Source organism: Cricetulus griseus, chromosome 8, assembly GCF_003668045.3.
Source record: "Cricetulus griseus strain 17A/GY chromosome 8, alternate assembly CriGri-PICRH-1.0, whole genome shotgun sequence".
Classification (NCBI taxonomy): Eukaryota; Metazoa; Chordata; class Mammalia; order Rodentia; family Cricetidae; genus Cricetulus; species Cricetulus griseus.
In genome coordinates, this window is record NC_048601.1 from 35,594,831 (window position 1) to 35,655,778 (window position 60,948).

At 44.0% G+C, this 60,948-nt stretch overlaps 1 protein-coding gene across 1 annotated transcript; it reads right to left on the reverse strand.

Annotated features, from left to right (window-relative positions):
- Positions 1-31,911: 31,911 nt before the first annotated feature.
- Edem1 (ER degradation enhancing alpha-mannosidase like protein 1) lies at positions 31,912-60,374 on the reverse strand. Its single transcript, NM_001246715.1, is given in 12 exon segments — positions 31,912-32,001; positions 32,830-33,033; positions 34,731-34,827; positions 36,320-36,393; positions 38,463-38,633; positions 39,684-39,804; positions 41,800-41,974; positions 43,807-43,990; positions 45,504-45,675; positions 46,884-46,987; positions 51,291-51,363; positions 59,875-60,374. Coding segments are annotated over 12 exon segments (1,965 nt in total).
- Positions 60,375-60,948: the final 574 nt, after the last annotated feature.

The window sequence follows — 60,948 nt, forward strand, 5'->3', positions numbered from 1 at the left end:
ACCCACCCTAACCATACAATCAGCTCAGGGTTTCACTATATTCCCAGGCTTGGTTTTCTTGAGGATAGCTACAATTCTGTGACTTTGCCGACTTTGAAAGCCTGTCGGACAAATCAGAAGAACCTGAAACAGTTGCTTTTCTTCCACCCCAAGGCTTTCACTGTCAATTTTCACTTTCACTTTTAGAAGGATTCATTCCCACAGTTGAAACTCTCTCGGCCTAATGTCAGCACAGAAGTAATTTCAATATGTCCCTCATGAGGGAAGCAGAGTCAGCTCTGATGTTAGAATATCAAAGCTTTGTTCCTCCCTCCCCTCCCCTTGTTTCCTTATAGACCTTGATCTTTATGACTCCACATTTGCTCAAGGCAAGTGATTCATCAGAAGCAAAATCTACATAAATTTATAGAGGGAAAAATATCAAAAATTAGTGAACTGCAGCTCACTCTAAACACCTTATACTGCCTCTGGGTTGTGTGTATGAATGTGTATGTATGCACATGTAGACTGTACATAAACACACACACACACACACACACACACACACACACACACACACACACACATTTACTTGTGTATAACATGCTTTACAGGTCAGGGCTGGTAAGATGGCTCAGCAGATAAAAGTGCTTACAGTCAAGACTGACAACCTGAGCTTGATCTCTGAACCCCAAATGATGGAAGGAGAGAACTGACTCTCCAAAGTTGTCCTCTGACTTCTACAATACGCAAATAAACATTTTAAAAAAATAAATTTAAAAAAGAAAAAGAAGAGATTGTAAGTTGAGCTTGGTGACATATGCTCATAATCCTAGCACTTGAGAGACAGAGGCAGGAGGATCTTCACAAGTTCAAGGCAATCCTGGTCAATATAGTGAGTTTCAGACTGACCAAGAATATATAGTGTAAGACAATTCTTATGCAGCTAAAGTATTTTCTTCTGTTTAATATTGTCATTATATAACCTAACATCCAATGTCTAAAAAAGAATACATAGTGTCTCAAATTTGAAAAATGAATATGTTTAACTTTTCAACCTATATTCCATTCCTTCTCACTCCAGGTTCCTTGACCTTCTGGAAGGAGTAGCACCTAAGAGCCTACATTTTTGATGATTTTATTTTTAGTGTTTATTGTTATAACATTTGTGATGGTATGTACAAAAGGCAAACAAAATCAAACCAGACAAAAAACAAAAAGCCCTAGCATGAAGAGGGGAGGTGACAATGAAGTTGCCACAACTTTAGGAGATATTGGCAATTGGATGACTTACATTTTAAGCAAACACCCAAGGTGACTCCAAGGCTCTGACATTGGTGAAACAAGGCCACACTATCAAATGCTGGAGACAGAGCATTCAGTAAAGATGTAGATGACATCATAGCTGTCAAGGAGACAGAGGCACCAGAACACATCCTGTCATTTCTCAGAAATGTGAGAGCTTCCAGATCTACATGTGAACTAAATGTTTATCAAATAAAAATATGGATGAACTCAGTCAAATTGGGGGACACAATGAGTTTACTCTATCTCCTCTTTCCTTTTTCTAAGTGACCTCATCCTCCTGCCTAAACGGCAAGTGTGTGTGTGTATTCATACACAAATGCTCCCAGCCTATACATATACCATATTCTTCCAACAGATACATCACACAGAGAGAAATTGCCAAATTTAGAAAACACTAGATACCTGACATTCAACTGAAGGAGTTTCAGGAGAACATATTTCAGTCACATCTACCAGTGCTACAAAGTTCAATGTCAACTTGACACAAGTTATAGTCATCTGAAAGAAGAGAACCTCAAAAGAGAAAATTCCTCCATAAGATTGGGCAATAGCCAAGCCTGTAAGACATTTTCTCAATTAGTAATTGATGGGGGAGGAACCAGCCCATGATGGGTGGTGCCATCACTAGGCTGGAGGTTCTGGATTCTATAAGAAGCAGGCTGAGCAAGCCGTGGAGAGCAAGTCAGTAAGCAGCACCCCTCCATGGCCTCTGCATCAGCTCCTGCCTCCAGGTTCCCATTCTGCTTGAGTTTCTGTGCTGACTTTCTTCAGTGATGAACAGTGGTATGGAAGTATGAGTCAAATAAAACCTTTCCTCCCCAATTTGCTTTAGTCGGTGGTGTTTCAACAAAGAAATAGAAACCCTAACTAAGACACTACCTTAAAGGACAAATACTTTACCTGAAATTCTAATTTAAATGGGGATCCTATACTTTATTTGACCACTTCCACCTCTCCCTCCACTTTCTTTCATATTGTCCAACTTACTCCATTACTGGAAGCCCTATAAGTGAGCAAAGTTCTGAGTCACTACATGAAGACAGAGGTTTCTGCCCCTCCCACACCCCAGCCCTTGACCATTTAGTCCCAAATAAACATACAGAGGCTTATATTAATTACAAACTGTTTGGCTGATGGCTTGGGCTACTTATTGGCTAGCTTTCTCTTAATTATTAACCCATTTCTATTAATATATGTATCTCCGTGTAATCTTGACTTACTGGAGAATGTCTGGGCATCCTACCTTCCAGGTAACTACATGGCATCTCACTGAAGACTCACTCTCTGAGTTCCTCTTCTCCAAATTCTCCTAGTCTGGTAGCTCCACCTATACTTCCTGCCTGGCTACATCCCGCCTGTCCATTGGCCAAAACAGCTTTATTCATCAACCAATAAGAGAAACATATATTCACAGCATACAGAAGGACCCCCCCATCAATTACATTTTTTCCTTTCTATATCATTTCTTTAAGTGTGTATAATATGCATGTATTGCATCTACAATGGGAATTTTTTAAAGGTTCAGAAATACTTCGGATGCATATTTAGTAGTGTTAAGCCACCAGCATCCCTGGGAACGTGTCCCTTCCAAAATCAATTTGTGAGCTGACCCATAAAGCCTCAGGTGTCTGAGTAAATGCAGGAGATCACTGGAGGAAAGTGGGAGGGGCAAGAACAGAGGCACAATAGAAAGGGCAGCTGTGAATGAATGGATGCTGGGGAAAGCAATCAGGGCAGCCCTGGGCATGCCGAGGGCTTTGATGTTTTTATGAGGAAATTAATTACAATAATAGTTACCAGGATGATGTTTTGTTGCCATGTGTGTGTGCTGCAAGAGTCTCATGGTGGGTAGGGATGCCTTCCCCCAGATTCAGAGAGCATCTTCCCCTAATTTCTCTATAAGTTTCATGGAAGCTAAAGGTCTCATGGGAGCTAACAACTGCCTCAGTTAGTATTTAATATTAATTGTTACATGCTGGCTAGTGTGCTAATAGACTCAAGATTATCAAGTCCCTGTGGGGAGCTCCCTATTATAGCAGTAACAGTACTCTAGGAAATTTGGTCAGCAGCGGGAACTTGGGATGCAGTCTAACTCACACATTAAAAGCTGTCACACTTTATTCAGCCTAGATCTTCTCACCACACACTCAAGAAACAAATGGAGGATTCTGTTTTCCAAACATGGCTTCACAGTTGTCTTCCACGGTGACTCCCCCATCGGTAGATGAAGTTCAATGTCCCCAACCTCAAAGCCAACCATGATGGCAAAAAGAAAGAAATAAAGAAAAAAAAGCAACAGGGTTGAGCAGAGGTAGTAGAGATGGCTTAGGAAGCTGAGTCAAGAGAGACGCTTACCCAGGATTTATGGAGTCTGGCTATCATGAAACCACCACTTTGTGAAGAAAGCAAGCTGCATTCAGAGGCCAGGGGCAGACTCAGAACTATCTTCAACCAGACACAAGAAACGCAGGAATGATAGGTCTTCTTAAATGAAAACCTTGACATCCTAGGTCACAGACAAGCCATCCCCAGACATGCCCAATCTCATTGCCTAAGACACACAAGGTCCAGTACGGTACCTATCGAAGTAACTTCTTACATAGCCATTGTATCCAGAACAAGATAGAATGTCCCATGACCTGTGAACATGGTAAGGTCTAATAAATTCTATCAAAGCCTGAAGAACTAAGTGGTAAATAGGTTGACTATTGTCCTCAAATCTACCATACTGGTGGGGGGGCCTCCATCAGTGGACTAAACAATACTGTATGATTTAACAATACTTTGATCATACTAATGCAGAACTTACAGGACCAAGAAATAAATAAACAATTAGGGTAAACTCATTTTTCTTACTCTACCACAACCTCTTGGAAATATGAGATTCTTCTATGCTATGAACGTTTCTGAACCTTGTGGCTTGCATAGCACACTCAGCATAGTAGACAAGACAGAAAAACCTTGGAATATGGTAAAATTGAGTTACTATCTTCCAAGGAGAGTAGTTTGATGCTTTTTTGAGCTTTTCCTAGGTAGACATTATGACACCATGGTGTTAGCCGATTACAAGTCTCTTGGTCCTTGTTTGGGCTACAGAGAATTTCCTTACATGTCTGTATAACAAGCAGAAGAACATGCATAGCAAGTAAGTATAATTTATCTTTCTTACAAGTCAGTTTCATGTATAGTCAAAGTTTTTAAAAAGCAAAAATAGGCCCACACTATATATGCAGGCATGGTTTCTAAATGACGGAGTGCTCATCAGACATTAACACATGTTAAGTACACTCTTATTTTAACCCGGACTAATATGCAGTCCATCTCTGAGAAGGGAAATGGGATCCATGGGGCCATCTCGAAAAGATCATTAGGAAATGCCCAAACCCATTTTTTCATCTATTGCCAGATAATGAAAAAGTCATGACATACTATTGTCAATGGTCAAAACCTGGGTAAAGGGGGGGTTATTTGCATATATTTAAATAAGCATTTGATAGAGTTTAGTAAGGTTCAAGAGGAACTTCAAATCATCTCTACACCTTCATGAGTCTCACAATTTAAAACATTCACTATCCCCATGAAAAATATCTGAATCAATTGGAGCAATTTATACTATTATTTAGCAACAAGATCTTAAATGTTCTCCAAAGGCCCATGTGTTAAATCTCAGAGTGACACTGTAAAGAAGTTGTTTAGATTTTAAGAGGTGGAGTCTAACGAGATACTTGAGGTCACTGGGGGCACGGTTCTGATGAAACTGTAGGAGTCCAGCCCTCTCCTCACTCTCTTGAGGTGAGCAGTTCTGCTGCATGCTCCCACCATGGTATGCCATCCCTCCACTGACTTCAAAGTGACCTTTCTTCCCAGTCATGGAAGACCTCCAAAACCATGTTTAGGGAAATGCTGTACTACAGTCATTTAATCAGCAACTTTTCCACCAACACTTGTTCCCTGAGTCTCCCTGCTTCCAGATTTCTTTCGTCCCAACTCTGCTTGTTTGGTTGTTTCTCTAAGACATCTGTCACATACTTCGACAGGAAGCCAATGGAGGCAGAACCAGAAGTGAGACCCAGTACTCTTTCTGAAGCATTGGGCTGAAAGGCAGCCAGGGCCTTGTAAGAAGGACTCTATGACTTATGTAAATAAGTCATGGGGGAAACTTACGAAGTGCTGACAACTATCTTGATCTTTGTCCTGCTGATTTCTGTTCCTCTCCACAGTGCCACTGTCATCTTTTAACCATTGCATGGTCCACCTGGATAAACCTTGCCTCCTTAATCACCCAAAAAAAAAAAAAAAAAAAAAAAAAAAAAAAAAACGAGAATATTCCCTTCCTTCCCAGAAGTAGACAATTGTGAGCAAGTTTTACTGGTATTCTGGAAATGATTATCCTGTTGTTTATATTAAGACGTCTGTTGCTAATCCAAACACAGCAATCATATTTCAGACCCATTCCCTCTTCTTGGACTGCTGGGGAGGGGAAGGATTCTAAGCCTCACTGAGAGTGGCCAGCAAAGACTCCAATGATTTGTTAATGATGTCTCCAAGAGATCAGGAAGCAAAGCCCAGTGCCACAGATTTGCCATCCTGGCTCTGAACTAAGGTATGGTGGAAGCCACTAGTGTCTAGAAACAATAAAACCATTTTTAAAAAGCACAAAAGTTAGTCATAAATTAGCAGGGGAAATTTAAACAGATTTTTTGTAATATTGTTTTTTTGTGTACCACCAACCCTTGAGGGGAAACGGTGTGAAAAATGAGTCTGCTTTATTACATTGCCCAGTCCTACAGCTGATTCCAGTGGGATTAGAGTTAATAAACCTCTGAGATGGAAGATTGAGTTGTATTTGCTGCAATCCCCATTTTATTTCTTTACAGATAATATGTACTCACCAAAAGTAACTTTATTATTCTTCAGACATCTTTTCTCTAACTCGGAATCGGACGATTCCAACTGTGAAATGTGTGTACTGCATGCCCCATACTTTCAGGCTTTGGGAAAAACCTCAGCGCTAGTATCCACACCTGGCCTTTCTGGGTGGAAAAACACCTTCATTCCCATGACCAAATTCACATAAGCAAGTTAGTGACAGCTGCTTCCAATTGCTCGGTCACTCCCTTGTAGTGAAGGAGGTCAGGTAATGAAGCAGTTGTGGACCCTGTTTGTTCAAGAGACTAAGAAGTAGCCCTCCATCCAACCCTGAATTCTCTCCCCTTACAGTCAGAGCCTTCAAGACACATGATTTGACGAGGCAATGCAGCCATACCCAGACAAAGCATTGCAAGAGACCTGACTTCTAGGGCCACATCCAAGTGCCCTTTCTTTAACAACAACAATATCCAAAAAAAACTTAGCTATCAGGGTTACGGTGATGTAGCTCAGCTTGCCTAACAAGTACAAGGTAAGTTCTAGCCTCACTTTTGAAAAGCAACTGAACATTCCAGGATAGTAGCCACATGTCTTCGGCATTCATAAAGTGGCCACGCCAAGAGAAAACAAAACTTTTTATTTAAATGTTAGTATGAAAGTAAGTAGCTACTCTATAACTTTGGTCAAATTAGTTTGCCCAGCACTCAGTTTTACTTCCTATAGAACTCCCAAATCCACCCACTCCTTTCTTCATGCCATCCTTTAGTCCCCTAATCCAAGCTACAAGGGGTCCTACTCGGAGTACCCACCAAAACCTCCTAATTAATCCTCCTTGCTGACCCTGAATAGTAAATACTTGCAAAACAAATAGCTCAGAAGTGAGGAGAGCATAGTCCTCTCCCAGAGGACCTGAGTTTGGTTCCCAGCAGCCACAATAGGTGGCTCACAACTGCCTGTAACTCTAGCTTCAGGGGGTTCCACCGCCTCCAGCCTCAGTAGCCACGTGTATGCACACACACACACACACACACACACACACACACACACACACACACACACACTCTCTCTCTCTCTCTCTCTCTCTCTCTCTCTGTCTCTCTCTCTCTGTCTCTCTCTGTCTGTCTCTCTCTCTGTCTGTCTCTCTCTGTCTCTCGTGTGCGTGCGCGCATGTGTGTGCATGCACACACACACACACACACACACACACACACACACACACACACACACACACGAATTGTTTTAAACATTATATTTAAGGTCAGGCATAATGACATACATCTACGATCCCGGGACCCAGCAAACGGAGACAGTACAATTAAGAGTTCAAGGTTAGTATGACATACAACAAGACCTTGTTCCCCAAAACAAAACAGAAAGTGGATTTAAAAATTAGTATTCGAGAGGATGGAGTGATGTCTCAGCAGTTAAGAGCATGAGTTCTTGCAGGTGATCCAAGTTTGGTTCCCAGCAGTCAGGTAGTGGCATCACTCCACTCCAGGGGATCTGATGCCTTCTTCTGACCTGAACAAGCACCAGGCCTCATGCATGTGCACATGAATCCATGCAGGCAAGACACTGATACACACAGCATAAAATAAATAAAAATGTTAATTAGTATTCAAGGGATGCCTGCAATGCTATCTCTAGGGAGGCTGGTTCTAAGTTCAAGGCTAGTCTAGGATGCATGGATACACAGCAGGTTCAAGAGCAACCTGGGCAATGTGGGACTCTGTCACAAATTGAAAAGTCCATTTAAAAACATCTGAAAGATTTCCATGAAAGGCCACAAAATTGTGTGAACTTTAATGAAGACCTCTTTGGTGTCTAAGTCTTCCTAGATTGAACTCTCACCATGACGCCCTCACCTCCTAAGCTCCAGCCATTCTGACCTTTCTCTGGCCTTGAAGCCCTATGCCCCAGGATCTTTGCACTGTCTTTCCCTCCTGGTCTGACACTCTGAAGAGTAGTGAGACATACACCAAAGAATGGCAGATGTCTAGCATCAAAGGACTTCTCCAGGTGTGCCTTAGACCTCGCTTGTCCTGACCACGGAGTGTCTAGCATTATAAAGGCTAGACATACCATTTTAATACCAGGCCCTACTTTGTGCCCCTTGAGCTCTGTTACAGCATACAGACACAAATATCTAACCATCTTAGTGATGGAGAAACAGAGATCTGCCTTCTAGAGCAAGCTTTCTATAATCGTTTTCATACTCTACTGGCAATACTATGAGATTCACAAGCCTTTTGAAGGGCAATGAGGCAAAATATACCAAGACTTATAAAAATATTAGTGCCTTGCGCTGGGATGCACCTCAGTGGTAGAGTGTGTGCCTAGCACACATGAGGCCCTGGGTTCCATCCCCAGCACCACTAAAGCAAAAACAAACGAAAAAACCTTTTAAGTTTTCTGCTAAGTTTCTTTCTAGAACAAAACTTCTCAATGAGTGCATACTGGTGTAGATCAAAGTTCATATGTAAATCTTAGTAGCATTATTCATCACAGGAAATACAAAAGGCTGCCAGAATTGCTGATCTCAGAGGAACTAGGTTAAAAGATTTTGACTCATTCGTGAAAAATCATGTTCACGGCTAGTTTGTAATGACCCAGGTGAATGATTCTGCCTCACTTTCCAACCTCTACAACAGTCTGTAACGGGAATCGATTGCTGCCTCACAAATGACCACCCCATAAACTCAGCAGCATAGAATACCCCGCTGTGGCTAAGCATGCAGCTGGATCTCTCTGTGCCTACCTCCCCCACAGCGCCAGTCCCCTTAAAGTTCAACCAGTGAAACATCTGCTTCCAAATCCTGCTTCTCCCTCTTAACACACAGACCTTTCCTTGAGGCAGTCACATCCAGCAAACAGCGTATGTCATCAGGGCAAGACACAGGACAAGAAAGAGTGACAGCCGGATATAGTCAGTATTTTACAGTTGGAATGTGAAGGAAACATTCAGTTCTTCTGTCATGTTCTATTAGTTAAAAGTACCTGCTTAAAGAGAAGCTAGGTAACAAAGAGGACCCTAAGAGAGGCATAGATGGATTGGGGAGGGGGGATCTCCTGAGTAAATTGGGAGCATGAGGGGCAGGATGGAAGATGGAAAGGGAGAGGGGAGGAGGGAAGGGGAGAGGAGGAAAATGCACATAGCTCAATAAAAATAAATAATAAGTAAAGCACCTGGTTAACTGGGCGTGGTGAGGCATTCCTTTAATCTCAACACTAGAGAAGCAGACACATAGATCCCTGAGCTCGAGGCCAGGCCAGCCTGATCTACAGAAAAGTTCCAGGGCAGCCAGGGCAACATAGAGAAACCCTGTTTTGAAAAAAAGAAAAAAGAAAAAAAAAAGCCAAAAGAGGCATCTGTTAATGGTAGCACCCTGTGGAAGTTCCTGCCTGCAGCATCATAGTGCCTTGTGTTGGCACCGAGATCTGTGCTCAAAGATTATACCCAGGACCCAGAGAGAAGCCCTGGCTGGAGCCCATGCACATGAGGAAAGAACTCTGCATGTCTGTTGATACCAGCAGATGGGATCACTGGGGCCACTGCAAAGCAGCCTGTGTCACCTTCAGCAGCTAGTTAGAGGCCACCTAGCCTGAGTTCTCCTGGTCTTTCCCATCAGCTATTGCAATGCTAAAAGAACAAAGCAGGTTTGCCAAAAGCACCTGCCCAAGGTGGACGAGCAGTGAGCACACTAAAGCAATGGAGGCAAACAATGGAAAATTTGAACAATCAAATCCAAGCACAAAGACAAAAGGTCACAATTATTAGAGAGGAAATGCAGCCAAAGGAAATTCTGATGCCCGATTTAAGCTTGAAAGTCCCCCAAAGCAGGGTCTGAGCCAGGGCAAGAGATAACTGTTCAGCCAGGTGATGGTAGGAGACACTGTGTCCCTCTTTCAGACTGCCGCCCATTCTCACATTACCCACTGGGACAGTTGACCACTGATGGCATACTCCACTTTTCCAGAGAACTGCTTTCAGATGGCAGGCCACTCCTCCCCCAGAAAGCTGCAGACACACCCTACCAGAAGAGAAGTGGCCCACTAGACCAATTATCATCCTTGCTCAACTCTTTTCCTTTCACTAGCCTGATTCCTCCAGTCTCTTTTGTTTTTGTTGGGGTTTTGTAATTTGTTTTTATGCTTTGATTTCTTTTGTTTTGGTGCTGTATGGGTGTTTTTGGTTTCTAGCCCAGGATGTCCCCAAACTTCCTGTGTAGCTAAAGATTACCTTCAGCTTCTGATCTTCCTGCCTGTGCTGGCTGTGCAGGCATTTATGTACTGGCACATCCAGTTTGTAGCATGGTGAGAGTGTGGGAATTAAACCCAGGGTTCCCATATGCTAAACAAGCTCTCCATTCTAAGCTGCACCCCTAGTCCTATCCTTCAACCTCTTATAGGTGCCCCCCCACAATAAATAACACTCTGCCTCTGGAAGCTCACACCTATAAGCCGAGCACGTAGGGAACTAAGGCAAGAAGATTACCAAAAATTCGAAGTCAGTGTGTATGACACAGTGAGGTCCAGGCTGTAATCAGTGGACTACAGTATGGAATACTGTCACAAAAAGAAAGGAAGAAAAGAAAAAATGAAGGAAGAATTATCAAGGCTCAAATCTCTCTCAAGCCGCGATCCAGCTTTTTCACATGTGTTCTGAGGCTCAAACTCAGATTATATAAAGTATAGAACACTGAAATTCAGATTTTGTTTTTGCCGGGTGGGGGTTGAGCCTATTACATTCAGTTTAGTCCTCAAGAAAATGGATAAATGACTATCTTTACCTTCAATAACTGAGATGTATAATAATTATAATATTCATGCTATACCAGGAAAATTCCTAACATGAACCTCAAATCTCCACATACATGTTCACACATATGCCTGTCTGGCCATGCATACACATGCTTGCATACCACATGCACACGCAGGAAAATGAAATATTTCTTTAACAATTCTTTGGGCTAGGGTGCACTTGCCTACAGTGTACAATGTACACTTTTAACCCCAGCATTTGGCAGGCTGAGGCCGGATATGGAGATCTCTGTCTTGCAAGATAGTAGCAGTAGTAGTAGTAGTAGTAGTAGTAAATCCAGAGGGAAGACAAAAAGAAGAAGATTGAGAAATAGCACCCAACATGAGTGCTAAGTAGCCACAAGTATAACTGGACTGGGAATGTAATTCAGTTGATAGAATGCATGTCTAGCATTCATAAAGTCCTGGGTTCAGTCCCAACCACTGCAAAAACTAGGTGTGGCAGCATCTAATCCTAGCATCCCAGAGGGAGAAGCAGAAATATCAAAAATTCAAGGTAATCCTTGACTACATAGTAAATTCAAGAGCCAGCCTGAGACACATGAGACCTTGTACTTGGGTAGAGAGATGGCTCAGCAGTTAGAGCTCTGGCTCATCTTCCAGAGGACCCAGTTTTGATTCCCAGCACCCACATGGTGGCTCACAATCATCTGCAAGTCCTGTTACAAAGATTCTGAAGCCCTCTTCTGGACTCTGTACCCACACACATAAAACAATGAAATAATAAATTTCAAAAATATTAAGAGCTGTTTTGGCAGATTACCAGCATAAGACCTGGTCATTACAACTGTCCTCCACAGCTGGAGAGAAATGGCTCAGCAGTTAAGAACACTGGCTACTCTTCTAGAGGACCAGGGTTTGGATCCTAGCACCGGTGTTGGGTGACTTGCTGAAACTGTAACTCCAGCTCCAGAGCATATGAGCATCTACACACACACACACAGACACACACACACACACACACACACACACACACACACACACACACACACACACACACACACACACACGATGATGATGATGATGATGATGATGATGATGATGATGATAAAACTAAATCTTAAAAATAAAACGTCGCTCCTCCAGAACACCGCCGCATCCTTGTCCCCTCCAGGGTTGTCGGGGTTACTGTGATGTGTGGTAGAGACTGTTCTTGGCTGGAGAAAGTACTTCCTGCCCTGCCTCCTCCAGTCAGAAACTCATCTGCCCACAGACTTGCCCCCTCACCCCCATTCCTCTTTTGTGTGTTATTAAAACCATACCTTATGGGTGTCTGGGATGTGAGAATTTTACTTCTTTCTTATTGAAATCTGTTTTCAAAATGATAGATTTGTTTTAAAGGTGTAATGTAAATTAGTCTCAAAATGACTGATTCCACCCCCCATCATTCCTTATCAGTATCGTATTATATATGTCCTCAGTCAGTGCCAGGAAACAGAATTTGACACAATGAATACCATCAATTCTATGAATACTATGTAATTGTATTTCATTGAGAAAAGGGGGGAAATGTCTCTTCTTAACCACTCAAGCCAATGCCATCTGTTCTACAAAAAATAGAGAAAAAACATAAAAAACAAAGCAGTCTCTTGTTCTTCATTGGGAATTTAGCCACATGTTCCTAAAATATAAATCATAAACACCACCAGGCTACAGCGAAAGAAACTTTATATTACTATCATTGTTGTTTATTGCTATTAATATTTTCTGGGGTCCACACACCTCTTCCTGAACACTTGCATTAGGTCAAGGCCTACAGTACCTGCCTTGCAGATTCTCTCCTCTATTGGCTCAGCCCAAAGGTAGCAGAGATGGGTAACAGACATGTGTTTCCTGTATTTAACATTACAAGCACTGTGTTTTAAGGGATGAAAACAGGGACCAACACAAATGCAATTTAGAGATGCATCAAACTAAACCGTCCAGCAGTAATGGCTTCAGGAACTAGCAGTTCAAATGAAGTGGTCAGGACTCCCTCCTCTCCACTGTGCTTCCTTAGGTGGGTTTTACTCCTTGGGAAATCCAATCCCTCACAGTGGTCTCTGGATACCTCACATCCTGATAACTCCACCAATTACTCAAAGAGTTTTGTTTTTATCTTTCCAATATCATGTCAGAAAAGTTATTGACTGAATTTTCCTTAGGTACTTTGTGCCCTTCCCTGAAGCATGTTTTACTGGAGATAAAGAGATAAATGGTGCCAGGCAGTGGTGGCACATCCCTTTAATCACAGCAATGGCAGAGACAGAAACAAGTGGATCTATGAGTTGCAGGCCAGCCTGGTCTATAAAGCAAGTTCCAGAACAGAGAGAGAGAGAGAGAGAGAGAGAGAGAGAGAGAGAGAGAGAGAGAGATCTTACTTCTGTGTCTGCTCCCACAACAGTAGGTAAGGAAGATGGAATCTTTGGGACTGAAAGACAGGGTGAAAGTCAATAACAGATACAGATACAAGTGTTGTGTTACTCATTAGCTCCCTCATCCAAATAGCTATCCTCCGCCCCTGTTATGCCCCAGAGTTCTGGCTGTTATTTGTTATTATAGTATGTGATGGCTTGAGAGAGAATGGCCCATAGGCTCAGATATTTGAATATTTGGTCCTAAGTTAGTAGAACTGTTTGGGAAAATTTAGGAGGTGTGGCCTCTCTCTCTCTCTCCCTCTCTCTCTCTCTCTCTCCCCCCCTTTTGCTTGCTGTCTCAACATGTAAGCTCCCCAGTTGCTGCTCCAGCATTATGCCTGCCTTCCTGCTGCCAAGCTCCCCACCATGATGATCGTGGACTCTGATCCCCCTAAACATGAGCCCCCCAATTAAAAGCCTTCTAAGTTGCCTTGGTCATGGTGTTTTTTCACAGAAATAGAAAAGTAACTAATAGATAGTTTATATTTATGCAAAGGCATAATCACATCATCAGGTTCCCACCTCGCACAAAATAGTATTTGGTATTGGTTGAATAAGGGAGTCAAAGTACCAACCTACCTCTCACCTATTAATAACACATAGTCCAGGCAACGAGATAAGGTTAGAGAGGAAAATCAATGTCCACTTATCAGTGTACCTAGTAGGTGCTTACTAAATGCTCACTGTCCACTTACACATGGGAGTGAAAGTGTGAGTGATGGGGAGCAGCTCCCATCCTCACCCCTATCAGCTTAAGACTGGAAGAGATTACAGTATCCCCCCTTTATCACAGAGGATGGGTTCCAAGCCCCCAGCAGATGCCTTAAACTCTAGACAGTGCTAGGTATCCCCATATGTTCTGTATTCTTCCTATTCATATCTGTGATAGTTTAACTTCTAAAGTAGGAAAAGAAATTAATGGTGATAGTACAACATGCCAGGCACAACAATATTCTATAGTAAACATAAAAACCTATTAATAGCTTGTGGAATTTCTCATTTAACATTTTTTTTTTGGATTTCAGTTGACCTTAGGTAATGGGAAACTGGGATATGGAAACTGCAGACAAGGGGGACATAAGTAGAACCCCAGGTATGTCACACCTGGTACAGAGGAAGGGACCCTCATCATCACATAGGTGGGGGGAGCTGCCTCTCTACTTGGACTTAGCTGACCAGTTTTCCTGCACAGGGGACTGGTTACATCTCCAGAGTTTCATATGCATTAAATCTTAAGTGTGGCCGGCCCTTGAATGTGTACCTCTTACCGGTTTCCCAGAGGTGCAGCTGCTATTTCAGAAGCCATATTCTAAGAACCAAACTGTATCTTCCTACAGTTATTCCAAAACTGACACTGTAGCTGCTGAACAGCAGAGTCCATAGGAAGGCACAGCAGGCATCCATGTTTGCAAACCTTGGTACATCAGTCCCTGGAGGTAAGCTTTGAGCGCCAGGATAGGGCGAAAGTCCCCCAGCAAACTTCCAATTCTGTGATCCACAAAGGAATCTGACCACCTCTACCAGCTCCCTGAAACACAGAGCCTGATTCCTGGCCTTCAGGAATGTTTTCACAGCCACACTCAGGAATTCAGATTAAAGTCTGAGGACCGCTGTCCAATAGCAGAGCCATAAAGAGATCACAAATGAAAAGTCTGTGAAGTAGCCTCAGAACACAGAGCTGTAGCTATAGAGAGAGCAGATGGAAGAGTGATGGGGAAGAAATGGGTCCTTCTACTGTGGTCCAGGCCCCTGAACATCACAACAGAACCACCTCCCAAAACCTATGGGTCGGGTACAATCAGCCCCATTTTCAGGTGAGGACTGGGAACCTAGGAAGGATTGCTAATCTGGGGAAGAGTCAAGATCAATCTCAGAATTGTTAGTGCCATTCCTGTCTTCCATCTGCTAAATTAGACCATGGAAACTGAAGGCAGGCACGAAGCAGTAGGTGGCCCCAGGAGCTAAGGGATGCTTCCATGGTGAGAGGCATCAGGCTAGCAACGCTGTCCTCTCAGGGAACTCCCAGTCAGGCCCTGTTCTTAAGTGCAGAGACAGTGGCTGCCTTCCTTCTGAGCTTCATCTAGAACTTTCTATCTCAGATCCTCATCAACCTGAAAACAACTTCACAAATGGAAAGGAAATCACCCACCTAATTATAGAGAATCCTAGTGTGCTTGCCAAAGAACAAGCCTCCATTTTTTCTGTCTCTTTCTTATTGCCGGCACTGAAATATTGCCACCTCACAAAGAGGATGTGGTCCCTCTCTCCAGCTCAGGATTATTCTCTGCAAAATGAAAATGCCAAGCATGGGGACATTGCACTAACTGCATCATGTGAAGGCCTACAACCTGGGGACTCAGACCCCACATAGACATGGCATTCTCACTGTGGTCATGGTCCCTCATTTCAGTCAGCAACACACACCATGATTTCCATAAAAGATCCCAAAGGACCATGAAATTACATTTTTGCATTGCATTTATTTTTCCTTTTAAGTCGGTTTTTTGAGACAGGCTTTACATTGTGTTTAAAAATATGCAATAGGTTTTGTTTGGCTGGTGTTATGTTGGTGGTGGTGGGTTTTTGTGGGTTTGTTTTTTGGGGTTTTTTTTTTTTTTTGGTTATTTTTTTCCCTACTAGCTGTTCTAACTCTGTTTTTCAAAAAGACACCACTAGAGAAAGCAAAGCAATAGTGGTCTCTTGTGGAAATGAACAGCATTTGCAACTGTATTTATAACCTAACACTGAAACATGGGATATTTTTAAGGCCATGGTGGAAAGCGGCCCTTTCTCACAGTGGATAGCACTTAAAAGTTGAGGCCTAAAAACCTAAGGCTATATGTAGAAGCCATTTCTCTGGGCCATGAAAACTTTCTTGTTATTGTTTGTCTTATTCCCCATCAGCCCTCCTGTTCTGCACTCCTCAAATCACCTGGGTAAGCCTGAGGCAAACATTCAAGAGACTGAGATTTCATGGTCCAGCAGGTCCCTATAGCACTGTATAGGCACATCACTACATTTTCATTAAAAGTTGTTGTCACAAGGGAGCTACAATAATTAAACCCTTCTACCCAGAGACCCACTCAGAAGTGCACTAGTAACCTATTGACAACTGCTCTTATTTGTTTGTGTCCCTGGAAGGCAAAGAATAAGGGTACAATAGAACTAACAGGTTTATAAGGAACACAAAATACTTGTTGAATTTCTCCAAGGGATGCTGTGCATTGCTTCCCAACCCACCCCGTACCTTGACGGATATTTTTGCCATTGTTTACACTAGACCAGAACAAATTAAACCTATAGCTTATACTTCACAATTCAACAAGTTCATATCACTATATTGTTAAAATAAACTTGCAAATTTTCGCATACATTCCAGGCAGTGGTGGTGCGTGCCTTTATTCCCAGCACTCGGGAGGCAGAGGCAGGCGGATCTCTGTGAGTTCGAGGCTAGCCTGGTCTACAGAGCAAGTTCCAGGACAGGCTCCAAAGCTACACAGAGAAACCCTGTCTCAAAAAACCAAAAAATAAAATAAAATAAAAATAAAAAATTCCGCATACACACTGTCTTAGTCAATTCAAGTTGCTACCACAGATTATCAGGCTATGTGTCTTACACAATAAACTTTAGTTTCTCATGGTTCTGGAGGCTGCAATACTGAGACTTGTGTGCCAGCACCATCCAGTTCTGAGGAGTGTTTTCTCCTTTGAAGTTTTACAGCTTCCCATTTTTAACTCACAAAGCAGTAGTTGTAGGTGGCTCTTTCTTATAAAGACACTAACTCCATCATGAGGGCTTTGTGTTCATTAATTTAATCAACTTCAAAGACCCACATCCTAATACCATACTGAGGGCTGGATTTCAACATTGGGAAGGAAGGGGCATAGCCTTCCGTCTATAGCACATACTGAGAGACACATGCACATGTTATAAAGAAAAACCACTGACTACCCACATAACTGCTACTCATGAAAGACCCCTGCCCCTTAGCCCTTTCTTTCTCAAGTTTGTCTACTCTTCCTCCTGTCGGCGGCTTCCCCGATCCCCACCCCCGGCGGCCTTCCCCCGCCACCCGCCGCACGCCCGGCCCGAGAACAAGCACCGGGTGGGCCGGCCCGAGAATGAGCACCAGGTGGGCCAGCCCGAGAACGAGCACCGGGTGGGCCGGCACGAGGGCGAGCACCAGGTGGGTCGGCACGAGAACAAACACCAAGTGAGCCGGCCTGGAGCCCTGCCCCTGAGCCCCCGCCCGAAGAGAAACACTCCGTCCCAAGGTCTCCGCCCCCAAGGTCAGCCATCAGGAAGGGGGGGGAGGAATTGAGTCTGCTGTACCACACACCAGACACCAGACCTTGAGAATATGCTGATCTGGAATGGCTCTGTGTCTCATTTGAACCATCCAATAGAAATGATTCTGTATTTCGCCTCATTTGAAAGACTCTATGTTTCACCTCATTTGAATAACTCTGTACTTTGCCTCATTTGAATAACCCTGTATAGCGCCTCATATACATTGACCAATGGGAATAGCTCTGTACAATGCCTCATTAGAATTATCCAATAGAATCCCTGCTCCTAGCTTGCGCCTTTTTCCCTATATAAGGACCCCTTTCCCTTGGCTCAGGGCGCTTAGCCACACAGAAGCTAAGTCGCCCCGGGTACCCGCGTCTCCAATAAAGCCTCTTGTTTTTGCATCCAAGTTCGTGGCCTCGCTGATTCCTGGGTGTGGGTCTCCCTCTACGAAAGTACCTCTTCGGGGGTCTTTCACTCACACTATGCAAAAATGTCACCAGTACTTGCCGTAGAAGGCCTCTATGTGCCACTGCATGGTCAGATCTACCCAAGAAAAGATCCTTTGTTTTGAGAATCTCTAGATAAACTGGGGTTCAGTACCAAGGCTGGTAGTCCTCAGTCGGAAGCTGAATGAATGGGAGCTGGCTAGAGATCTCATAAGATGACCTTTCTGACTGGTTGACTTCCAAGTGCCTGTAGCCAGTGGCCCTCAAGGTTCTGTTTGTTCCCCCTGGCAACAGCCAATGGTCTGAGTCCAAAGCATCACTCTGGAGCTGCTAGACTCTGAGGATCTCGGCCTAGGTCATCCCCTGGCTCTTCAGATGATGAGTGCAAATTTAATATACTACCACTCAGGACATGCACATGTAAGATTTACTTACATATTTATTTACAGGTTCTGGGCAAGGAGGGCTTCATGCATATTCAGGTCTTGAGACAGGTTTTCTCTAGGTAGTACTGGCTGTCCTGGAACTCTCTAAGTGTGAGGTGAGGAAGCAATGAAGCTGGGCTGACAGGGAGGAAGTGTGGGTGTGGGTACACAGCAAGCAGCCCTTCTCCAAGACAGCTGACTAGGATCAGGGCCCCTCGCTTGTGTAGCAAAGGCAGTTCAGGCGAAGGACTCGAAAAGGGGAAGTGGGAGCCCCTATGTAGCCGGAGGCTTTTATGTGTCCCGCCCAGCCCACAGCCACTTATAAAGTAATCACTCAGAGGATTAATATTAACTAATTAATATTAATGGCTCACCCTTATTCCTAGCTTGATCTTACATTTAAATCATCCCATTTCAGTTAACCTGTGTGTTACCATGTGGCTGTGGAGTTACCTCATTTTCTACATGTCTGACCTCCTTGGTGGCTGCTGGCATCTTTTCTCAACTCTGCCTTCTTTCTCCCTGTATCTCTGCTTGGATTCCTGCTTAGCTATGTTCTGCCCTGCCAAAGGCCAAAGTAGCTTTATTCATCAACCAGTAAAAGCAATACACATTTTCAGTGTACAGAAGGATATCCACACCACTCCAAAGTATACTAGGGTTAGAGCGGCTTCTATATTCTTTTTATTGTTATCACTGAAATACAATATTTTCAGGTTCATGGCCTCATTAATAATGTCAGATATGGGTTCTGTTTCGTTAAGTGGGCCCTTAGAAATAGAAAAGTGGCTGGTTACTGAGTGGTGTATTTTCAAGTCAACTTGACAGGAACTAGAGTCATTTGGGAAGAGACTCTCAATTAAGAAAATGCCTCATAACATTTACCTGTAGGAAAGCCTGTAGGGCATTTTCTTGATTGATGGTTGATGCAGAGGGGTCAGACCACAGTAGGGGGATGCCACCCCTGAGCAGCTAGTCCTGGGTAATAAAAGAAAGGGGGTTGAGTAAGCCATGAGGAGCAATTCAACCAGCAACACCCCTCCATGGCCTCTCATTCAGTTCCTGTCTCCAGATTCCTGCCTTGAGTTCCCACTGTGACTTCTGTCAGTGATGGCGTGTGACCTGAGAGTTGTAAGCTAAAATAAATCCTTTCCTCCCCAAGTTCTTTTGGTCATGGTGTTTTTATCACAGCAATAGAAACCCTCTTGAGGACTGAACTCCGGAACTTAGCTGCAGAGAGGGAGGAATGAAGATCAAAGGGGTCAGTACCAGGCTGGTGAAACCCACAGAAACAGCTAGCCTGAACAAGGGGGAGCACATCGACCCCAGACTGCTGTCTGGGAGGCCAGCACGGGACTGATCCAGACCCCTGAACATGGATGTCAATGAGGAGGCCTCTACACTCTAGAGGGCCCTTGGTAGTGGATTAGTATTTTTCCCTGGTGTAAGAAGGGACTTTGGGAGCCCATCCCATGTGAAGGGATGCACTCTTGGTCCAGACACATGGGGGAGGGCCTAGACCCTGCCCAGGATGATTGGTGGACTTTGGGGAGCCCCCTTTGAGGGCCCTACCCTGCCTGGGGAGTGGAGGGTGGATGGGGGTGAGGGGTAGGTCGGGGTTTCGGGGGAGGTAGGGAGAGGGTAGGGAGAGGGAGAAGGGATTGACATGTGAAACAAGCTTGTTCCTAATTTAAACTAATAAAAAAAGAAATCAGGCTCAGGTGTTTTTTGCTGTTGTTTGGTTTTTGTTTGTTTTTTGTTTTTTGTTTTTGTTTTTTGGGGGTTTTTTGTTTTTTGTATTTTGTTTTTTTGGTTTTTTTTTGGTTTTTTTTTTTTTTTTTTTTTTTTTTTTGGTTTTTCAAGACAGTGTTTTTCTGTGTAGCTTTGGAGCATGTCCTGGAAATCAATTTACAGACCAGGCTGGTCTCAAACTCACAGAGATCTGCCTGCTTCTGCCTCAGTGTTTTAGTGGCTTTTCCCTTTGTTTTTGTTTTTGAAAGAGCACAAAGATGAGTGGGTGGGGAGGCATTGAGAGATGGGAACACACATTTTGACCATATTCACCTGGCACTCCTCCTAATTCCTCCCAGATTTACATCCATCCTGCCACACTCTCCCAACTTTATGTCCTTGTTAGCTTGTTTTAAAAAACAAAGTCCAGCCAGGCAGTGGTAGCACATGCCTTTAATCCCAGAACTTGGGAGACAGAGCCAGGCAGCTCTCTGTGAGTTCCAGGCCAGCCTGGTCTACACAGCAATTTCTAGGACAGCCAGGGCTACACAGGGAAACCCTGTCTCAAAAAGCAAAACAAAAAACAAAAAAACCAAACAACCACCCCCCAGGCCACCGGTCTTTAATCCCAGTACTTGGGAAGCAGAGGCAGATCTCTGTGAGTTCAAGACCAGCCTGGTCTATAGAGCAAGTGCCAGGAGAAGCTCCAAAGCTACACAGAGAAACCCTGTCTCAAAAAAACAAAAAAAAAGCCCAAACCCCAAAACAAAGTCCAATGTGTGCTGTCTGCTGCCCATATAATTATGAGTGTGGCACCAGTTACTAGAGCATGGTGAACCTATCTGGAGCCACATCCTTAGAGAAACCTGACCCTCTATCCTCCAGAAGCCATCAACTGGCAATCGGTCCCCAGCTGGGGGGGGAGGGGAAGGGGGGAATCATGAATCCCTCCCGATTCCCTATTGGAATGTTGATCTTTTGCAGGCAACTGGCCAGCTGCATGGAACATATGGGTTTCAGACAGAACTGAAAGTGGACCAGAGTGATGGAGCCCTACTTGCGGCAGGCGAAGATATGTTATGATTATATTAGGTCAGAAATATCCAGACATAGTCATACCCCTCTATCATGTCAATTTACTGAATAGCAATAAATTCACATGCTATGTCAGTTCCATCTAATTTTATAATTTGCCAAAAAAAAAAAAAAAATCCTGATTTCACTCGATGGTTGGCCATTGGCATGTACAGGTTCTTTCATTCCAATGTGAATTACAGAATTAACTCTCAGATCAAATACCCACTTCTCACGGTAACAGACGTGAGAAATATGTTATAGAATGGCTAAGAACAACAGCCTAAAAGGGATGTTCAGAGGGGACATCCTGAAGTCAGAAGCGCAAAGGTGACGCAGGTGCAGAGAGAGCCCTCTAGAGGACCAGGCGAGACATATTCTACTCTACACATACAGAGCCATCAAGGCAGATTCCAGATGCAAGTCTGGGTGGCAGGGCATTTAGGTCAGTTTGAAGTGGACTGAGAGTCCCTGTCAGAAAAACTGGGCTGGAGCTGGAGTCCAGGGACAGAAGCAGGACAATTTTTCTGGATGAGACTCATGACAAGTGACCGAGACTAGTTATCAGGCCCGCCACATTCAGTCTTGGGCTAATTCTTTTACAGCCCCAGATGAGGGGACTTTTACGGTCCTCTGGTGAGATTGATAAGCTCATTGTAGTTGGCGTTTCTAGATAGGATTTATTTTCAGTTGTCATTATTTATTGCCACCAATAAATTATCGGTGTGTGCCTCCTGGTATGCTGGCAGCTGGTGGTTGCTTCCTTGTGTAAATATGAAGAGATAGTCTTTATTGGCACTTACACACAAAGTAAATCAGGTTCGGGCTGTTGCTTTGTAACAAAGAATAACCAACAGCTGCCTGTTCCCACGTATGGCAAACGGAAATCAAGAAGTCAGAAAGATTGGAAGTCGAGGACTAGGCAGCAGGGGCTGGCTTTGAAATGAAGTGTGTATGGGGAAAGAACCTGAGAATGATCTCTGACCACAAGTCAAAAAGTAAAAGGGGATTGCAATCAGATCCCCTCAAAGAACATTATACTCCCATCTTAGTGAGCCTGGAAGGGCCTTCAACTGACATTCTGCAGGCATAGGGGCCCTTCATTCCTCACCCACTCATCCTAGACAACTGTTATCTCAGACATCTACATGCCCACATTCGTCAGACTTCTGCTCAAATATAATCCCCCATTGCTGCCAACCCTAGGCAAAGCATCTAAGTCCACTTACTGCTGCCAGCATGTGCATGGGGGCAGGACTACTTGCTGGAGCCTCTCTGGGGGCACATTCCTGAGGAAGACTTTCTCGATCAGCCAGCAGTGTCCTCAACCAGGGTTTCATGAACCCTTGCCACATCTATTCTGGGTTTGGGTTGATTTGGTCTTGCAAGGGTTTTTCACATGTAGTCACAGCTGCTCTGAGTTCATACGTGCAATAACCCTGTCATGTCCTCTCATGTTGCAGGGCAGGTAGCCACTAACGCTGGCTCTTACAGTCCTGCTATGTAGCTGAGGCTGACCTTGAACACCCTCCTGTGTGCTGGCACTATAGCCTGCTTCACTGTCTTCACCAAGCATTATCTCACCCATTTGCTCATCTCTAGGCTCTTTTCTGCTGCCCACCATCACAACCTGCTGGCAAGACTAGGACTTCAGTTTGTCTGTCTCCTTTCTGGAGACCCCCTGAATACTCAGCAGATTCTGAAAATGAAATGAGTAAATGAATAAATGTCCTTGAAAAAAAAAAGTCAAAGCAAAATAAAATTATAGGAATTTACAACATCTTTATGCTGATTTTTAGGAAAATTATGTCACTTATGTTTTATTTAATTTTGTATCTCTAAGAAATGGATTTAGTTCAGGTGGATTGTGAACAACAGATAAATGAATAGTTACTTGCTCTTTATTCTGTAACATTCCAATGTAGATTGTTGACTTTTGATGTACAGTGGGGTGATTTTCCTTTTTTTTTTTTTTGTTTTGTTTTGTTTTGTGATGTTTTTATTGTTGCTGTTTGGGCTGTTTTTGTTTTTTACTTTGACAAACAATGCTGCTAAGAATAGCCCTGTTATCATCCAATATCATCCAAAGGACAGAAAATGGATAGAATTTTCTGTACAGGGCCAGATAGTGCATATGTGGACCCTTGGAAGCCACAAGAAGTCAGGGGACCACTCCTCCCTTAGCTGGTGGGAGTACAAACTTGTACAGTCACTTTGGAAATCAGTATGGTGGTTTCTCAGAAAATTGGTAACCAGTCTACCTCCAGACCCAGTGACAGCACTCTTGAGCATATACCCAAAGGATGCTTAATCATACTACAAGGACATTTGCTCAACTATGTTCATAGCAGCATTATTTGTAATAGTCAGAACCTGGAAACAACCTAGATAGATGCCCATTAACTAAAGAATGGATAGAGAAAATGTGGTACATTCACACAATGAAGTACTACTCAATGGTAAAAAACAATGACATCATATAATCTGCAGGCAAAGGGATGGAACTAGAAAAAACCATCCTGAGTGAGGTAACCCATACCCAGAAATACAAACACCATATTACTCAGTTACAAGTGGATATTAGATGTAAAATTAAGGGTCTACAACTCACAGCCTCAGAGAAGCTAGGTAACAAGGACCCTGAGGCGTGAATCATCCTGGGAAGGGGAAACAGATGAGGTCTCCTGGGTAAACTGGGGACAGAGGATGGGGGCAGGAGTGTTAGAGGGGAGGGGAACATGAGGGATTAGGTTGGCCAAGTTACAGGAGGGACGGAGAGGGAGAACAACGAAAGCTATCTTGATAGAGGGAAATATTATGGGGTTAGGGAAAAACCTAGGGCCAGGGAAACTCCCAGGAATCCACAAGGATGACCCCAGCTAAGATACCTAGCAGTAGTGGAGAGGGTGTCTGAATTGGCCTTCTCCTGTAATCAGATTGATTACCCTGGCATCATAGAACATTCATCCAGTAACTGATGGAACCAGATGCAGAGATCCACAGCCAAGCACTGGGCAGAGCTCCGGGAGTCCAGTTGAAGAGAGGAAGAAGGGATCATGGGGGGAGGGGTGTTCAAGAACATGATGGGTTAGCCCACAGAGACAGCTGACTCGTGGGAGCTCATGGACTTTAGACAGACAGCTAGGGAGCTTGCATGGCTCCCTTTGCATGTGGGTGACAGTTGTGTAGCTTGGTCTGTTTGTAGGACCCCCAGCAGTGGGACCAGGACCTGTCCCTGGTACCTGAGCTGGCTCTTTGGAACCTACTCCCTATGATGGGATGCATTGATTAGCCTTGATGCAGTGGGGAGGAGCTTGGTCCTGCCTCAACTTGATATGCCAAGGTTTGTTGACTTCCAGGGGAGGCCTTACCCTATCTGGGGAATGGATGGGGGGAGGGGTTGAAACGAGGAGGAGGAGGGAACAGGAGGAGATGAGGGAGGAGAAACTGAGGTTGGTATGTAAAATTAAAAAAATTAACATCAACATTTGTTAAAAAATAATAGTATCATCCAGATATCTTTTTGAACAACAGAAGCTGGTCCCTAAAAGAAAACAAAAAGAAAAACCTTTCACAAGCAGACCTTCAATCTGTCAGACCATGTTCTGCAGGAATCTGATCGATCACCGCAGCCCCAGAGCTAAGCTTCAAAATATCCCAGTCAAAAAAAGTCCAACTTGCAAAGGTGGTATTTGAGGAATCTCTTCAAAGTGGGCTTTTCTGTGTGCTGAGCCAGTGCCGGCCACCCAAAGGAACCTCTTCCCAGCCCTGCAAAGTCACACACAATACTCCCAAGTTGAGGTGAAAAGGTCTTTATTGTCTGACACATCTAGGGCCCCAGCACCCAGGACTTAAGTTCCTGAAGCCAAGAGCAGGTCTGTCAGACCAACCCTTCTCCTGACCCTCTGGGAAGGTGTCCCTGGAACGAGACATGTTGCGCTGTGTCCTCTGGGAATATCCATCTCTCCTGAGACTACAGACAATTAGCAATGGTTCCCAAAAGAACTTGAGGCCATTGGCCCAAATTGGTCCATGTGTTGACTACAGAGAAGATTATTTTCCCAGTGCATTCAGGGGTAAACACAGAAATAGAACTTACCTCCATTGCTGAGGTAAGGCTGCTAACCTATGTGCAGGTGACATATGACAGGTAGGTCCCTCAAAGACTGGTGGCAACAGGGCCCTCGGGCCTCATGTCCTAACACAGAATAGTGTACTTCCCTGACTACATGTTAGAAGTAACACAAGTAAAGATGTTAGATGCTGTCACTAGCACATTCTGACAAAATGGAGTTGTGGTGTGCTCTGCCCTCCTGAGAACCCTGGGAGTAAAGGTGTTATGAACAAGATACTACGTGAGGGTAACAACTGAACCCAAGTCACAGACTCAGAGGGACAAAACAGAATTTCCAAGCAGGCATCTCTGAGTTAGCCCACACCTCTCCTACGCGCCTGCTGAAGTCAGGTATGATGGTGCACACCTGGAGTCTCAAGTACTTGGGAGACTGAGGCGGGAGGATTTCAAAAATAAAAATATAAAGAGAAACTTAAGATGGTTCAGTGATAGAATACCTACTTAAAGCTCTGGGTTTAACCCAGGACCACACACACACACTTTTAAATACACTCTAGATGGCTCCGTGGGTAAAGGCACTTGCCACCAAGCCTGACTTAAGCCTGAGTTCAGTTCCTAGGACCCATATAGTGGAAGAACAACTCTTACAAGTCAGAAGTTGTCCTCTGACTTCCACACATGCAACCCTACTCCCAACATACACATAAATATAAAATTTAAAAATAAATACAGTATACACAAAGACCTATCCCGGGAAACCAATACACCTTGCCTTTGTTACAGGAAACACGGGTACTTCCACATTCCAGGTGCTGTTATTTCACACATACAAATCTGCTGAGTCCTCACCACCACACTATGTACACAAACTCTTCCACATGACAGAAAAATTGAAGCCACCCAATCAGCACTCCCATACCCTCCCCATCCTAAGAAAGGCTAGGGAAACAGTGAAAGAGCAGGATGGGAGGGGGTGGTGTGAGAAGTTACCTTCTGGATATGACATAGCTGTTACACACATGAACTCATAGCAACAGCAGTGGAGACTTGTACAAGACTGGGCCCTAGCAACACACCCTTCCCCAGGGAGTTTATGGTACTGGGGAAGGAAGCCGTATTTCCCAGTGATGTAGCCACTGTACCAGTATATAATTCTTCATCCATGATCATGAAAGCAACCCTAAGTAAATTCAGACACACACACACACACACACCAAAGTAGAAGGTTTGATGGGACAGTTAAGGGATAATTGGAGGGTAAAGGGAGATAATTGATCTAAGAACTGTAGAATTAAAAAAAATAAAAAAAAAAAAGAATTTGTCACATCCAGGCATGGTGGTGCATGCTGTCTTTAATCCTAGCAGAGGTAGGATCAACTGATTTCAATCAAGTTCAAGACCAGCTTGAGCAACATAATGTAACACCAACATTAGACTGCTCACAACTGCATGGAACTCTAGCTCTGGGGGAATCTGCAGCCTCTGGCCTCCACATGCACAGATCTACACATGTACCCATAAATAAAAATAATAAAAATAATCTTAGCTTGCTAGTGGCAGTGCAAACCTAGGACCTACAGTCCCTGAAGCGCCACCTCCACAAACAACTGCTCCATACCACTCAGTACTGGCTGGCCAAGGTTGTTCGCTCACAATTACGGAGGCAAGGAACCTTGGGAAAATTGGATAGACACCAGTCCATGTTTTTTCATTTGTTGTCTCGGTGACCTTGGAGCAGTAGGGTTTTATGAAGATGATGCAAAACCCACAGCACTTCACAAACACAGCCAGAACCTTATAATGGCACTTAAAAAAAAAAGTGTACTTGAGCGAGCGTGTGCATATGTGTTCATGTGCACATCTGTGTGGGTGCCCAGGGAGGTCAGAAGAGGGTGTCAGGTCCCCTCACACTGAAGACACAGGAGGGGGAACCACCTCATATAGTACTATGAACCCAACCCCAGTCCCCTGGAAGTGAAAGTTCTCTTAATTGCTGAGCCCCCTGTCTGGGGAAGGTCGAGCTCTTTCAGAAAAGCAAACACTTCCCATCTTAGGGCTCTTTCCTGAACCTTATGGCACTGCTGGTTCCTCAGTTTTGTCAGAATTGCCTATGGCCCTTAGATGGAACACCGAAACACCACAAAACTGATCTGCTAACTTTACCACTAGATCCTGAGAGAGCAGTGCAAGGGGGGAGGGCAGATCTCTATCAGCATTTCAAGTTTCAAGGACAGGGTTCCCTACATCACCAGCAAGGTGATCCTGTTTTGGTTGTAAAGATAGGTAGCCCAGGCTAGCCTCAAGCCTCTGGGGAGTGAGGATTACAGATGTGCACCATTACTGCCCAGCGCCACTCACTACCCCACCTTAACCACTGAGGAAGATACGAGGTGCCTTGCTTAGGACACCAGAGAACTGGTTCCAGAACACAGGTAACTAGTCACAAGACTGCGAGGGAACCAGTGCAGGGGACGTAGTAAGAGGATAGCAATGGGACATGGAAAAGGGGCGTGTCCATCATGAAGGACATTATTCAAACATAAAGCTGGGACAGACGACTACAGAGAAATCTCTCAAAACTTAGCTGCTAAGGAAAACAAAACAAAAAAACTAAAGTGTTTAGTCCTCAAAGCTTATCATTTCTCTAAGTGATTTTCCCCTTTTCCTGCACAAAATGAATATATCCAAATATTCAAAGGAGAAACACAGTGACAACTCAAAAAAGAATCTTTTAATAAAAATTATTCATAAAAATCCTAATAAATTTCAAAGAGCAAGATATTCCTTAGTACATTTATAAAAGAACATTTGGTCCTTTTACAAAAATCTCCCATTTAATTTAAATACATTTCTTATTTACAGATTAAACATGAAGTATCATCTATGGTCGCCAAGCATATTGCACATCACAGAGAGAGAGAGGGAGAGGGAGGGAGGGGGAGGGAGAGAGAGAGGGGAGAAAGAGAGAGTGAGAGAGAGAGAGAAGCATTTGTGCATCTCAGTAAGTTGTCCCAGAGTTTCCAACTCTAGATTTTTTTGTTTTGTAAAAACAGATTTACTTTTCATGTATGTAATAAATAAAGCTGTATGCAGCTTGTGGTTTGCTATTTAACACTAAAACCAAACACCTTAAAAATATTATTTGTCCTCCTCTCAGAAAGAGGGAAGTAGTGAAGATGGGTTTCACAGGTACTTGACATCTTTAGGAGATTCACATCCAAATTCAAGAGGGACCATAAGCCTGAGCCCTGCTGAATCGGGCCACACAGCCCACACACATCACCGTCTCCAATCCACAAGGAGTCCCTGCCCTGCAGGGAAGAGGCACTAGAGTAAGTGCTGGACAGCTGGAACGGAAGAGCAAAGATCAGCACCTTCTTCTCAAGTCCCTGCTCAGCCACTCTGACTGAGGTGATCACTCAGGCCTCGCCTCTGACCAGCATTAAATGTGTGCATGTCAACAGAAGAAGACCTCAGTGCCCTGAAAGAAAGGGATATCTGATGGAAAGTCTACAAGATCCAGAGTGAAGAACTACAGTGGACACTCATTCACCATGCTGAGGAGGAGATGAGAGGGAAGTGAGAGGGGTGAGAGGGAAGGAGATGGCAAAGACAACTGCATTTAATCCGACCAGTAAAATATGGACTCCCTGACACCTGCACAGGCACTACCCTCATGTGTTTTCCCTGCAACACACAGAAAACTATTTGAATATCACGTGCAGAGGCCGGAATCTAAGACAAGAAAAGCCCAGACATCATCAGAACTAGAAATTCAGTTACAAAAAGCAAGCTCTGGCAGATCAGGAAGAAACTAAAGGGAAGCTTTGGAAAACAAACCTGTTTTTCTCAACGGTCAAAGCAATCAGAGCCACCAAGCATTCCTTTGTCACCCCACTTCTAGGAGAATGGACTTCCTCTGTCACAGTATTTATAGCAGCTAAGGCAAGCCTGTTGGTTGTAGGAGAACTGGACTCCTCCACACCTACCGAACCAGAAGGCAGCTTGCTACACTTTGAACATGCTGGCCAAACTGGACACTAGACACTGGTTGCTCCTGGGAACACAAGCATGGTCCAGCTCTACAGATGTTGCGAATATCTGTGAAGCTATCTGTTCACATTCCAGGTATTCCCGGAACAAAGCAGAGAATTAGAGATTTCTACCCAGATTTCAGCACACAGACTAGAAGGAACAGCAAACATATTGCAAGATGTACGGCATAGTTGCCAACATTTTGATTTTTTAGAAAGCAAGTCAGCTTCGAACTTGACACAAATAATGTTCTTTATATGACTGGCACCAGTGGTCTTCATCTGGCCCCACAAAATCACTGACTGTGGCCTGAGCAGTCGAGAAGGATTTATAGGCATTATCTTACTAAGCCCCAGCCTTTTTCAACAGGTGAAAAGTCCAGTACCCAAAAGTCAAGAGGGTTTGAGACTCAATAAAATACACTGCATGTCTGCCTGTACCCCTAAGACCCACTGATAGCACTCAAGGCACCATGGTACTTTGTTCCAGACAAAGATCACTATTCCTAGAGCACAGGGAGAAGAAACAACCGAAGCCCACTCAAGAGTGATAGGTGAAAAGTCCAGTGAGAGAGGACTGTTGGGAGCTGACATACCCTACCTACTGTTGTCACAAAACCAGACAAAGACATGGGGAAGACGGTAAAGAAGCATGAAGAATGCACTTCCTTCCCTGATAGGTCTTCCTTGTCCCTAGTGGATCATTCAGTCACACATGAATTTGCCTGGAGCAAAGGTAAAAAGGGGTGTACACACACACACACACACACACACACACACACACACACACACACACACACAGACACACACGTCTGTACAAGCATATGTTTAACACTTTTCCTAAATTAACAAAAACATGTAAAATAGATCATTTTCTCAAAGAAAGCTTTCCATACAGTAGATGAGACACTGTTGATACACAGAACAATGCTTGTGAAATCAAAAGAAAACAGAAGCATTTAATATGACAAATAAATAAAACCAATTGCATAGTAAGTGTTTAAAAGGTGAGACATTCACTACTGAAAACACCATTCAAAAATGCCAAGGAACTGAATGACATATCTATTTTCAAAACAGTAACACAGTGTCTCCCTTTTGACTCAAATCAAATGGTCCAAAGGCTTTCTTTCTGGCTATAGGAGACTGGGATGAACTAATTGTAAGTGTATACACAGTACACAGGGAAGACACAAGATATGTGAGGCTGGATCAGCTTTCTCATAGATTGCCCATTCTTTGTCTAGGATGCTTTCTGACATGTCACAATGCAAGAAGGCCAGGCTAGGGGTCAGGCCCAGCTCTGCTTTTTAGGAACAGTCTGTGTAAATTCAGAGAGCTTTCTATTTCAGCTAAAGAAACAACAAAAGGTATTTTCTCATAATTTCCTCCTTTAGGCCTGGCTACAATCACAGGTTGAAAAGGCAAAGACTGATCTCCAGGAATCTTCCTCATGCCCACCCTGTTCTTTATTGGTCCCATCATATGGCAATACAAAACAAGCTGCCTACAGGCACCACAGTGGCTGTGACAGCCAATGGCCCAAACAAAACCCATAAGGCACTAATCTAAAGCCTGTATCACATAAAGAAATGGCTCAAGGATATCAGAAAGTCATCTGATCTTTTCTTTGTCCCTGATTAGCTAATTGGCACTACACATAAGCCAACAAGAACAGAAGTCTAACCCAAAGATAGCATTGAGCATCCTTGGTTATGAAACATGAGAGATGGAAGCTCACACAGTCCTAAGGTTTTCCTCTCCCTAGAAGGCACCTGGTTCTGGAACCACAGGAGTTCTTCAGGTAAGCTGATATTGAAAATAAATGCAAATTACAGCTCAAAAGATCTATTAGTTAAGCTCGTAGATTCCAATCTAACTTCAGAGGCTACCTGTCAGATTTCTGGCTAGACCATTACACTAAAACAAGTAACACTGTATAAATTACTTGAGAATATAAATAAACCAGGTGAATTTCCCCCATGTGACCCCAAATCACAGTTGGCTATCTTGGGAACAGCACGATGAACCCAGGAGAGAAAGGATGACACTTTCATTGCAGTAAGTAGTGATGCCAAGTAAACCTCAGGACCTTTGCACAGGAATTGCATTCCCGATCCTCTAACAAAGAGGTAGCAATACTTCAGCACAGCAAGTGGAGGCAGAGCGAGGAGATAGGCATTCTATGCATGAAGTTGGGAAGAACAATCCAAAGAGGACACATCCATTGTGCTTAAGAAGCTCCCCCACAGCTTCCCATTTCTAATTATAGCCTTCAGAAAAATAGGGTATTTTATTAAAGAGAAAGGAAACACTAAGTGTAAGAATCAAGCAGAGGTAAGAGCTGGACAGAAACTTCTACAGCATCACAGATGGACACACTCCACCCCTTCCATCTCAGAGGAGATTTTGGTATGCTTGGGTTTGGTTTAAGGTCTGGCCACACTGAGGTGAGCAGGTCAAATCAAGCCAACCATCTGGTCGATCTGGCGCATGTAGATGCTCTTTAAGGGCAGAGAGTATCTCCTCTCGTCAGGAACGCGATTGCACTGGAAAGACAAAAATGACAGGAGTTGTGAGAAATTAATTAGAAACCCAGGAAACATGAATCCATGGCGAGTGACATTTTGAGACACAGGCCTCTTTGTTATGGGAAGATAGTTATGTGCATTAGAGGGCAGTGAACAGGTCAGTATCCCTGCCCTTTCCCACCTAAGGGGCCAGCAATAACTCCCTGTCCCCAGTTGTACCAAAAATGACTCCAGACACTGCCAATGTCCCTGACCAAATGACTTGACTTATCTACACAGCAAGTGTAGTAAGTGAAGTAAGTCAGGGCTACACGAGACCCTGTCTCAAAACACTAAACAACAACAAAAAGATGACTTAAAGGGAGTGACTGCTTTCCGGTAGCCCTCCCGAAATCTTCTCTGTGGACCTCTCTTCATCCTCTGCACTGATCGTGCCTGAAGAAGTGTGTTCTGATGGACTTCAGCAACACTCTTCTTGCCCTCTGGCTTCAGGTAGAGGCAGTCAAGGATGAAGAGATGGGGAAGGGATCCTGTGTTGATATTGCTGGCTTCCTTCCCGAATATCACTGAAGCCAAATCTAAGTGGTGCAACCTGCCAGTAGCCTCTGCTCTTACAACGACTTTTCCAGGATGCTGTACCACTCTCTACCTGCCCCTGAAGACAGGACTGATGCCTGCACTGCTGGTCCCAGTTTCTCTACATCCTAGTGCCACCTGTATAAATGGTCCCTTTATGAACGTTTGTCAAATTACATAATCTGAGTGTGTCATCTATTTTGTGTCAAAACTCTGAATGCCAAAAGGACTAATTTTTTTTTTCCATATGCAGTGGAAAAAGCAACTCACATTAGAACTGGAGTTAATGATTCTGAGTTCCTGAGACTTAGACCTGTGTACAAACTTCTCTTCTTGGTCCCGCTCCCCATCTTCAGAGAAAAACTCCTTCCAAGGCAATTCCCGAAGACGTTTGTCCACAGATATGATGTGGCCCTCTGTTGTAAACATGTATCTCGTTCCAGATTTGTGAACTGGATTATCTTCATCAAACAGCTAAACACAGAGAAAAAGAAGCAATAAGAAAATTGGCATTAGGCTGGCATAGTGACATAAACATTTAATTCCAGCACTCAGGAGGTAGAGGCAGGTAGATCTCTAAGAGTTTGACACCAGCCTGGTCTAAATAGTGAGTTCCAGGCCAGACATGGTGGTGGGGGTAGAGAGAAAAGAGGGAGGGAGGAAGGAGAAGGGAGGAAGGAAGAGGGAAAGAGAGGAGGGAGGGGGGAGTACAGTACAGAACAGGACAAGAGAGGACTAGAGCTGGAATATGGCTCTAAGTCCTTACAGAGCATACCTAGCTCCTGGAGTCAATCCCTAGCACCAACTTTAAGGATAATACTACAATTGGTAATTGGAGAACCTTTTGAACTAACTCGCCGCAAAGGGTTCTGAGTGAAAAAACTGGATTAAAAGGCATCAATCAGTTAACAGCTCTGAATCCCAGACCAGGGCTGCAATGTAGGATTTACTTAGTTTAAATTTAGAGGCCTGGATGTGCCCCAATCCTCACTCCCTGTGGAGAACCAGAGAATCAGAAACCCCAGGCCAGGATCCAAGCACAGGCAGACTATAAGGCTCCCCAGATAATCTTCACATCTCTCCTTAGACTCTTCACACCTGCATCCTAGAACTAGCTACCCTCTGCCTCTTATACCCCAGACTATAAGCGGAGATGCTGGAGGAGAAACACAGACTTCACCATCACTTTATCCAAAATTTGGCTTTGCACATTATCAGTGCAGGCTTTTGTCAAAATCAAATTCTCAAGGCCATTCTTCTCAAATACTCAGACTCAATGTGAAGGAAGTCTTAAAAAGGGCCCCAGGGTCATTCTTACCTAGCTAGACCCAGGTCTGAGGACTAGTGAACTATGGGACACAACCTACTATTACTGCGGCTGCCTCAATCTCCAAACACTCTGTGCCTTTCAAGTGTTATTTGTATGTAGCCATGATAGAAGACAGGCTACACACATAAGCATACAGGCGCTACACATGTCTGTGACAGAATGCAGAAGCTGAAAGAGCACTGGACATGGTTCAAGCCTCATTCAGCTTTGTGGTCACCCCAAGACCTCAGTCAAGTTAGCTGACCTCTCAGTGTAAGCTGTATTTCTCAGAAGAATAGAATGAATAGTAACTAAATAATCCCAAGGTCTCTGCCAGGCCCAGAAATTCTCCCCTCCCCACATACACAAAAGCATGCCTGAAGATATACATGGGACCAAGAGGTAGTTCTGCTTCTGAGACAGCACCACACGTCAAGAGCTGGAAACACCACTCCCAGATTGGGAGTGTAGCTCAGTGTACCTGGCTGGCTTGCACAAGGCTATGAGTTCAATGTCCAATATGCCAGGGGAAATATAAAAGAAGTAAACACTGCTTTCCTCCTCACAGAAGTCTCCAGAACACCACCAAAAAGCTGACTTTCTATCAGTCCTTACCAGCACTTCCCACAGTTCCTAACCATGAGCTCATTTCTGTTTACAGGACAAATAACTTCTCCAGGAGGTTGACAGCCACGAAGGAAGACAGCAATATCCTTTTGTCCTGACCAGGCTTGTAACTCTGGGAATGTACAATATCCAGCACACAGCAGTGACTAGTAAATATTTGTCTGACAGAAGACTGCACAAATGTTTGCTCTCCCACAGTGCTAAATACCTCTGATTAATCTTGCAACACACGTACCAGATACAAGTATTTACACGTCTCACTGAGAAAGAAGCTCTCCATCCGGTCCTCTTTAGACTTGTCTATGACGTGATGCAGCGTGGCATACCCGCATCTACAAAATAAGAGCTCAGTTAGCCCTATGTCAGGCTCCTTCCCTTGTGCTAATTACCTGCCAGAATATTCTATTATCAAGACAATGAACCTACTTCTCCCACACCACATAAAAAATAACCATATTAGGCAAAAGGGCTGTTCCTTTCCTTCTTCTTTTTTCTGTTTTAAGCACGAACTGTTTGCAGATTTACTTTAAAGCATGCTTGATTGCTTCTCATCAGGTTAGCTCCAAGCTAGGAACGAAGTCACTGGAGTGTGTTTACCAAAAATCAAACATGGCATCATAAGAATGACCGGGAATAAATTTAGAAGGACTGATTTTAATTGTTCATCCCAGTATTTGTGGAAATGGATTATTATTGGCACATCCTAAAACAGTATTTTCTATCATATACAAAGAAAGCAGGCTACGAAATACAAGTATGTTTTTATGTATATGTATGCACAACATATACAACCTATGCATAACTACACCAAACTAAAAAGATACGAAGCATGGGTACTTCAGTGTTTCCATGGTGACCTATAGTACAGATCACAAGACTCTTCCACCCTTAATATCTTCTGTGCTGCTTCAGTGCTTTAATGAATTACCAGCATAAAAACAAACTTCTCGAAAAGAACAGTTTGCTGAAATTTTACATGATGGGGGGTGGGGCGGGGGAAGGCATAAAAATGCAATGTCCACTACAACGGAGAAATTCTACTGTATCAAAAGGTAAACCATTTCTTTACCAAACTAACATAAATAATCTGTGCTACAGACTTGAAATCCAAATAATAATATTTCCTGGCTAGAGAAATGACTCCCTGGCCATCAAACCTGACAGCCTGAGAACAGTCTTCAGGACCCACACAGTCTAGGGACAGAAAAGATTCCTGTAGGTTCCTCTGACCCTCACTCATGCACTGTGGCACACATGTGGCAGTCCTCCTACACACACACACACACACACACACACACACACACACACACACACACACACAATAAATACACATAATTTTAAAGAATATCTATGGGACTAGAGGCAGCTCAAAGGTTAAGGGCATGCAGTGCTCTTGCTGAGGACCTCAGTGGTTCCCAGCACCCACAATGGGCAGCTCACAACCAACTTTAACTCTCCACACAGACACACACTCACTCTAATAACTAAAATATTAGAAAAGACACCAAAAAAAAAAAAACTTGGGTGGATGGGGGGATAAAGAAAAGGCTTAGGAGTTAAGAGCACCCAAGTTCAATTCCCAGCACTCACATGGCAGCCCACAAGCATCTGTAACCCAGTCACAGGGGATCTGGAGCCCTCTCTGGCCTCCAAGGACACCAGGACATACATGGTACATACGTATGAACAGATAGAATGTTCATACTCATAAAATACATAAATAAATATAAGTATACATGACTAAATTTAATGTTTTACAACAGCATTTCTCCAGAACAACTCTCAATCACAGCATCCAAATAATAAAAAGTTTAGAACACTGACTTGACTTTTGTGTGTTTTTCCAGACTCTGCAGAATATCCATTCCTACATGGAGGTAGAAGGGATTCTTGGTTGCCTAGACAAAACACAAGAGAATGTGATGCAGGAAACTCTTGGAAGAGATATCATCAACACACATCAGAGTGACTGGAAGGGCTCCCTGAGGAGATGGGTCCCCAGCTAAAGGAAGGAACAGAGCCAGACTCACTTCATCTGACTAAGGCACTCAGTCAGCAAATACCTGTGATGTGTTTAACTGTATCAGGGTTAGTAAATGTGCACAAGGCAGAGCACTACTTGGGCTCTACTGATGCCTACCGTGATCAGAAAAGAAACAATGCCCACCTTGCAGGTACTATATCAGAGAACAAATCCGGTTTCCATCTTGCCTCAGACCTCCCCTAGAAACAAGATGCAGAGACAGGGAAATAGGACTTTGCCTCATTGTAGTCACTACACTGTGAGGCACAGTGAAGGGGATGACAATCCTCTAGAGAACAGGACTCTAAACCAGGCCTCAGCACTTTGCTCTCATTGTAGACACTACACTGTGAGGCACAGTGAAGGGGATGACAGTCCTCTAGAGAACAGGACTCTAAACCAGGCCTCAGCACTTTGCTCTCATCACCCAGGAAATCAGAGCTCAGGTCCTGTCTTCTGTCACATGCTGTCTGACTGTAGGAGGATATTCTCTAGGAAGATGAGACTTTTACCCCAAAACTTCTAATTCATGCCTACTGCCAACCTATAGAAACAAGAGGAAATAGTAGCATGCTGGCTGCCTCTAGATTAAGAGCCTGGGATAGCCTTAGAGGAGAAAGCTGTTGCGGAAGATTCCTTTGGATTCTAAGTACACAGTGGACAAGGGTGAACTGAAAATAATAAAGAGGTGCTAAACCTACGGGCAACAGGGCTAAGCTACTACAAGCCACACAGCAGCCAGCGGGGAAGACATCCTCAGAGCAGGCATAGCTTCACATTACACTAAGCTCAGAGAAACCACGTCCGAGGTCACCTCTTCTCTTTTTCAAGACAGTCTCTTGAGATATTAGTCCTAACATAGTCTCAATGGAGTGTGCCCCCCCCAACACACACACACAATTTTTTCAACCTAGAAGTAGTGACTGCTAGTACAGTGTAATTTTCAAAAGTAAATCGAAAGCACAGAATGAAACCTCCAAATGAGGGTCGTTGCACAATGCAATTGCCTGTCTCATACCTACTAAGCTCACTAGAGCCAGCTTCTCGGGAAGCTAAGAGCTTAGGTTGATGCAACTGTGGCTTTGTGTATGTATGTAGAACATGTAAAAATGTTTATGTACCAGGCTCCAGTTGTCAAGGAGACACTTCATAGTAACAGTTCCTCTGTTACTACACTGATTGCGCGCACGCACACACACACACATTCACACACACACACACACACACACACACACACACACACACACACAAATCCCTTTTAAAAACATACATATAAAAAAATCTTTTTGTGTCAATGCTTTTATGTAAACCAGAAAACTGGGGGAAAAATTACATTCTCCCAAAGGTTCCTTAGCCAAACAAATCTAGAAAACTGAAAGATGAAATCTTCCTTTGAATATCCAAAGATAAAAACCTCAGAAATCTACGGGACCTCCTATAGTAGTTCAGTACTTTTCCCTTAGCATAGGTGTGGACTTTGGGAGCCCATTCCACATAGAGGAATACTCCCTGAGCCAAGACACACAGAGGTGGGCCTAGGCCCTATCCCAAAGGATATGATAGATTCTGATGACACCCTATGGAAGGCCTCACCATCCAGGGGGAGCAGAAAGGATATGTGATAGGTAGGGTTTTAGTTGTTTTTTTTGGGGGGAGGGGGTAGGGGAGGACAAGAGGGAGAAGGGAACAGGATTGTCATGTAAAACAATCTTGTTTCTAATTCAAATAAAAAAAAAAGTTGAAAAAAATATTCAAAGATAAGAAAAATAAGCCCATAGTAAAGACAGGAATCTTTATAAAATGTGAGGTTAAAAGCATATTTGGCTGTAGACACTTTCTCTATCCTACACAATCAAGAGAAGTGACCTCTAACAAGACAGAAATAGGCAGCAATTCTATGGAGTCAATATGCAATAGTAAACCACTGCTCAATAAGCCCATTACCTGGTAGAGAAGATATGTGGACTCCACTAACTCTGGTCTCAGTGGGTAGAAGAGAACGTCAGGGGCCTGGAGTTGCCAGTTATAGCGCTCAGGGAGGGCCCCGTACCGTTTCCATATGGCATAGTAGAAGGCATGGAGGCAGATGGCATCTTCCACATCCCCTATCAGAACCTACAGAGATAACACAGGAAAACTAAAATCACAGGCAGACTTTCAAGTCTAGGGACTGTCTTCACGGAGGGATCAAGACGTTCTATTAAACCCCCTAAATCCAAAGGAGTCAGAATGCTCAGGATAAAAAGGGAGAGGGAGCTTTCCCTATAAAGGCTTATTCTTAGTAAATCAGTGTGTGTGTGTGTGTGTGTGTGTGTGTGTGTGTGTACATGTAGTGATATCTTGCTTGTACAAACAAAGCCTGTCTGAAGAGGAGAGGATGAAACTTGCCCCTAGCTAGCCATGGAGGCCTGGAGGTCTGTACAGGCAGACAGGAAGTGAGATAGCTGGACAGAGGATTTAAAGGAGAAGAAACAGGAACTCCCTCTCTCTCTGCTGGCTAGCTAAGTTCATAGAACATGAGACTCTTAGGGTCATGGATTAGTGCTTCCTCACATTGGGCACCAAAATGTAAATGGAGTTCTTAATTGATCTAAATAATAAAAACCCTGAGTCAGATATGGAGGAAAATACTGAGGGATCAGAGAGAAAAAGCAAGCCAAAGTCACTTTCACCTCTTTAGTGTCTCAGTGGACAATAGAGAGCGAGTTCCTATTTCTTCCTTATATGCTCTCTCCACTCAGCCACCTCACTTCCTGTCTGTGCTCAGCCATCTCCTTCCTGTCTGTCTGTACAGACCTCCAGACGTCTCTGGTTAGCTAGTGGCAAGCTCCGTCCTCTGATCTTCAGAGAGGTTTTATTTGTACAAGCAAAATATCACCACGTCCACTTATATATTCGCTCATGCTATGCCTGGAAGCCAAAGTAGGACATCTCCTCTAGGACTCTCCACCTTATTCCCTGGAGCTAGGCTAGCAACCAGCAAGCCTCCACCCTCAGCACTGCGACTGCCAAACCCCCACCCCCAAGCATAGTGCTGCCACCACTGGCTTTTTAGGTGAGTGAGTGCTGAAGATTCAAACTCAGGTCTGCAGGCACATACAGCAAGCACTGTTACCCACTGAGCTATCTCCCCAGCCCTTCTCAACAGATCTGACTGCAAAATACCTGCAGTCCAGGGAAGAAAGCCTGCAGAGAGTCAATCCAGGTGTTCATGAGCTGCCCACTGAACATGTTCACGTTGACGTAGAGTGGTGGGTCCCCTTCTCCTTCATTGCAGGCTTCCCGGCTGTGGATCCAAAGAGTACAAGTCAGATGAAAAGGAAGCTTGCAGACAGCTCCAGCTCTACTCCTCTGGCAGTCTGCCTCCCGGTGTTTCATTGAAGCAAAACCAATGCTAACGTTTTCCTAACTCTTTGGCAGTATATTTGGCAGTAAGACTACCTGTAAGTATCTATACAAGAACCTAGTTCTAACCATAGTCTTTGTGAAACATCAAGACTTCATTACATTTGCAGAAAGCACTTTTGACATCTGAGTTTCAGAACACCGACATGTAACAGAATTCGTCCCTGCTGGCGTTGACCCAAGCGGAGAAGCATGCTTTATTCTCTTCTCTGGTACAGAAGGGGGGAAAGGCCTGTGGGGATGCATCAAGGCAGGACCCTGAGAGCTTTTCACTCAATTCAGCTCAGTATTTTGTAAAGCTAAAATGAACTGGCACTGCAGTGAATGCCCTTAATCATCACACGCAGGAGTCGAGGCAGGAGGATAGCAAGTCTCAGAAAGCAAAAAAGAGCACACTTCAGCAAAAAAAAAAATAGTAAAACTGCAATCCACAGAAAATTAGCATAATCTCTCCAAAACAACGACATTCAAACCATACAGCAGTCCACATTTGTAGTTTACAAGGACTGTCTAACAAAACAACCCAAACAGCTGCAGCAACAACTACACTCAGCACCCACACTAGGAAAAGAAAACAAAGAAAAGCAAAAAAAAAAACGACAACTCCAAAAGTGATCAGTACCCTTTTTTGGCAAGAGTTTAAATTTTTTATTTGTGCATGTGAGTGTCTGCATGTATGTTCAACCGTGTGCATGTGGGTTCCCAAATAGGCCAGAAGGAGGCATCAGATACCCTGGTGCTGGAGTTAGAGGTTGTGAGCCACCATATATGGATCTAGTTCTCTGCAAAAGTGACGAGTTCTTAACCTCTGAGCTATCTCTCCAGCCCCCAGGAGCTCCCACAAAAATGGTCCCTACAACAGCTGATATAGAAATGAGTCAAAAGTCTGTGAAACCAACAGTTCAGCAGCTATTACTTACATTAGGCATGTACTACATACAAGTACAGAGAAAGGTCTGGGGAAGGGGGTGCTGGGGGCTGGGCTCAAAGCCTCTCCAGCCTTGCACAGCTTTTCCATACAGTCTCTATGGACATTCTGAAAATACTGAAAAAATAGCAAACTGTACTTTAGACAGACTTCAAAAGCAGGGATGGGGTAGCTATCCATTGCTGCATACTAAAAGATAATCCTAAGACGGGAGAAATGGTTCAGAGGTTAAGAGTACTTCATTTAAGATTCTGGACCAAAACCCATGACTCTTAGGAACTGTGAGATGTTTTAAGTCACCAGGTTTGGGGACACTATGCTATACAATGACCAACTCCCAAATGACTAACAATCAATTAAGAGAGATGGTAGGTAAGGACACAAATAAACCCTGCAAGTTTATATTAAGAGAAATGGGGCTGGCAGGGTAGCTCACAACTATAATCCCAGCACACAGGAGGCTGTTGCAAAAAATGTGAACCAACTGCAGGCCATGCCAGCTAAAGAGTAATAATAAAACCCTTGCTGTGCGTGGCGGAAGACAGCTGTGATTCCTGTACTCGGGAAGCACAAGCAAGAGAATGCTGCAAGTCTGAGTCCAAATGAGTACCAGACCAGACAGGGCTATCCAGTGACACGCCACCCCTAAGATTTTTAAATTGAAAGAAGACAGAAAGAAGGTTTGAGGGATGAGGATGCTTGCCATCAAGCGTGAATACTCAGACTCCATTCCTGGGCTAACGTGGTAGAGAACCAACTCCCACAAGTTGTCCCTCTGACCTCCACATGTGTGCCATGGCATACATGCTCCTCTCCAAAAACAATAACACAAGCAGTAATAATAAAATGAATGAATGAATGAATGAATGAATGAATGAATGAATGGAAGCAGAGCTGGGCAGGAACTGAACATTGCAGGGCAACAGAAGCGACATCAGGGACACACACCCTCTTCGCAGGTAGCTCTGGATGCTCTGATATGCGGCATTAAACATCTCTAGGTCTTCTTTTTCTCCAAAAAGGATGTAAGATTTCAAGAGGTATTCGTAGAAGGAATCCAGCCCAGCACCCAAGCCACTCTGCTTTCCAACCCAGTGGCCTGTCTGGATGTTCACAACATTGCCTGTGGAAACAAATGAACAAGGCACTTCAGGTCTCAACCATGTCAGGAGGGGTAGAGTGGGGGGTAAGGTCTTCCTAGTCCTGTCCCACTGCTTCTCAGCATCCTTATCCCTGGCAGATATGAGGAATGGGCAGCTGGGTCTAAAGGAGTCCTATCAGGAACTTGGTGAACAGAGGGTTCATTCTATAGCACTGCATGTAATAGTCACAGAGGAAAAATGGAAACACTTAATGGGAAAAAAAAATGGGCTTTTGCTTTCCCAGAATGGTAATGCATTTCAAAACCCAAAGGAGTATTCACAGCCTTTTACCCATATTCTCATGCATTGGAATTTGTCCCGAAAATAATGCTTATAAAAACAAAAGGTCAGAGCTGGGGACACAGATCAGTGGTGGGGTAGCGCCTACTACATACAAGGACCTGAGTCCCAGCACCACAGAGAACAGCCAGGTCTGCTAATGCACAGGTGGAAAGGATGGGGAGTTTGAGGCCATCTTGGGCTGCACAGAAAGTGGAAGCCAGTAGAGTATACATAGTAAAAATTTTATGAAAAAGAAAAAAAGCAAAACAAACAAGCAAAAAAAAAAAAAAAAAGCATAGCTTTTAAAACTGATAACTATGAGCTGGGCGTTGGCGATGCACACCTTTAATCCCAGCACTCGGGAGGCAGAGGCAGGTGGATCTCTGTAAGTTCGAGGCCAGCTTGGTCTACAGAGCAGAGTTCCAGGACAGGCTCCAAAGCAATATAGTGAAATCCTGTCTTGGGGGAAAAAAAATTGGTAACTATGGAAGTAAGGCAACAATTTGGAAATCTCAGAATGACCTGCCAAATGCATACAGCATAAAAACTGTTTCCCTTAGGACTGGGTTACAACTGAAAAGTCACAAAAGTTACTTGTGGAAGACTAACAGTGCCTACAAAAAGCTAAGTGGCCAACCATGTTGAGACAAGCCAACCATGTTGCTCACTATGCAGCCCAGGCTGGCCTCAAACTCACCCTAACTCTGCCTCAGCCTCCAGAGTGCTATATTTAAAGGTGTGTCTCACCACTTTCAGCCTGAGTGACTTTATTTTTATTGTTGCTATTCAATGAATAAGGTTTATACATAAACAGCAAACCACAAAGATTACTTCAAAATTTTTTATGGATGATCCAATATGGCTCCAAAACAACCAAGTTATTTCCAGATGTCAAAAAGAAAATATGTCCCAATAAGACAATTTTATGATATTAAAAACCTATTTTGAAACAACACTGTGAGTTAGCAAAATACGGGTAGTTACTAAAGATGAATGTCATGATGAATACATAAAGGATATTATTCACTATTATGTCTACTCCTAAAGCTTAAGCCTTTCCATAATAATTTTTAAATATTTTGACTAAATATCCTCAAGGGAGCAAAATCTAATATATGTTTCAACTAGGCTTTCACCTCGAGTTTTTTTCTTTAAGGAAAAAAAACCTCTCTACTGGAAATGCTAAAATGTATTTTTAGAACCTTATATTCAAGGAATAAAGTTTGCCTGAGACAGTTCTCTTTATGACATTTCTATTAACAATAATTTCCAATGGAATATACCAAGGAATCCAAATTGACAGGGCCCTAACAGCTGAACCCTTATTGTCTTCTATTAAACCCTAGAACTTCCCACTAAGCAAAAGGTCATGGAAGAAACTGGACCCAGGAAGCACCAATGGCTACTGTTCAAGTTAACAATTTCCAGATCTACTGGCACAGGGAAGATGAAGTAAAGTGCAGAGTCCAGAGGGGCAGCAAAGGGGACCAAAGGTTAAACAGACCAACTGATGGCAGAAGGTGAGCCCTACCTAGTAATCCTGTATTGTTGCTCCGAAGGTTCCAGAGGGCTTTCACAGCTCGTCTGGCAACCCACTCAAAAGTGGAATCCCCCAGCAGTCGGCTCAGAATACCAAATTCCACTAGTAGAGAACCAGCGCCTGCCGTGCAGGTTTCATTATTGCTGTCAGGAGGGACACCCGTCTTCAGATTGACCTGGGATGGGAAGAATCAAAAGTTGTGTGGAAGGCCACATGATGTTGAGCAATTGTACTCCAGCACTCATGAGTTCAAAGCAAAGGGTCATAAGTTGGAGGCAACCTGGCTACAGAGCAAGTTCAAGGCCAGCCTCAGTTCATAGCAAGATCTCACTCCCTTGCCCCCGAGAGAAAAAAAAAAAAAATTTGTAGCAAAACTTAAGAATGCACAGTGCTGAAAAGTCGTATCATAGATATGATACTCAGCTAATGAACCAGGCTCACTGTGACTCAGCTCATCACCTGTCATGTTACACTCAAGATGAGAGCCACCGAAAACAGTAAGAACATTGATTGAGTCTTACCATTATTCATTAAACCTTTTCTTTCTGCAAGTGTCCTCGCAGACTACAGAAGCACCAGGCTCTGGGGATTTGTGGTGTCTGCCCAAGCTCATGTAGTTGAACGCTGGGTGCCAAGGCAGTGGGGCTATTTTCTGAGGCTATGGAATCTTTAAGAACCTTTAAGCCTTGCTGGAGGAAGTACACCAATGGGGTGGGCTCTGAGGGTTTACAGCCTCGTCCTACTTCCTGTTTCTTATCTGTGCTTCCTATGTGAAACGTGATCAGTCGGCTTCCTGCTGCTCCATGACTTCCCTGACATTTTGGACTCTCCTCTAAACAAATTCTTCTGTTAAGTTACTTTTGGTCTTGGTATTTCATCATGGCAACAGAAAAGTAATTACTATAGAGTCAGAGACAAATATAGACTGTAATGGATTCTAGGCTAGTTTCTGAAGACTCACTCCTGCTCAGCAAACACAAACAACTGCTAGACTGGGAGAGAAGCAGAGGTTCAGCCACAGTATGACAGCCAATTTCATCGTGGAGGTTCTGTGGTCTGGCATTTCTCCCGATTACTGCAAACGCTGACACAATTCCCAGAGGAGCTATTTGGCATGCTAAATCAGATGCCACAAATACACAATCTCACTCCAGATCTCGTATCTAAATCAGCATCTAATTGGCTGGTCCTGCAAGTTTCACTTGCTCAAATGAACATTCACTGAGTTCCTGCATACATGTGAGGATCTTAGGGAAATACATCCAAGCCAGAAATGAAGAAACATTCTCCATACTATCTAGCAACAGAAAATATAAACACACATGAACAGTGAACACGGTTCTTCAACTTGAAAGGCTAACTGCTATATTATGCATGTCTAGAACACAGGAGGTAGTCAGTAAATGCTGAAAGAGGTTTTAAAAACTAACATTATGTTTAGGACCAAATCCTCTCCAAGGACATCACTCTCTTCTTAAAGCCATCCCTTTTACAAGAGTTTCAATTTGGGAAAATTGTGAATTTCAAAACACAAAGGAATAAGCTAGGCAGGGATGGTAACTCACACCTTCGATGCTAATGTCTGGAAGGTTAATGCAAGAAAACAACAAGTTCAAGAGCAGCTGAGCTACAAAGCACAAGACCATGTCTCAAAAACAGTAAAACAACAGAATAAACCAGTCACTTACCCGAGGATAGGGAATCCCTGTCTTGGTGTTTTCAAAAGCTGGCAGGAGCCGCACAGCGAGGTCATGGGCCATATACAACAATTCATTATCATAATCCTCAATTGTCATGTCACCAAAGGGCTGTCTGGAGTCAGTTATTATTCTATGAGCAGAAAGGAGGCTTCCCAGAACCCTGACAGTAGAAAGAAAAATAATAACGGAAGTATATTGTTACAAGTGCACAGGATCCAATTTACAAAGACAAGCTGTCTTTACTTCTTTTCAGGCTCCAAGCTGCCTAGAGCAGAAGAACCTGAATCAGTAGCTTCCTAAGTGACTGGCTCTAAATGACTGGTTCTCAGTTCAGTGCATTGTTGACAGGAAGATGGGGAATTATCCATTCAAGACAGCTGAAGATGCCACCTAAAGCGTTAACCAATTTGGTCATCTTAATCTTAGGATATTAAGAAAAGGGACTATGCTAGTCAGGAAAGCACCATGGGTTGTTCTCAAAGGAAATGTTTGCTATTAGCAACAATAAATTCCTATTGATTCACCTCACTTGGTAAAGAAACATTAGCCATATAAGAAACAGAAGAAGGAACAACAGAACACGTAACTTCTACAGGTATGATTGCCTGGTGATTGATGAATTGTCCCAGTGTCTAGTGAGACAACATGGAGAAGGAAATGACAAAATGAGAGATATTGAAAACTAGAGGCTACCTTCTTAGAGTTATGTCCTTGTAGATACATAAATGCCCCATCTCAATTATCTAAAAAGGACTGCAACATTTCTCAAACAAATGATTTATTTTTTTCTTGTTTTAGAATAAACTATTTCATACCTTCAATTTCAAGGTTCAGATCTAGATCTGGGCAGTAATATAGCATACAATTTTCAAAATATTTAAACAGGAAGAGTCAACTTTTCATACTAAAGCAATCCAGGCATAAAACTGGGTATAGGCCATGACTCCACCATTACTTAGCAAAGAGTGGGTGATAAATGAAAACCATAAAAGAAGACATCAAAAGAGCAAGCAGTGGATTTTTGTGGGTAAGGAGATGCAAAACTCCATTTTAAAACATGGAAGACGATTCCTAAGGCAGTAAATAAGGAAACGAGAAAGGATATCAACAGAATCACCGAAACTGCATTTGAGGGACATCTCTCACATGTACTCACTAAAATGTGTATTTCTCCTCAGTCCAAAATGTGGTGATGTTCATGCATCAGAAGTACAAGTTTTCATAAACACCAAACTAAAATGAACATGAATAATACACACGGAGTCCATATTACTCATATGGACTCCGGCTGAAATACCCTCAGGGGAATTAAGTCCTTTACCCACACACACAAAAGAAATCTTCAATTCATTTCATTTGCAACTGTACCTTATTGTAGCTTCAAAGACTTGGACGGTGGAATCTTTGTCAAACGAAACAGTGTTGATCACTAACTTGACTGCTTTCTGGAACTCAGATGAATTTCCCATTATCTTTAAACAAAAGAACACAAACCATTACAGCAGCTTGAAATGACACTGACACGCAGTCAGCCACTGCATCTATGAGTCTGCACTGCTTTGCCACAGTGGGAAAGGACACACAAAGGGTAGAGGGCAGTTACTCCTCACATCAGACTCCAGGGCAGCCAGCGAGGCTGCCTCCTGCTGATCACTCATGGATCCCATCTCCAAGTGGCACAACTATGTGAATGAACACTTACAGAATCACTGTTGTGCCACGTCTTGCCAATCCCTTCTCCCCCAAGCTCTGGGCTGACCTTTATGTGCAAGGCAGAACAATTTCTAAAAAGTTGTGGAATGGGAGAAAATAGTCAGAAAGTAAGTAACAAAAAATATTATTCTCTCTCTGTGCTTCTCAAATAAATTCAAGACATCTGGAAAACTAATTGACTTTGCTTGCCATCCATATGTGGAAAGGTTTTGAGATAGTACTAACAATACAACATGAAACAAATACCATTTAAAACAAAGTGGAGTCTTGGAAGATGGTTCAGTGTGTCAAAGCACTTGCCATGCAAGCCTGACTGATGACCTGAGTTGGGAACCCAGGTAAAAAGCCAGGCACAGTTTGTCCTCTGATCTACACACAAATACTGTGGCACATGCTTGCCCTCACACACAAACTTGTACACACAGAAAAAAATCAACAAATGCTTAAAAACTAAAAACAAAACATCAATTATCAGCTTTATGTCCAATTTAAAAATCAAGGCTCTTATCTGAGGTGTGCAGATACAGTGCCACAGCATGCTATTCCTTTCAAAAAGGGCAAAACTGTTATAAAATGATATAGGTTAACCTATATGGAAATGATTTGATTTCACCCAAATTCTATAACCATTTTTCATAAGGACACGAACACATATGCCAATAGCTAAATAGATTAATAAATAAATCAAGGACCAATGAGTCTTCAGACACTCATTCTCTGGGGTGTGCCTTATTTCTTACTGTACTGGTCTGCTATATATTTCTCGAATCATACCATTTGCTTGGGTATAGAGCAGAAACAGGCTTTCTGTTTACAATTCTTCCTTTTTAAAGGAACATGCAATCTTGTTCAAACTGCATGCAATGGTCAGGGGACTGTTTTCCCCTGAGGGCTCTTGCAAGCGTATCTGCAAACATCTGCTGAAAACGCTACCAAAAGAAAACTAAAGCCTCAACATGTTAACGCATTCAAGACCAGAGAGTCTACAATGAGAAAACCACAGAAATGGGTCTGTTTCCTCACAGATGTTCACCAAGAACAATATCTGGTGCAGCTGCAGGGTTGATATGATCTCAGCTCAAGCTGGGGAAGGTGATGAAACCCAGGTACTCCAGTTACACCCTGTAAGTTTTCACATTGGAAATCACCACCTAGAATCACCCAGGCCTAAGAAAGGCTGACTGGGTAGAGGAGGAGCTTCTCAGAATCTTGAAAATTCTGTTATGCAGCTCACACCTATGATTTCAGCACTCTGCAGACTGAGGCATGATGGTCACCAGTTGGGGCCTCTGACTTAAAGACCAAAACAAAACAAATGACAAGGGGGTGTAGCTCAGTGGGAGAATACTCGCCTCCCTTGTGTGCAAAGTTCTGGTATCAATCTCCAAGTCCACGAGCAAATACATAAATAGATAAATAAATAAATAAATAAATAAATAAATAAATAAATAAATGCCTGCAACCACGCTACTTCTGAGGCAAGAAGACTGCTTCAAGCTTAAGGCCAGCCTAAATAGGGCCAGTAAGGTGGCTCAGTAGAAAGACTACTTGCTACAAAGTTGGGCCATTTGCATTTGATCCCTGGAATCCAAACAGTAGAAGAGAGCCCAATCCTGCAAGTTGCCCTTTGACCTCCGCCCACACGCAGTGACATGTGCACATACACACTTAGGCACTACATTTAAAAAAAAAAAAAAAAAAAACAACTTAAATCATTTTTAAACCTCAACATAATTTTTTTAATTAAATAAATAAAATGCTGTTGTGTGATACAGCTCTCCAGTAGTCAGCATTTCTTCAGTTTCTTTGAGAACAATACTATGCCAAGGGGTGTACCCTTAGCATACATGTTGTACAAAAGTGGATTAGTAAACATTCACTTAAATAACAATCTGCAGTCCAACTGTGTATAGTACTGTGTACTGTCAAGTGTGGAGGGAGTACAGCAAATAATAACATTTCTGTACTTAGCAAGCAAGGGGATAGGAAGACTTACTGGGGGTTAACCGAAGGGCTCAGGAGAGTGAGCTTTCTCAAGCTATCCATGCACCTTCTAACCCTTCTTCCACAGCCGAGGACTGAGTCAGCCTCTAGTAGCTTCTCCCAGTTAGCACTAATTATGCTGTTACTTACTTGTCTAGGCACATTCTGAGAAGTGATGGTGGCTGACTTAATGCAGCAGCAATCCCTTCAGAAGGAAATACTGGGAGACTGAAAGTGCTCTGCAACTAGAGCCTAGGAGGAAACCCAGTAGCCCTAGTAGAAGCAGGGTTCAGCCCTGTTTCTGCAGTCTATACAAGGAAGGCGCAGGACATTATCTGAAAGAAAGGCATGGCATGCCAGCAGGGTCAGGAGGCAGGGTGTTCACGTTTTCATCCACTTATGCCGAGACCCCCAAAGCGCATTTCCAAATCCTGCAATTTTACTACTAGCAAATCATGAGGCAATAAACTTAGCTACCCTCCCCAATTCTAACTCCTAACTGACAGCTATAAACATTCCTTAGGGATGTTTAAAGGAACCAGATAAATTATTAAATATAGTACTTGATATAGGATTCAATAGCTTTCTAATAGTAAAGATGGTCTTGGACAAGGAAAACAGAAGGGTTTGTAAAATTAACTTTTACTAAGGAGATTGCAACACACTGGAAACGTCCCTTGGAAACCATACTCTATGGCACTAGGCTATGAAGCACACAGACAGACACAGTCTGACAGCATGTCCAGTGTGGCTTACCGCCTTCAGGAGGGCTCTTCTGTTTATGATGAGAGGACTCCAGCTCCCCAGAGCCAATGGAGATGCCAAAGGATGAGAGGGTAAAGGCAGTATGCAAGCTGGCAAACCACATCTGGAGTGACCAGTAGCCAAAACCAAGAAGCAATAAACGACAGGGGTGTTCACAGAGAGGGCCTCATGCATGGGCAGGCACTGGGTACAGACACTCCTCAGAAGACAGCAGCTAGAAGTATGTGGGGGTTCCTTCTGACCCTGGGATCCTCTCATTTTTACTCAAGTACTGTATTATAAACTAAAAATGCTGGATTTGTAATAGGGAGCTCAAACAAAATTGTCCTTCAGAAGGAAGCCTTCGGAGAACAGTCTCAGGGCCACAGCCATGATGCTAAAGTCAGAGAGCAATTAGGAGAGATAGATGTGTGAGTGTGGTAGGATGGGGACCATAAAAGGAGAGATGGCCACTCAGTTCCAGACAACAAACAGAGGTTCCGATTCAGGTTTTCAGGATTACCGACAAGTTTCATACTTCACAATTCACTTTAGTCAAGAGACACAGAGGCCGACACTCAGTAGGGCCACAAATTTATCTTGCCACTAAAACAGGGGCTGAGACACCATGGCACAGTATCCTTTTTTTTATTAGCTCTGTTCCAGAGAAAGAGCTGCAGGAAGATGTGGTCTGCTTTCTGGGAGAAGTGTCCCCCATAGGCTCATGTGTTGGAACATTTGGTCCCCACTCTTGGTGCTGTTTGGGGACCATGGAAGCTTTGGGGGTCTCGGCATAAGTGGATGAAAACGTGAACACCCTGCCTCCCGACCCTGCTGGCATGCCATGCCTTTCTTTCCCACCACTGAGGACTCCGCTACAGAACTATTAAACGAAATAAACTCTTTCCCTTTACTTTTGATCCTGGTGTTTTATCCCAACAACAGAAAAGTAAACAGTACAGTCTATGAGCTAACAGATTATAGTAACTAAGTAGTAACAAAATTCTCTGGACTCTTTACCACAGGATAGCAAGCAAGCAAGCAAGAAATAAATAAATAAATAAATAAATAAATAAATATGAAGTAAACAACAGGTTTTCTGAAAACTAACCATGTACCACTTTTCTCCCTTTCAGGAGAGTCCCATTTCCCCTAACTTAACCTTCCAGGCTTTCCTTCCCTTCCCATGAAGGTCATTAAGATAAATGACACTCATCAAAGCCTTCCGAGTACAGCATTTCCTGAAATTCCCACTCCTGGGGGAATCAAGGAAATACAATAAACCCCCAAACACTTTAATTATCCTAATTAAAGAAGAAAAGGCTGAACACTTACTGCAAGTGTATCCAAGGCATCAACAAGAGTCAGGGAGTAATTCCCTAGGACATCATTGATGTTCAGATTTGAACTGAAAAAGAAAAGAATTAAAATTAAACAAAGGTACTTTACATTTACAGTGAAAGAGAAGGGAAAAAAACAAACAAACAAAAAAAGACCACAAAACTAAACACCCATCAGAAACTAAAACTGCTGGCAATGTTCTTGATCCAGAAACAGACCGTGGGTAGCAGTAGGGTACAGGCCTCTGTCTCAAGAGCAGTAGTGTCTATGTGTCCACAGGATGAAGAACTCCAGGACAGTAGAACACTGGTATGGGCAGTAATGAGAAAAGCTCAAGGGGAAGCCCTGAGATGGGCCAGTCTCTCAGCCTCTGAGAGGCACTATCACCATCAAGGATCTTTAACCCTGTCCAATCTCAAAACTCTCTTAATTTCACAATCATTAGGAACTGAAGGAAGGATCCTGTCATGTGACCTGATATTTCTTCACTGCTCAAACTATGACACACAATGAAAACTAATACATCTAGGAAGGCTAGACAAACAGTGAAAAATGACCTGATATAGCTGAAGGAATTCAGGTCACGGATTTCCCTGACTCCTTTATCCTATTACCACAAAGCCAGGAAATAATTCCAGAGGCTGAAAGGAAAAAGGAAATGATAATAAAAGACAAAATAAGGCAACTACTTAAAGATCTCATTTACAATACACCCAAACTAAGAAAGCCCTACTTTCATTTCCAGCCAGATTCATTCACATATGGTGTCCTCCATCTCCTCTGCATGCCAGCTGCCCTTACATCATCCTAAAGGGCCCCTGTACCACTTCCTTCCTACGGAAGAAGCTTTAAGGGCGGCATCCAACAGTTCTGATGGCTTGGCCTGCTGTATCTCTCTCTCTCTACAAGGCCTATGGGGCTGCTACGATGACTCAGTGGAAAAGGTGCTTGATGCTAACCCTCAGAACCTGAATTCAATCCCCAGGACTCACATGGTAGAACAACACAGATTCTCACTTGTACACAGTCACACACACCATCACACACACACACACACACACACACACACACACACACAGTATAAAAATAAAATAAAATGCCTCTGGGCTTCATTCAGAGTGAAATGGGGCTTACATGAAGAAGCAGGCACAAACAACTTCCATATCTGACCTTATCTGAACCTTCTAAGGCTCTATTTTGTGTGTATCGGGCAATTAACAGAGGACAAAGAATCTACAGCAATAAAACAAGTTCCCAGAGGGGATTACAAGGAACCAAAGCAACAACAGCATCTTGGGAAAGGTGCGTTTGTTCCTTCTAGTTGATTCTCTAAAGAAACTCCCAGGAAGGTAAATGTGCTCTCAGGATAAGAGCTATGGCTTCAAACAGGTCTCTCAAAGGCAGCACCAAGCACACAGGAATTCTCAAGGGATGGATGTGGTAATACATTATCCACACACACACACACACACCTGCCAGGGGAGATTGAGAACACTTATTTACTAAAGTTTGCCTGGAGATTCAGAAGGCAAAGTCAGCCACAAGCCATAGAACCCAGACACACACCTTTAATCCTTGCAGCCAGAACCTAGGAGGTGATGGGACACAACTTTAATCTTGGGACTCAGGATTAAAAGGTAGATGGACCTCTCTGAATTCAAGGCCACCCAGGGATACATGAGATTGAATGAGTCTAAAGGAGTAACAGAACACGCGCCTTTAATCCCATCACTTGAGGGTATTGAAGACAGAAGCAGGGTCTTCAGTAGTCAGTATGAGGCATTCCTTTCTCCAGCCACACTGAAGAGGCAGCAGTTTGGGAAGTGGTGAAGAATCATACGTGGATCAGCCCTATAGACTGAGATAGCGGTGACAGCTAGTGGCCAGCTGTTTTGCTTCCCTGATCTTCAGCTTGAACCCCAATATCTGTCTCAGGGTCTTTTACTTATTTGTGTTATAGTTGTAGGAGGGTCAAAGCAGACATCCTCATGTTCAAGTGAGTCCTCAAGAACACTTGGCTGTGGTTAAATATTTAACCTCAGGGCTATGCTGCTCAGGAACAGAGTGAGTTCCAAACACTTGCCTCACCAGAAAATGGTTGCCATATCATTTAGCATCTCAACTGAAAGAGCTCAACAAGAGTTCCATATCACCCGGCATTACATCATTACCTGCAGCAAGTGCCACCCTCCCGAGATGCCCAGGGCCATGCAGGCACCAGGAGTTTTGAGCACCTTTCCATGTTTACTGTGCTTTTCTTTAGTCCACACATAAAAGGGACACAGTGTTCGAGCTGGGTACACAGCTACTAGCAGAATGCTTGCCTTGCATGTTGAGATGTTGGGTTTGAACCTCAGCCCTGACCCTCCCAAAACAACTTTAATCCTCAGTAACACTGGCCAAAAAGTGGGAACAATTGGTAACAGTTGCCAGAGTTGTTTTTTGTTGTTGTTGTTGTTGTTTTTTATGTATGTGTAGTAACTATGATAGTTCCACTCTAGTCAGAAAATCCACTTACAGATCTAGAATGTTCACTAGGACATTTTGAATTCTTTCTTACCAATGTTTACATAGCAAGACCATGTCTCAGAAAAAAATAACAACCATAAAATAATACAAATTATCAAAGCAGAGAGAAGAAGATAGAGAATGAAGGAAAAAAAAATCACGATTCTGTAACACAACTGGTCCTATCCCCACAGCGAGACATTTACCACTTCCATCTGTCAGTTCCCCTTGCAGACAACACAGCTCTGCTCTGTGGATGCTTATTGTAGTCTGGTCTCACCTAGCAGCTCTTGAGGATATCAATCTTTCAGTGCAAGACAAAAATCAAGAGTACAAGTGGTCCTATGTAAGCAGCTGATGCGATCACAACTCAACTCCCCCCTAATTCATCATAAAAGTTTATGGTGATCATTCCACTGTGACACTCTGAAGTTCTTAGCACCTTTAAACAAACAAACAAAAGCAAAGAAGAAAGCAAAGGAAGAGGGAGCGGAAGAAGAAGAAAAGGAGACAGGGCCTCTGCTAGAAATAGTCTTTGATTATGTAGCTAATAAAAATCAAGCAGACATGTTGGAAAATAAAGCAAGAAACTGTGCTTGCATATACTCAACCTGGAACAGCTGTTTGGAAATCTTATCTTTTCTGTGTGGGTACAGAGATAACACAACAAACATTCCCTGAGCACTCAAGGACTTAGTAGTCCAGAGGGAGGCAAAGGAGACAGAACTCAATTCTCAAACAGTTAAAATGGGGAATGGTGGCTCAAAGCAAAGCAAACAAACCCTGAATGAGCAAACCAAGGAGAATCGTGTTCCACAGCTCAAGGAAGACTAGTGCTTGACTCTGAAAGATTTTTAAAGCAGGAATTCTAGAAGGCCATCTGTGTGTGTGTGTGTGTGTGTGTGTGTGTGTGTGTGTGTGTATGAGTATGTGTTGTATGTATACACACATTTGCATGTTTGTGAAAGCACACATACTTACAAACGGTAAGAAGCCTGAGCAGGATTTCTAGTGTCCAGCTGTCTCCCTCCATCTTACTGCCTTGAGACAGGGTCTCTCACAGAACCTGGAACTCACCAGGCAGTCAGTAGGCCCCAGAAATCCTGTCATCTCCACCCCACAGTGTTTGGGTTACAGACAAAGGAGTGACCACATCCAGCTTTTTACTTGCTTGCTAGGAATTCAAACTCAAGTCTTCTGCCTTGACTGTTGCTGACTTAACAGCAAACACTCTTGACCACTAAGCCATCTCCTTAGCCCAGGAGGCTAGCTAGGAACAAACTAGGTGAGGAACCGATATTTGACCTGTACACTTGGAATCTTCTTTTTGTATTAAGAATGTGGTTTGAGGGACAGGGTAGAATCAAGCATAGTCACAGGCCCAAATTTATAGTTGGCATCCACAGGATTACACAAATATCTAAATTTACTCAAAGGTTTGATTTTGGATTCTACAACCCAACAGCTGTGAGCTGGACAGAGAGTAGCTGTTTTCAGGGGGTTCAAGATTTGTTTACTTCATGATAACACAGGGCCCAGGTCTATCAAGATAAGCATCAAGAGGGCGTGACTAAAGAGAAATGACTCAGCCAGGTATGGAGACAGACAGATCAGGAGCCTAGGTCATCCTCTGCCACCTTTTCAGCTGAAAGCCAGCCTGTATTACATGTGACTCTGTCTCCAAAAAGAAAAAGGAAAAGAGGAGAGAGAGAGCACCCACATTTTGTTTTTGTACTGTTTTAGTTAATATTCTAATGGCAAGTTCATTCTTTTTAAAAAATACTATTAGATAATGGCAATGAACCTATTTGAATGTTGAAGTCTGAGATATTTTCTGGGCACAGTATAAAGGCACACTTAGCAGTAACTCCAGGCCAAGGCAGAAGAATCCTAAGTTTGAGTACAGCACAGTGGACTCTGTCTCAAAGAAATTTTTTGTTACTTTATTTTTTGCAGCACTAATATTGAATTAAGGCCCTCCTACATGCTAGGCAAATCGTGTACCACTGAAACATGTCCCCAGACCTCCAAATAAAATTTTACTTTGTATGTGTGTACAGCATGCATCCACATGGAGACCAGATCACCTGGGGCTCGAGTTACAAGCAGTTTGGAGTGTTGAGAACAGACTCAGTCCTCTGTAAGAGTAGCAAGCACTTTTCACAAGCAAAGTTTAGCTTTTTTTTTTTTTTTTTTTTTGGTTTTAGTTTTTCGAGACAGGATTTCTCTGTGGCTTTGGAGGCTGTCCTGGCACTCGCTCTTGTAGACCAGGCTGGTCTTGAACTAACAGAGATCTGCCTGCCTCTGCCTCCCAAGTGCTGGGATTGAAGGCGTGTGTCACCAACGCCTGGCCAAAGTCTAGTTCTTAAAGGGCCAGGTATGTAGCTTACTAGCAGATCACTTATCTGGAATATGCAAGCCCTGGGTTCAATTCTCAGTATTAGAATAGAATATGTTTAAGCCTCTTTATTACACTTTATCTGGGAAATGTAACATTCCCTACTTGTTCAGAACCAGAATGACAAAGCACAGGCTTGAAACTCTACTAAAAATATCAAAGCACAAAAGGAACTAAACTACAGAGTGTGGGCTAAAACAACAAATAACAAAAAAGAACCTAAGCTTTCTATTCCTTGAATTGGCCAGTGTGAGGATCTGCTCAAGGCCACAAAATCCAGTTCTCTTTCAGCATGTCAGAAACATAAAGGCTTACCAACCAGAAGTCAAATGCTACCATTCCCCAAGATTACTAATGCCATCATACCAGAGACCTGACTTCAAGTTAAAGAAACTGCCACTGTACAACCAAAGCAAACCACTACACTTAAACCTCTAAAAAGGCTTATGCACCCCAAGACACCACTGGGACCAACAATTTCAACCAACCACCATACCTCACTTTGCTGAAGAGTCCCCACCCCCAATCCTAAATGCTCCAGAAAGCATTTAGGTTCATTACAAAAGTAAATAAATAAAATCATTAGAGGCAGGCCTGGTAACACAGGGCCCATGACTCCAGCTACTCAGGAGTCTGAATCAAGATCACAAATTGAAGGCCTGCCTGAGCTGTGGGACAAGTTGCAAGCCAGCCTGTTCAACTTAAAAGACTGTCTCAAAATAGAAAGTGAAAAAGAAGCTGGGCCTTTAGCTCAATGGAAGACTATTTGCCTAGCGCGCACAAGGCCCTAATGTAACAGGCACTTAAATGCTGCTGCTGCTGCTGCTGCTGCTGCTGCTGCTGCTGCAAAACTCGACTTCTCACTTGAGCCCATAAAGGAACTAAAAAGAGGAAGAAAGGCTGCCATTCCCATCTTCCCTTTGCATCTGTCTGCTTTCCTTTGGGTCACCCTGCTTCTCTACACATGGCCATGGGAATCATTCCAGGAGCGCCTGTGTAAAAGCAGTGATTCACACCCTCTCTCATTCTTGTAAGACTGAAGGCATTGTCTTAAACCTGTGTTTACCTTAGATTGCACATGCTAAGAACATTCATCTATGATGGGGAGGCTGTACTCTAAGCAGATCACCTTACAAGAACTAGATTTAGATGAAGACAACTAAGAACACAGTATCACTGTACAGAACCCACCTTGCAGGACCTGAGCTGATACTGGAGTGGCCAAAACCACAGCTTGACCAAGACTGCTTCTATCTCCCACCCTCTGTCCCAACCCTTCCTCTACTTGAACCTAAGGCTCATGGCAGGGTCCTGAAGCCCAACTCGGGGACATCTGGACCCCTTATTTGTCCTTCTTTCCCAGGATGTTAATTCTCTTTGCTCTGCTCTGTGCCAGTAATCGTCGCTTTAGTTGGCACCTTGGGATGAGTGACCAAGCCTAGCTTACAAAGACAGCTTGAGCCAGAGCTTTTACTGTAACATTCTGGTTATGCTGGGAACCATCCCCAGTATGAAAGAAAGACAGACTGACAGACCAGCAGACAGAAGAAAGAAAGAAAGAAAGAAAGAAAGAAAGAAAGAGAAAGAGGAACAAAAAAAGGGTAAAAAGAAGCCTGTTAAGGAAAGAGCCACTTTCTGGGGGAAGTGCCACGTCATCAGGACAGCAGTTCCTAGTCCAGAAAAAAAAGAAAAAAGAAATGAGACAATGAGGCCTAACGGAAGGGAACCATAATCCTGTCACCTGGACACAAGTCATGCTTAAGATTCAATTGGGACTGTATCAGATATGCTCTGTAAAATACTCCCAGGAGGCTCAACCCAACAGTGGTCTTCTCAAAGCTTTTTTTTTTTTTTTTTTTTTTTTTTTGTCTTCATGTCAATTTAGTCAACGTTATTGGTACAAAAATAAAAATACTGTCTTTGTAAAAAGAAAATAGGTACACACTTAAGTTCAACTATGTAAAAACAAATAAATAAAATATGTCGCCATATGGACAGAAACTGGCAGAAAAGAGCTACTGAAAATAACTAATGAGATTTTTCAGTTTCCCCTCCCATATTTAAAGAAATTTATTCTCACAAGATAGAGGGAAGGGCAAGGGAGGGGAGGGTGGGGGAGGTGGAATTGTAGCAAACATAACCATAGATATGAAGTCTCCCCTGTGTCTCTTATGAGTGAGACAACTCATCCACTCCCTATAATCCCAAAAAGGAGTAGTGTGGCTTCACAAAATTTTAGTTTTCCCCCAAAGAAACTGAGAGAAAATACATTTATATGAAAGAAGAGCTGAAATGTAGCTCAGCTGTAAAGAGCTGCACAGAGCCACGTGTTCAATTCCCTGCACGAATGAAAGAAAGGAAAGAGAGGAAGGGGGGTTGTATGTTCAAAAGGTGTTATGGCTAAGCAAGACAAATAGTCCATCGGTCCCATGGAGCCATGCAAGGCCCAGTGCCCCTGTGTGGGATGCTCCCTTGCTATTAGCTCATCAGGCTGCAAATTAAGACACAAATTTACACTTAATCAACTCTTTATGCCCTTTTAGAGTATTAGCTTTCCTTTAAATTTTTTTTTTGTTGTTTTTTTAGTGTTTTGGGGACGGGTGTGCATGAGTGTCATAGAGGTGTGTCAGAGGTCAACTCGGAGAGTCTCTTTAGTTTTCTTTCTCTTTTGTCCATTTGGGTCCGGTCCTGGAGGGTCAAACTCAAGTTCTGACCTTGTGCCAAGCACCTTTCCTAGCTGAGCCATCTCATCAGCCCTTAGCTTTTCTTTCGGCACCTAAGAATCCTCCCCTGCTTCCCAACAGAAGGAAAATACACACACCAGGTGTCCAAGGATGTCCATGTGTAATGCCACACAACAAATAACCCAACTCCACTCCCATCTAAGGAGAGGGAAACACCAGTCACCAACAGGCCTGACTGGGTCGGTGACAGTGCACACCCTTCAAGGCGGAGAACCTTGGCTGGGTGCTCTGTTCTCTTGGACTTTGAAGTCACTCGAGTAACCCTGGAACTCCAACCTTCTCATACGTGGCTAGTAGGTTGCCTGACCTTCTGACAGCACCATCACCCCACTAATGTTTATGATGGTACCAAGTGATGGCAGTGTCAGTCAAATAAATCATCCTTCGAGGATCCAGATAGCAAATCTGGGCCAGGTAACATCCATCCCTCCCAACTAGCTCTCCTCAGCCTAGGCAGCAACCCCTGGGAATGAGAAACGCTAACCTCCCTATGGCATCCCCTGCGCCCAATTTACTGGATGGCCCCCTTTTCGGATCCGGTTCCTTAATCTTTGTATTAAAAAGCCTTGGGTGTGGCGTTCTGATCAGGAGTGGGGAGGGCTCGTTCTGAAGCTGCGGTTTCCAAAGGAAGCCTATAGCTGGCACTTAGATAACATGCCCACCTGGAGCAGCGGCGTGCCTTGCCACTGTCACTGTCCCTTGCGGACTCTGGCCCTCAGTTTCCCCAACTACATCAGAGAACGACAGGGACAGCTGTCCTGAAGTTTGGAGGGTCCGGGAGAATCAAGAGGATGCCAGTCCACTGGGCGGCGGGGAGAGGGGGGGGAACCTCGGACTGCGACGGACCTTAAAGACCCTGGTATCCCCTAGGGGACCCGGAGGGGCGGAAGGCGGCGCGCGGGGCGTCCGGCGGGCGTGGGCTACTCACGGGTCTCCGCGGTCCGGCCCCCGGCCGCGGCAGTAGATGGGGTTGAGCTCGTCCTGCGGAAAGGCGTGCGCCATGTAGTTGTCGTAGCCGAAGACGAACATGCCCCGCGCCAGGTCGCGCATCTGGGCACGCAGCTGCGGCGGGAAGGCGCCGCTGTAGCGCCGCTCGTACTCATCCGGGCCGCAGCCACGGCCGCCCAGAGCGTAGCCCCAGTGCGCCGGGCCGCACGTGTCGGGCCCCGACCCCGGCCCGGGCTCCGGCTCCGGCGGGGTCTCGAGCCGCCCCTCCGCCCCGCGTCTTGGCCGATGCAGCCAGGCCGGGCCTCCGGGCGGACCCACCGGCTCCGAGCCGTCGAGGCCCCTCAAGCGCTGGAAGCCGAAGCTGAGCGGAAAGCGCTGGTAGAAGCCCATGCTGGGCCCCAGCCCGAAGACCAGCCAGAGCACCGCGTGGAGGCCGAGGCGCAGCAGCACCAGCCCCAGGACGAGCGCTCGCCATTGCATGGTCGCGCGGCTGCCGCGGGCATTATTTTGAAGGGCCGGGCGCGTCCCCAGCCGACCGCCGCCCCGCGCGTCCGCCCGGGAGCCCGCTCACTTCCCCTTTAAGGAACTCCCTCGTGACGCACCAGGAACTGGCCCATTGTCCCCCGCCCCGCGGCCCGGCCCGGCCCGGCCGACCCGCCAGGCCCCACGTTCGATCGCCGGCCGCCCGGGATTGGCCTCGCCCGGGCCGGCCTCGAGGGGCGCGGCCCGGGACTCCCTCCCGCTCTATAGGCCGCCGGGACCACAAGGCTCCGCCCCGCCACAGAACCACGCCCCCTGGGCGGATCCGAGTCAGGTCGGGCTGGCGTGGCGAGCCTAGGTCGCATAAGCTTTGGGAGTGAGAACTTCCAACCAATGGGAGCGCAGCACGGGAACTCCAAATGCGCTGTCACAGACGCGGCCCCTGACCCGCCCTTGCTCGGGTAAATGATGTCCCTGGAATGTTTATTGGTCTGAGGTTGGATGGGAGAAAGCCCCTCCTGGTCTAGGGTAGAAGGGGTGAGAAAGTTCAGGGCCTGGGCCGTTAGGCAGAGGC